Source organism: Molothrus ater, chromosome 9, assembly GCF_012460135.2.
Source record: "Molothrus ater isolate BHLD 08-10-18 breed brown headed cowbird chromosome 9, BPBGC_Mater_1.1, whole genome shotgun sequence".
Taxonomy (NCBI): Eukaryota; Metazoa; Chordata; class Aves; order Passeriformes; family Icteridae; genus Molothrus; species Molothrus ater.
In genome coordinates this window covers 352,032-412,979 of record NC_050486.2, presented here as the reverse complement: position 1 = coordinate 412,979, position 60,948 = coordinate 352,032, and the positions used below count along the sequence as shown (strand labels likewise).

Sequence of the window (60,948 nt, the reverse complement as noted above, 5' to 3'; positions counted from 1 at the left end):
CTCGGGCCAGGAACTCCTGTGGCATCTCCTCCAGCTGTGCCCAGCTGTGTTTCACCCAAGACAGAAGCAACCTGAGGACATTCTTCACCTTCTGGCAGGCCAAGGCTGAGCTTTCTTCTTCTAAAAGTTCCTCTTTCTTTCCCACCTCCCTGCTTCAGCACACAGCCTGTCTGGCTCGGCTGCTGCCAGTGATGCAGCAGACACACTCCTGGGTGATGATTTCTCCCTTGGGATCTTGGTTACCTTTCTGCTCAAAGGAGTTATTGTGTTCTCTATTTGGATTAGTGATTTATTATCTGCAGATAGGGCAGGCACTGGCACAACATGTTTTAAAGTCTTTTTTGTGCCTCAACCACCTTGCTTATGTAGAGCTACAAAGTACCCTGTCTGCACTGCCCCAGCTGTTGCAAACTGCTGGGCTCTGCCCAGTGCAGCATCCCTTGGTGTGTGACCCCAGGGACAGGGTAGCCCTGTCTGAGTCGCTGCCTCTGTGGCCATCCAGCGCTCCATGCACAGGGTGGGTGGCCCTTGCTGAAGCGGGCTCTTCCTAAGAGTCCTGACTTCTGGGGCAAGCCCCTGCAAGAAAGAAATAAAAGCTAAAACAATGAGGGGAGGGCTCTTCCTAGCTACTTGTTGTCACCTTTGAAATTAATTCTTACTCCTGTGACCTCTTGCAGCGCTGCTTTAAGAGCAGGATGGTCACAGACAACAATTTAACAGTGCTTCATCCATGGGCAGAGGGGTACAAGCTCCTTCACATCTAAGAAGCAAAAGCAAAACATCTTTTCTCCACTTTTCTGACAGGAAATGGCAAGGCAACATCGGCAGTGCTTTCCTAGCTTCTTTTTATTTTTATTTACCCTTAAGGAAAAGGACTATTTTGCAGAGAGGCATCTTGGGAGGACTCACTGGCCCGACAGGAGGTGAGGCAGGACATTCTACCCCCACCCACCACTGCTGCCCTGTGCGACTCAGGCGGCCCAGCCCCGTACCGGCACCGTACCTGGCTTCTCAGGGCAAGGCGCAGCTCCCCGGGCTGCCCGGCTCCGGCCGTAGCCGGCCCTCCTCTGCTGCCTCTGCGGCTGTCACACCATCGTCACACGAAGGCTTCCCGGTGCTCTGCAAGACCTAGAAACCCGCTTTTGCCCTCCAGGCCCGGCGGTCCTTGGGCAGAGGCGCGGGGCCGGGAGCAGTGTCCTCCCCGAGGGACAGCGGCGCGGGCAGCGTGCGGGGCTGTGCGGGCTGCGGCCTCGGTCCCGTCTGCCGCGGCGGTGCCGGGACCGTACCGTGGGGGTGCCGGGGGCCGCTGTGCCGTGTCCATTGGTCCGCGGGCCGTTGCTCTCCACGATGAGCCGGAGAAGGCCTGCGCCAGGGAAGTCCATGATGACCACCCCCCAGCGCACGGGCTGCCCACCCCGGCGCCGCAGGTGCTGGCAGCAGTGGGGATTCACAAAGCGAGCCACCTCCTCTGGGCAGGTGAAGAGCCCATTGCCGGAGCAGAAGGTGAGGTACATGGTGCTGGGGTCTCCGCCGGCCGCCTTCTCCAGGTGCCGCCGCACCCGGGCCCACTTGCGTTCCAGGGAGAGCACGTTCCAGGCGTCGCTGATGCTCAGCTGCTCGTAGGGGATGCCCAGCACCTCCCGCGCCAGCGCCTCCAGCACCACTATCTTCCCGCGCACCTGGCCCAGCGTTGGCACCTCCTCCCGGCACCACACGCAGCCCTGTCCCTCTTCCAGCAGGCAGCGGTGCAGCTGGGCAGCGAAGCCGGGCCGGGAGAAGATGGGCAGCTCCTCCTTGATGCGCATAAGCACGGCCTCGCCGGGGTGGGCGCGGAGGAAGCGCAGGGTGCGGCGCAGGACGCCGCGCAGGCTGGCCCGCTGGAAGGTGCAGAGGTGGTAGATGCGGAGCTCACCCCGCGACAGCTTGCAGCGCACATCCAGGAAGCGGATGCCGGCCGCCAGCTGGGCCTCCAGGCCCCAGCTCTGGCACCGCAGGCGCCGGCCACCGAACAGGCTGAGGGAGTCGTGGGTGCCAGGGATGGAGAGGTGGGAGAGGGGCAGGGCGTCGGGGAGCCCCGCCATCCAGTCAGGGCAGCAGTCTGCCGGCTGGGGCACACAGTCGAAGGCAGCGCTGTGCCGGGACCATGTCTCCATAACCGGGAGACCGGGCACCTCGGCACCTGGCTGGCCCCCCAGAGCCCTGCCGTGGAAGAGAAGCAGACCATGAGTGGTGGGAGCATGCATTCCGATCCCACCCTCCCCAGTGGCATCCTCACCGTACCATAAAACCCTAGAACACACCATACCCTATAACCACAAGTGCCCCATATACTTTGCTGCCTGTACTTCTGTCACACTGTACTGTTCTCCTGCCACTGTCAAGCACCCGTCCCAGTACCCCCGAGCCCTGGTACGCCCCAGCCTCCCCCTCATTCACGCACCTGGGTTTGCCTGTGGCTGTGGAGCAGAGCCCAATGAGCAGGGCACGGCCGTGGGTGCCGGCGGCACACTGGCAGGTGGAGCGGGATGCCAGCCATTTACCCGGTGACTGTCATGACGCGCGTCCTGCCTCGCAAATGGCACGTGCACCTGGGATTCATCCTCAGCCCTCGGCCAAGGAGCGCACTTGACAGACACACCAGGCTGGAAAACCACCTGGCTGATCCCGACAGCAGCCATTCAGGCCTCTGCACCTCCCTCCCCAGGAATCAGGACAAACGGGATCGTGGTGCCGCGGGGCCCCTTGATGCTGCCCACGGGACTGGCTGTGCAGAGCCGCGGGGTGCCTGCATGCCTGCTCCAGAGCTATGTCCCGGGGGGACCTGGACCGCCCCGGCGAGGATTGGCGTCGTCCCTATCAGAGAGAAAAGCACAGAAAGTGTCTGGAGCGGGGGTCTGCGCTTGCCAGCACATCCCAAGACCTGCTCAGCGAGAGTTCCTAAGGAAATGGGCTTCATCTCCTTGCTCTTCAGGCACCAGCGACTGCTTCACAGTGGAGTCACTGCAAGGCTGCCCGGCGGGGAGTGACCCACCTCCTGCCCAGGGGACAGAGCTGCCGAGCACCCCGGCCGGCAGCACGTGCTGAACCCAGCGGGGTTTGGAGAGGAGCCGCCGGACAAGTCACAGACCCCTCGAGCATCCCTCCAGCTCACATCCCCTCCGCCTAAGCGGGGCGAGCACAGGGATCCTCGGGGGGCGTTCTGTTCTGTCGCTGCAGGAACAGCCGGCGGGGACCGGCCAAGGGGCACCTTCCCTGCGCGCTGGGAGCAGCGCCCGGGCTGAGCGGGGGTCCCTGGGCCGCCCCCGCCCCGACAGCCCCGCCCTGGCCCCAGCAACGGCCCCGTGTGGCGTCCGCCCACTGCTCCCCGGGCACGGAGCGCCCGCCCGCGGAGCCGAAGCGCGGCCGCGCAGCCGCTCCCGCCCCGGCCCCGCCCGGCCCTGCCCGCTGCTCTCGGCATGGCGGCGGCGGGCGGCGGCAGGAGCTGCTTCGTGCTGGGCGCCTCCGGGGAGACGGGCCGGGTGCTGCTGCGGGAGCTGCTGGCCCGGCGGGCCTTCGCCCGGGTCACGCTGATCGGGCGGCGCCGGCTGAGCCTGGGCGAGGCGGAGGCGGCCGTGGTGCGCGGGCCCGGGGGACAGGGCTGGCCGTGGTGGCGGGGACCGGGCCGGCGGCGCTGACCCTCGGCCTTCCCGCAGGAGCAGGCGGTGGTGGACTTCGAGCGGCTGGGCGAGCACGCCGCCGCCTTCCAGGGACACGACGTGGGCTTCTGCTGCCTGGGCACTACCAGGGCCAAGGCTGGCGCAGTGAGTGGGGACCCCCTGACCCCCGGGCGAGCAGGGGTCCCGCTTGTCCCCTCCTCTGCCCCTCTCCCTGCCCCGCTGACCCTCCCCTCTCACTGCAGGATGGCTTTGTCCGTGTGGATCGGGACTACGTGGCGCAGGCAGCAGAGCTGGCACGGGCAGGGGGCTGCAAACACTTTATCCTGCAGTCCTCCCGGGGGGCAAACGCAAAGAGCCGCTTCCTCTACCTCCGCGTGAAGGTGAGGGGGCTGCTGGGGTGGGCTCCTGATGCTCGTGCAGGAATCACGGGATGCCAGGAGGCTCGGGAAGCAAGCAGGAGCTGAGGTTTAGAGATGCAAATGGCTCTGGGGATCCTCTTGCTGCTGCGGGACAAGGGAGGGGGCTGGCTGGACAGCTGTGCAACTGGCTTCTTATAAAGCAGCGCAACACCTGCAATGCAGCGTCTGCCTCCCTCCTCAAACTCCAGAAACATGTGCTGGGGTGTCCAGCCCAACAACAGTTCCCCAGCCTTCAGCTGGGATAGCTTCACAGCTATGTGGGGAAGCTCAGGGCTGTGGCCAGGTGAGACATGAACTATCTCCTGATGGAAGGCCTGCAGGCTCCCCAGGGAGGACCACACCCGTCGCAAAAGCTTTTTTGTCCATGTGTGGAGTGCTGCAGCTCCCAACACCTGCTGGACTCAGAGCTGCCTGCCAGCGCCTTGTGCTGCCTGGATCCATCCCCAGGCTGGATGCTGAGTCCAGATGCTCTCCAGAGCAGCCTGTTGCAGTTTAGCACAGTTTAGTGATGGTTGCAAGGGTGCACTGCTGACCCGTGGTCCTTGTCCACCACAGGCCCTCGCCCCGGCTGCCTGGCCCCGAGAGCTGATCCCTGCCTGGCCTGTTCCAGCCTCACGTTGGTTTTAGTGCCATCCTGCCCTTGGCTCAGCAGCCCTTTCCTGGCTGTTCATGGGGGTGGCAGGGATGGTGCTTGCACTCATCTTTGTCTCCTTTCATCCTGCCTGGCTGCTCTGACAGGGAGAAGTGGAAAACCTAGTCCAGGCTGTTGGTTTTGATGACTGTACCATCCTCCGGCCAGCGTGAGTAGTGTGGAGGAGGGGGGGCACAGGATGCGGGGTTGCCAGGGCAGCAGGGAAATGCTTCACTGGGAGAGGGAGGAAGAGAAAGGATACGTGAGGGCAGGGCTGGGGAGGGAAGTGGAGAATGCCAGCAGCTGCAAATGTAGCTCATGAATGAGCAGACTGCTTCCCAGTGCTGCAGGGAGCAATCTCTGCAGTTTCCTATGGCCCATCCCACAGCTAGTGCCATGTGCCATGCAAGGACAGGAGCCTTGGGCTGAAAGCCTAGGTTGAGGCACATAGGTCAGAGCTTAGCTCCAGATGGACCTTGACCTTATGCAGAGGGAACACTCCCCTGTGTCCTTTCAGGTGTACTGTGCTCTTGATACCTAGGAGAACTGGAATTCTGCTTTCATCAGCACAGTGGGGAAATGAGTTTAGTGTCCAAGGGCTCAACTCTGTCACATTCCATGACCCTGCCAAAGCCCCAAAGCCTGTGTCAGTTCAGGGAGCTTGTCCGGGCCCTGGCGCAGCTGGAGAACTCAGTCTCTAGCTTTCAGCCTGGATTGTTTCATGCTGACCCACCTCACCTTCTTGCTCTGCAGGGTGCTGCTGTGCAGGCGCCAGGAGTCCCGGCCCATGGAGTGGATAGCCCAGCAGTTCTTGGGCGCTGTGGCTTGGCTGTTCCCCACCGCTTACTCAGTGCCTGTGGAAATGGTGGCCAGGGCTATGGTGGCCTGTGCACTGCAACCAGGAGAGGGGAAGGTAAAGGTGCTGGAGAACAGGGCCATCCATGAGCTAGGAAAGGCAGTGCCACAGCAGGGCACATAGAGCAGCAGGGATGACACGCAGGAGTTTGGTTCACTCTTCAGATGCTCTCTGGGCTGAGGATGAATGCACACATGGGAGAGGTGTGGGGTGCTTGCATGGCTAGCATGGAGCCAGAGGTACATCCACTTCTTTGCACTTTGGCTGATTCTGTCAAGGGATCAAAAATGCAGGTGCTGGCTGCTGGGTGGGTATAAACAATGTGTTCTGCTGCCTGGATCTGTAATACGAATACGGGTAAAGATGATGTAATCCAGGCCTTGAATAAAACCCTGTGACTGATCTGGTTGTGCCGGCTTTGTGTTGAAATAATTTCTGTCACCCACATGCTAATAACCCAGCCTCAGCCTCATGTGCTCAGATCATGTCACTTCAGAGAATGCTCACAGGCAGGTGACAGGCACAGGAAGGCAGAGACAAGACACAGCTGCCTGTGTGGAGGCTGCACTTGACAGAGCACATGGTGGCACCAGTGCTGTTTGGATAGCAGAGCTCCTGGATGCTCAGCAGCAGCTGCTGAGGCGCCAGGAGTGGTGGCTCTGCCTGCAGCAGGTCTGTGCAGACACTCCTGGGCTCATCTGCTCAGAGCGCAGGGCTCTAGGGATGCTGCTACTCACACCTGGCCTGCCACTTGGTACCTGTAGTCACAAAAACACCATGCAAATACTTGCAAACGCCCGTCCCTCTGGGCTTTCCTTGCAGACACAAAAGAGCCTGAGTCCAGCCCCGTTTTCCCAGGAGTGCTCTGCATGTGCAAAAGTTGAGGTCAGCCCTGTGCACACCTTGTAGGGGGTCTGCTCCTGCCCAGGTGCCAGAAGGGGAGGAGGTTCCTTCTGTGGGTGTGGAGCAGGCACGAGGAGTAGGGCAGTGTCCCAGGCCCCGGCTGTCCTCAGGCCTCGTGCTTGGGGTCGAGGAACTCGGTGGCTCCCCACAGGGGATGCAGAACATACGTGACTCCCAAGTTCCCTGCTGGCCAGAGTCCCAGTGCTCCGGGTAACACTGCTTTCCAGGATTCTCTGACCTCACCCACGGCTCCTGTGTCAGTGACTTGGATGTGGCAAATGGAGGGAGCCTAGATCTCATCTCCTCCTTCTACACAAGCATTTCCATCGTTGGCTTGGGCCTCAGGAAGTTGGTGGAGGCAGTGAGATGGTGTAGGCCTGCACCTAGACAACTCAGCCATGTGAGGGGCTCAGTTCAAAGGGGCCACAGAGCCGCAGCTACTGAAAAAGGCTGTCCCAGTGAGAGCAAAACAACACCTTGAGAGTAGTATTTAATGCACAAAGGGAAATGAGGGGTAGGCTGGTCAGCATCACGCAAGTATGAGGAGCACAAAGGCTGGTCACCTGCAACACTGGGTTACACAGGCATGGTGCACTCAATGCTCAAAGATTTTTTTTAAAAGGGCACGTGCTTATACAAGGGAGTGGAAATGAACATCCAAAGTGACAAGACCTTAAAGAAGTGAAAATTGAGATGGGAGAGTAAAAAAAAAAGAATTCAAGCTCTGGAAAAAACAGGTGAAAAGCAAGCCACAGAAGATGTGAGAAAGCATCCTAAAGGCATAAACATGAATTATGACTATGTGAGAAGCAGAAAGTTCTCCAGGGAGGCTCAAGGACAGGATGTGATCAGGCTCTATAGGAAGGAATGAGCTATCACAGAAAGCCTCGCTGAGTTACTTGCATTGCCCTTTGCTGTTAGGGAGCTCACACTGCCATCATTCCTTAGGGGACACACATTTGCATGACTGTCCCAAAGCATGCAGGGGAAAAAAATATTTTTAACACCATTTTTAGAACACATGGTTAAAAGTCTGCCAAAAGGAACACTCAGATGAATGTCCAAATACTCTCCTGGATGACAATTGCAGTGATCCCTTTACCAAAAGGTCAATATTGTTAAATATGATGCTAGTTCTTAAAAAGTTCCAGTGGGAACCAGGAAACAGCAAAGCAGCTAGGCCGCCTTCTATAAAAGGCACGTTGCTAGAAAGGATAATAAAGTCTGGAAATAACAGGGCCAAGGATAAATTGGGTGTAATGGGAGATTCCACGTGGCTTTTGAGGGGTCAGTTGCAAGGCACAAGCCTGGATCCCTCTTGGAGGAAACCAGCCATTGTGTACACAAGACAATCTTCTCCTCAGAGTGCACTCAGATCTCCAAAAAGCTCTCCCAGAAGGGCTCTTAAAGAAATTAAGCTGTCGTGGGAAAATGAGGAAGGTCTGTGTAGTTTCTTATTGGAAATGTTTTCTTAGCACTCCAAAGCTTTGAAACACACAAAACAAATATTTCTTGCTGGACAAAACTCTGTGGAAAATGCAAGCCATTTCTGTGTAACCCTTGTTTCTGCTCAGTGGTAACGGTTTCTTTTTCAGTGTTTCAGATAAATCTGTGTTAAAATGCTCAGCTGCAATCCCAGCACACAGCATAGCTTCCTTATCACCCTCCCACATGGAGTTTCCTCACACACTTTGGACCTCAGTTGCCCAATTTGCTCTGTGCACTCCTTAAACCCCCACCCCAGAGCTTTGGAAGAGATTTTAGACCACTGGTCACTGAATTACGGCAGAGAGGATTTGCTCACCTAGGGCTGAAGGAGGTGAAGGAGACTAAAGTCTGCAGGGAAGAGACCCAGTCCTGCCAGGGGCTCTCACTGGGGAAAGCTCCAGGTTCTGTGAGCAGCAGGAGTCTGCAGAGATGGAGCCGAGTCCTTGGCACGCCTGGCGGGGCTCTCGGATTTCCAAGGGCGCGCAGCCCTGGCTGCAGCTGGCGGGAGAGCAGAGCAGGGAAGGGTGCTCAGAGGCCACTGGGCAGCAGTAACACAAACCACCTGGTCTGTAATCTGGTCCCACAGAGCCACGTTCTCCCAGGATTCCCATGCTGGCTTTATTACAGAAATTGGTGATGAAAGGATACTGCCTTGCCAAGGGTCAGCAGTGGGGGTTGTCCAGGAGGTGCCCCCTGGCCCTGCTGTCCCGCCCAGCCCTGAGCTGTGAGAGCCACTAGCCCCTCTTACCCAGCCCATGCTGCCGCTGCCTTCCCTCCGAGCTGGGGGCTGCCTGAGCAGCCGGCACAGCCTCCTGCAAACAGCACCACGCTGCAAAGGGGCTCTTCAAAACAGCCTCTGAGCTGGCACTCAGTGACATCCTGGTGACATCCCTGCTAGCAAATGCGTGACCCTGATGAACTCTCTGGCCCCAAGGGCACCGGCACAGCCCAGCAAAGGTGCAGTTTGCAAGGCTATGCTCCTCCAGAGAGCAGGGGCTGCACCCCAGCTGCTGGGAGATGGGGCCACTGAGCTACCCCTGATGGGGGTGAGGCACCTCCAAGCTCCTCCTGAGTCCTCTGAGAACAGGACAGAATGAGAACAGCCCGGAAGAGTAAAGGACCTCCATCCTTTGTGGGTGCTGCTCTTCCCTTCCCCACTCTGTGAGACACGAGGGAGGCTGGTGGGCACCTCCATGCCAGCAGAGGGAAGGGCAGCCCACCACACCCTGGCTCTGACCCCTTGCCTGAGTGCATCTTGGGGGCTGTAATCAGCCCAAGCCATTATTATCTGATCATTTCATCCTCTGAAATTGTTAGCTGTACTTTCTTTCATTCAGTTCCACTACAAACGAGTACAAAGCCAGGCCAAGCTCTCCAGGGAGGCACAGTTTCCAGCAGACTTCCAGTTTTCACTTACTGTACTCAGATGCCTGAACACAGGCAGTGTGTTGCTGCATAATCCCACAACAGCCTAAAATCCAGCCAGAAGCCAGAGCCAGGCAGGCACATCTCTGACACAGCACAAGTGAAAGGGGACCAAGAGCTGAGCTTAAATGTAACCCTGGGTTTCACCCAGGGAAATGGTGGTTGTTAGTGCCTCTGGGTGTGGACAGCCAGGTTGGGAGAAAAGTCCCTATTCCCAGCTCCCAGTGTTAAACAAAGCATAGAAAGGCACATTTTCATAGTCACCCAGGAGCCAAGGTCTGAAACTAAAGTCACTGATAGCCACCACCATTGTTGAAGCAGTGGATATTTTGACATTAGCCACTGCCTTGAAATTAATAGCAAGACTTCTCACAAGCATTTTTATTTTTCTGAAAGTTCCATTTTTCACTCAAAAAATCTCACTTGAATGAAGCATTTCTACCTGGCTCTTCTAAATACTGACATGGAGCCTGATGAATCATTAAAAGAAATACTGTGGGCTTCCTGAAGTCCCCTAAACCTCAGCTTGGCCCTTCCAATTCGATTACCTGATCTCACCCCAGCAAATCCACATTTTCCTTCCCCCTGTGTGAGCTTAGAGAGAAGAAAACAAAGCCCAGAAGCCGGCGGGGCTGGGGCCAGCTGCAGCAGGGCGGCCGGCATTGGACACGGGGCTGGCGGGGGTCCAGCTGCGGCGCTATATAGGAACGAGGGAGGCAGCCGGGCTGCAGACGGAGCCTCTGCTGCCCGCTTTGGCCATCACTCACACCCTTCTCGCGGTCGAGGGAACTACAGCCTGCCAAGATGTGCAAAGGATTAGCAGCGCTGCCCCACACGTGCCTGGAGAGGTGAGAGCGGCCGGGATGTGCGGGATGCCAGGGGCTGCCTCCCCGCGGGGCTCTGCCGGGGCGGCTGGAGGCACAGGGGCTCTTCCTGCAGCACATCCCGGGTGGGCATCTCTCATGGGGACTGGCAGGATCCAGATCTGAACGGGGAGGGAAGGGAAGCTGGCTGGGGGTGGCACAGTGGGTGCTGCAAGTGGCTGAGGTTCCTTGGAGGGATGAGTGATGATTTGCTCCTGAGCTCCCCACTCTGCCCTGGGAGTCATTCTGCTGGGTGAGTTTGGGCTGCTCACAACCCAGCCCTCCACCATTCTGGGCAGGAGCGCCTCATCCTCAGATCTTATCAATTTCCACAAAACACGGGGAGGAGAGGAGGAAAAAATCAGGACAGAGGTTTTGCCTTTCTGAGGTGGAAACAGCCCTGTCTCTCCAAAGTGCCTCACAATCCTCTTTTAATTGCCTGCGTGCCACTGACACATGGAATAGCCAGACCTGGCCCCTCTCACAAGGCTCAGCCCTCTACAGGGCACCAGCTCTGCCCCCCTTGTGGCACCCATCCTCATCTCCATCCCTGTTCACCCTGGTTCGCACCCTAAAACCTGCCCCTGATGGTGGCAAAGGCTCCTCACAACCCTGTGGGAGCTCAGGTGGGCTCCGGCCCCTGGCCATTTCCATGCTGATTGGAACCTGTCCTCTCCTCTGCTCCCATGGGCTTTGGAGGGGGTCCGGTGAGAAGCAGAGGTGCAAGCACCTGAGGTCTCACTGCAGCAGCAGGGCACTGAATGCTTCACCTAAGGGGGAAATTTAGGAATAGACTCAAGTGAATTCCTCAGTGAGGGTTCCCACACCTGCTAATGCCTTAGCACTGGTTTTTGGATGAGACTGACAGTGGGAAATTCACTGCCCTGAGGGGAGCTCTAGAGAAGTTCCAGCTGAAATTGTGCCACTGAGGGCTGATGCTGCTTGCCCAAAAGGCAAATTCTCACTACAGGCACAAACAGGAGCACAGGCCTGTGATGGTTTTGTTGTTGGAAACTTGTCTTTCTGTGATGCTCCTGAATGCATGCTGACCTTGCCTGCTTCCCTGCAGTCTCCTGTGCCATGGGCAGCCAAGAGCACTCTTCCAGTTTCATGTGGGTGATCCACATTTCTGCTCTTCTGCTCTGCAACCCTTGTTGCCACTCTTCTGACACTTTTTAACAGTAAATTTTCTTAATAAAGATTTTCTCCCACTCCTGCTATGCTGATGTTTTCATCTGCTATACCCTCAAATCCTCACTCTTGAAGGTTGCATTCACACTTTGACACACAGAGCAGGACTTCATTTGTCCCCTGTGCATCACGTTGTATTGCTCTACGAGGCTTTCCAGCTGCTTCACTGCTGTGTCACAGACCCTCCTGCAGCTACACCCAGCTCGTTCCCAAGCTCTGATATCTGCTGCTCGCCACTGACCCCTTCCCAGAGCCTGCTGAACGGCAGCTGCAAGCCCGCCTTCCCCCAGCACCATCCCCACAGGTGTGTGCTCCCTTCCCACACTGCCATCCACGGACTGACCTTCCCCTGCAGCTGCCCATCCAAGGTGCCCTGCCGACCCAAGGAGCTGCTCCCTCAGCTCCCCCCACAGCTGTTTTCTGTGTTTTCTGGCCTCTTCAGAGAGGGATGATAGGTTGAAAGGAATCTCTTTCTACGGCCAGAAGAGCCTTGACTCCTCTCCAATAGACCATATTTGTCCATGTGTCCACCATGGGTCTGACACAGCTGCCACTGACGTGCCCGTACAGCATCACTCTCGCAGCTCTATGACTCCTCAAATCCTCTCGGGAGGCTTTTGCAGGTGAAGGGGCATTTCCCCTGGCACCTCCCTGCCCTCAGGCACAGCATCATCTTTAGCTTTCAGCTATGGCTTTAAACTCCTTTGAGCTTCTATTTTTGTTTCACTTTTAAAGCTGGAGTCTCTCCTGGTCCTCCCCAGCAGCCCTTCTTGTCCTTGATATGTTTGACAGAGCCCATATTTTCTATTAATGCTTCTTGGAAGCTATTTCTCAGACTTTTTCTTGGCTTGCTCCCATATGTTCTCACAGTTGACCTTCCACCATTTACAGTCCTCTTGCTTTTTCTCACTTGGCCAGGGTTTTTTTCTTTAAAAGATGCCTTTTTTGTTTATAGCTGCCTTTTTCCCCCTGCTGTTTAGCCTTCCCTGAAGCCTTGCTTGATAGCTTGTAATCCATCTGCTGGAGGACGCCAGGATGGTGTCTTTAAATAGCCCTTCCCTCCCTCAGCCTCCAGGCTTTCAGCTCGCTCCTGTACTTCCTTGCTTCCTTTTAACAACGTTCCTTGTCTCTGCTGTCTCTACAGATGTCATGAAGGTCCCACTGCCAGGGAATTGCTCTGGCGCAGGGGGAAGGCTCCTGCTGCTGTCCCCACACCTGCAGGGCTCCAGCGGATTGGGCAGCTGCTGGGGGTCCCTTGGCAACACCATGGGATGGAGCAGGATGGGACTGCTGAGGGCCTCAGTGCCTCTTGAGCCTGGCACTCTTGGCCATGAGTCACTGTTAGGGGATGGGAATCAGAGAGCAAGGTTTTGAGCCAGGTCTGAGCACTTGTTGTGTGAAGTCACCATCAGCTGCATCCAGACCTTGTGTAGGTGTTGGCCTCATCTGCACCAGGGCATGGGGTCCCCAGGTGCTGCTCCCACAGCAGCAGAATCCTGCTTCTGTCTTCCCAGCTCCTTGGGTCATCATGGGCTAAGTTTGACTTTGGATGCCCCTACTCCCAGCACAGCTTGTGTTATCCCTCTGCCTGCTCAGGAACTCCTGGTATCCACTGTCCTTCCTTCCGAGGTGGGCAGCCCCTGGCCCCTTGCTCTTCCCCCCTGCTCCTGCCAGACGAACCACCCACGATGGGACACGTAGTCCAGCTGCTTGGAAGGGACTGTCCCTGCTGCACAGCACCTGGCACTGGCAGGGGCTTGGTCGTGGCAACATCCTGACTCATCCCTCTCGAGCACTGGGAGAGAGACAAGGTGGCACCCAGCATTTCTGTTCAGCCCCTCCTAAGAGATGCTCCCTGAGCCCATGTGTCCCCTTCCTGCAGGAACCTGTGGCCACAAGTGCAGATGCCTGGGAAAGGAGAGTCAAGGGAGAGGTCAAACTGTCCCCTCAGCTTTCCTGTGGCTCCCTCTGCACCCACCCACTGCTTTGGTGTTAAGGGGGCTGCCCACTTCACCTGCTCCCCATCCCTACAGCTGTGCCATCCCCATGGGTCAGGGCCATGCCAGGTGATCCCAGTATAGCAGCACTGGCCAGCAGGGTGCCAAGGGGCAGCTGAGGCTTGCTGGAGAGCTGGCCCCAGGACATCAAGAGCCAGATCTGGCACAGAGCACTTGTCTGCATTTTACTTATTTACTTACAGCAGGATGAAGGGCAGCATCCCAGACGCTCTGTGTGGGAGCATGGTGACCTTGTCACCCTTTTCCTGAGGTCTTGAGCTCTCCAAGGTTCAGGCTTTCTCAGAAGCACTGGCAATGGAAAGTGTCTCTGTAGCTGCTGCTGCTGTCCATGACAGCAGCTGTGTCTCTGGGTGTGTGCTGCCCTGTGCTGCACGCCCGCTGCAGGTGGCCCCTGCAGCCCCAGGCTGGGCTGCTCTCTCTGCCTGGTCCTGCTGCCCACCTCCAGCAAGGGTGGCTGCTCAGAGACAGGTTTCTGCAGCAGAAATGGGGGGCAGCTGGCAGGGAGCAGAGCAGAGCAGACACCCCTGTGCCAGGTGTCCAAATGTCACCTGTGGGGACTGGTGGGTGGAAACCAAAAACATAGAGAGAGAGAGGGTTTTACAAGGAGGGAAAAAACCAAAGGAATTGAAATGAAATAGCAGACATAGCAATGGAGCGATCATCCACAGAGGGCTTGTGAAAATAAACAACAGAGAGGAAAATTGCAGGCAGCCCTGCAGGGAGCTGCCATGAAGCTTTGCCAGCCATGCTGAAAGTTCAGCCCAGTCAGCCTGTGAGGAGCTGTCTGTCCCCTCTCCTTCACCTCCTGTGCCAGCAAGATAACCTGGAAGCCACCAAATGTTGCTGTGCCAGGAAAAAACCCTGCCCTGCAAAGATGGGGACTGGGGGTGGCGAGGGGTATCTGTTCTCACTCCTTTATTTCTTCAGCCTCACACAGCACACCTGAGTGTTCCCTGCAAAAACTCAGCCTGCTCTTGCTGCCACCCCTGAGCTGCAGTGGGGGAGGTGGGGGGGGGGGGGGAGCCTCCTTAGCAGTTTTAGATGCTCAGGACCTAATTACTACTTGTACTGCATGAAAGGGAACATTTTGGGAGACAGCTGGGCCTACTGCCAAGCCCCAGGACCCCCTGTTTTCTCTGCATCCTCCAAATGCAGGTCTAGAGCATGGCCTTGGTGCAATGGGAAGTGGCAGTCAGCCTTTGGCAGTCTTCAGCTCCTGAAACATTTTTTCCCTCTCTGCCCAGAGAAGGCAGCACCCAGGAGGTACCTGTTTACAGGACCCTTCCCATTGCAGATATAAGGCTTATGTATTACTGACAAACATGCTGTATATCTATATAAGGGCTCTGAGTGCTGTCAGCAGTGTGTGCTGGTGGCACAGCGTAGGGTGGCACCATGGGGCAGGTAGCCCCCAGCACGGCCTCTTCTCCAAAGGCAGCTCCTTCACCTCCTCACCAGCCCCTCTCCAAGCTCATCTCTATAGAGACTGAATGCTGCACACACACCCCTGATTCAGGCCCAGAGCAGCCTGACAGCCCTGCTGATACAATTATCCTGGCCACAGATGGGGACAGAGCAGGAGATCAAGATCAAGAGCTGCCGCTAATGCGCAGTGCCTGTTTAGAAATGCTGCAGACAGGCACAGCCTTTACAGCATTAAGGTCCATTTGTTCATCTGGAATTAATTACAGAGTGGGTGCAGGGTAGGGACTGTGAGTGTCCCACTGCCCTGTTCCTCTGCCTGACCTGTCTCTGCTCCTCCCCTGGCTGCAGGGCCAAGGAGATCAAGACGAAGCTGGGCACACTGCTCCAGAAGCCTGATTCAACCATTGACTTCATCATCCCCTACCCCGAGAAGCCAGAGAAGCCACCCAAGGCCCAGAAGTGAGTACTGCACTGGGCTGGGCTGCAGCAGTACGTGTGCCCAGCCATTGGGGTGGATACAAGCCCTTTTGGGATGCAGAGGAGCTGAGCCCTGCTGTGGGCTAGCACAGCAGCCTCTACATGGCAGGCAGCTTGTGGCATGCTCCTCGTGACCTGCCTGCTCGGTGCAGGCTCGGGAAGTTATGTCAGGGCAGCATGAGACATGTCAGGTAATACAGCTCTATGGAAACTAGATTTCCCATGGAAACTCAATTTACTTTTGGTGAGATTTCATGCTATTCGATAAAAGTTTTCCCAGAGGCATATGGCACTTGGACTTCTCTGAGTCACCTGCCTCAACCTAGAGGTGCCAGCCTTTGCAGCCATCTGGCTTTGGGGTGGCAGTGTGTCCCTGAGCTGGATGCCCAGCCTCATGGCATGGCTGGCTCGGGGCAGCTTCATGGTGATGGGACCTCCTCACCCTATGGCCTTTGGCTTGACCATTGCTCCCCAGCACCAAGCTAGTGTATAATACTGGCTTATCAACATTATTTAAAGCAAATGAAACATTAATTATTTTGCCTGCCAGTCCAGGGTGCAGCGGGTAACACACAGGGTGATGTTTGCCAGCATGGTGCCCGCCTGACACAGCGCTGCCTGGTGAGAGCTGCCTGTGCCAAGGAGTGCTGGCAGAGCCTGGTGGATTTTGTGGTTCTCACTCCATCACTGCCATGCCCCAGATGCCTCTGTGACAGAGACATGTCCATCTCCATTAGCCATCCCTGCAGAAAGCCAGAGAACATCTCCACTCCCCACTCCCTGCTCTCTGGAGGAGCTGTTTTCTCCTACACTGCATCACTATGCAGCCCTGGCATCACTCACCTGTCAGCATCTCATGCGCAGTTAATATCATCCCAGGGACATTCAGATAATGAGAAAGTGAATTTGGTGGTATCCAGGAAATCTGGGTTGTGTAGGTTGCTGCAGTGATTCTCCTCCTCACTGGGGTGAGAAGTCACCTGACAGGGACATGGGGGCAGGGATAGCTTTGATCCTTGGCAGAAGTGCAAACACAGTTCAAGGTCCAGAAAGTGAAGGATAAGAACCGCTGTCATGGTGCTTGCTGCTGATGGTTTGGTGACAAGTAAGGGCTGGTACCCACCCTGAGCAAGCCTGGCATTCCTGCCACTCTCCTCTCCCTGCTGGAGCCACATGGGCAGTGTGACATGGCTGGGCACCAGCACCTGTACTTCCCCCAGACCCATCAGTGAACCTCCTGGGCCCCCAGGACTAGGATAGGCTGTCCTGCCCACTCTCCCTCCCTGCTCCCAGGGATGCTCTGCTCAGCCAAGGGATTTCAACCCCCATGTGTGGCCCCTGCAGCAGCAAAACAAGAGAGTGCAGCACTGCCTTCAAGGAGTGGAGAAGGTCCTCAGCCAGCCCAGCACTCAGTGCCAAGAAGGGGGCCTTCCCTTGCCCTCCAGCCAATGCTGGCAGGGGTGCAGAGAAGGAACTGGGAGCCCAGGGCAGTTTGGTGAAACTCCTCGGGGCTTAAATAAAGCAACAAAAAGCCACAAACAACAACAACAACAACAACAAAAACAACAACAGCAACAACAACAACAACAAACCCAAACCAACAACAAAAACCCCACAAACCCGTTCAGTCTTACTGCAAACATCGCATTGAAAAGCATATTAAAGAAAAAAAAAGAGGAAAAACTGTGCAGATGGAAAGCACTGGAGGTTTCCAGTGGGAAGGGCGCCAATGACCTGGGGCCGCCGCAGGGCGTGGGAATGGGGCGGGCGGGCTGTGGGAGCCGAGGGCTCTGACCCCGGCCCCAGCAGCTCGAGGCCGCAGTGACCAGGCCCCTGTGGCCAGCGGGGAGCATCTTTCCCCACCCCAGCAGGAAAACACAGGGATGCTTCCCAGCCGCCCGCAGGGCCCCTGCACTGCCCTCCCGTGTGTGGGCGAGGAGGAGCCCTGTGGCTGCAGAAGGGACTCGCTCTGCAGCTCAGTCGCAGCTCTGCCCAAGCACGGGGGACCTCGCCTTCCCCACCCCATCCTCACCCTCCCTGCACTCGGCTATCACCCTCCCCTGGGCTGTGATGCAGCAGCAACCCCATTCCATCCCCAAACCACTGCCTCCACCTTGAAAGTCTCTGCAACGTGTTACTCCATTCCTCCCTGTTTTCAAAGGAATTACTAAAAACCCTGGAGCCCAGATGGGGCTGTGGGGTAACCATGGACCAGCTGGGCTTTCTTTACTCTTGTCAGGCCCTCTCCAGAGGAGGCTCTGCAGTGGCGTGATTCCTTGGAGAAGCTCCTGCAAAACCCCTGTAAGTTCACATCTCCCTGCGGTTGGTCACCTCCCCTCTTTCCACGTCCCCTGGGGTGCTCAGGGAGGGCTTTGCCCCCCTGGCACTGCCAGTGCTGAAGCAAGGGCTCACCTCCCCCTTGCCCCCAGATGGGTTTGCCAGCTTCTGCAGCTTCCTGCGCTCCGAGTTCAGCGAGGAGAATGCCGAGTTCTGGGTGGCCTGCGAGGACTACAAGAAAACCAAGTCCCCTGTGAAGATGGCAGAGAAGGCCAAAAAGATCTATGAGGAGTTCATCCAGACTGAGGCACCCAAAGAGGTCAGTGGCCATGGGACAGGAGATGGTACTGGGAGGGATGAGGCTGCAGCCCTGTCAGCCTCCATCCCAAAGAGCACCTTATGCTGTAGCTGAGAGGTCAGAAAGTTGTATCCTTGTCAAGGGGCAGCCTCATCCCCACGTGCTGCACTCCCATCCTTCACAACCCTGGAGCCCCTGTTTGCATGCTCAGCTTCTGCTGGGCTGTCTCCATCCATGGGCACCCCCAACACATGCCTGTCCCCACCCTCCCCATGGAGGTGTGACATCAGTCTTAAGGGATGACAATGTACAGTAATCTTCCTCCCCAAGTTAGCTTTGCAGCAGGACAGAGCTCATCCTGACAGCTTTGCCACCAATAATTCCACCAGAGAAATGAATCTGCTTCAGTCCCTCCCCTCACCCTTTGCGTGATTTTTGGTGGGCCAGAGTGGCAAGGGGAGACCATCACTCAGCCCTCCAAAGGCAGGCTCCCATCCCTCTGACACTCTCATGACAGGTGAACATCGACCACTTCACCAAGGCTGTGACCATGAAGAACCTGGTGGAGCCATCACCAACCAGCTTTGACATGGCCCAGAAGAGGATCTTTGCCCTGATGGAAAAAGACTCCCTGCCCAGATTTTTGCGGTCGGAGTTTTATCATGAATTAATCAAGTAGCAATGCAGCAGGGCTGTGCAAGGCATCCCTGCTGCTTCTGTCTAAACACCTGCCCCTTCTCCTGCAGCTGCTTTGCTTTCTCCATACCACCTAGAGCACTCAGAGGTGTTGCTAAGCTCCTCCCCCCATGCTTTGGACTGTCCGATGTCCTGGTGTTTCCTCTCTTACTATCTCTTTCTTCTCCCACAAAAGACCAATTTGCAGAAACTCCCTGGAGTTGGGACCCAGAAGGGTGAGGGAGCAGCCCCAGCTCTGCAGTGACCAGGAGCCATATGGCCAGTTGACACATCCCTGGTGCTGTGGAGCTTGGCATGAGCTGGAGGCTCTGAGGTGCTGATTTTGCATTCTTAGGGCTCCTTAGAATATGACAATTTTTCTCACAGTGTTGCCCATATTGCCGGTTTGGCCCAGGCTCGCTCCCTTCTCCCACCTTCCCCGGCTGCTGCTGAGACTCACAGGTACTCTGCAGGTGCTCCCCTCCCTGGCCAAGGTGACGTGAGACATATCCACTGCCCGATTTGCATCACCTTCCTTCCGAAAGCAGCCAATCAGCAGGCACAGTGACAGCCGGCCAGGGACGGGGGCACGGCAGGGACACCAGTGACACTGACACGTACAGCAAGGATGGCACTGTGACAAGGAGGGCAGGGACCGCTGTACGGCAGAAGCAGGTGCTGCAGGGTATGCCTGGCTGGCACCAGGGGTGAGCAGAGCGAGCTTGTGGCACCTCTTCCCCAGCAGCTCCACTCGGAGTCAGCCTGTTTGCTTCCCTCTAAATACAAAAACAAGAGGATAAAATGAGACCTGTTGGTCTAAAACACTAGGACTGCTTAGCAACCCAGAACTCCTGCTCACTCCAACCTTTGCACAGCGCCCTGAGCTGCCAGGGCACATCCTGTGCCACATCCCAGTGCACAGCCCTTGTGATGTGCTGGGATGCAGCTCTGGGGGCTGCCAGGGGGCTCTCTTGTTTCAGTTGCTTCTCTCTGTGGTAGGCACACCAAAGCAATGCTCCTGCACAAACCTAGCATCGCACAGGAGAAAGGGAAGACATGCTGGGGAAAAAGAAAGATGAAATTCCAGCTGTTCAGATCCAATTCGAAAAATCCAAACCAAACACAAACCCACCATTAGAAATGTGAAAAGTAACCCCCTGGCTTCTAGAACAGAGTGTAGACCCTGCTGAGTTTGTGTAACCTGCATCTCTCTCTGCTGTCTCCTCCTATCTACCCAGGCCATGTGTTTCCATGGGCTGTCTCTAAAAAGGACTAGTTGCTTTCTAATGATTCAAAGCCAGCCCTCTGCTAAAAGAATAAATCACACCTGAGGATGGGGCAAGGGCATACATGAAAAGCAGCCCACAAGGTCTCATTTCAGCTTTGAGGGAAATGTGACAAACCCCTGCTCCACAGGGCCCAGATGGTTCATCCCTGAGTTGGTTTCCTGGTGCATCATCCACAGGGTCATGGCTTGCAAAGAGCTGCTTCAGCCAGCAGCCTGACAGGTGCCAGCAAAACATCTGTGGCCCTGCTGCCCACGGGCATTCGGGGCTGCTCTGCCTCACTGCTAGTCATGGGACTCTATGCAAAATGCAGTAACATAAACAATGGATTTGCCAGCCTCTTCAAGACTTTCAAAATCTGATCACAACCCTGCCAGTCTCAAATATTTACACGTTGTCACTATGGCAATGAAGAAAAATACATCCCAAGCAGCAGGAAATGGGCTGTGTTTTCCAGGCAGGAGTGGGGAGGCAGGGGAAGGATGGAGGCAGTCACAAGTGTGACTCTTTTTTTAAGCTCTGGAGCAAAAGGCCTGGGAAAGTTGGTGCTGGAGCAGCAGGGTCGATGCTTACAGGCATTCCCCTGGGGTGAATGCAGAGGGTGGCTTGGGTGACCTAAAGAGCCCAAGGGAGCCCATGAGCAGTAGGAGGGTCCCATCAAAAGGGCACAGGACCCCCCAGCAGTGTCCATCATTCAGGTGGGCAACAAGGGGGAGGCAGAAGCAGGGCTAGCTGTGGGACGGGGCTTGGCCAGCCCCTCTGCTGCAGGGTGCTCTCCCCACCTCTGTCTGCACACGCTCCCTGCACCCTCCCAAAGTCTCCATGAACTGGTGTCAATTCAAGTGGGTTCAGCATGTTCAAGCTCCTCATTTACAGCATGACTCAGAAAAGCAAAATGGAACAGGTTTCCCTGCAGGAAGACCTGGATCTTTCATTTCTGCTTAATCCTTTGGCAGCTATTTCCAGGTTCCCTCACATGTTTCACAGTTAAATGCCACCACCACTACTGCCATAAAGTGGGGATGCTGCTGGAGGCTCTGGCTATGCACCATCAAATACTGGGACATCACTGCTGCAGCAACAACACATGGGGCAGGGAGAAGATGTCTGGGTATGTATGTACTGAAAAGAAAGGCACAGGCTGGATTCAGGAGAAATGCCACAGCTCTGTTGGCAACCCCTCCCTGGCTCAATTTCTGTTAAAATGTTGGAAGTCTACTCTGGGGGCTGCCCGTGATCTACTGGGTGGCCAGAAAATGTGGCCACTGAAGCATTTTGGAGCTCTAGGGAAGTTGTGTTTGTGTAGAAGGGCCATTTGGCTAATTACTCCAGCAGCCTTGCCCAGAAAGGTGACAACACCTGTACCAGCCCCACAGCCCAGCTTTCCATCAGCCCAGAGGTATTTGCTATTGGGCTGATGCCAACCATCATATTTCAGGTAGGAGATACTTCATGTATTTTATCACTCTAGCTCTTGTGAAATTTGGCATATACAGCAGTATATAGACACAACATGTACATCTGTATTCCTGTATTCATATATACACTTACACACACATATATACTTGTAACATGGGTATCTTGATGCCCTGAGAGTCAGAGAGCCAGAAAGCAGTTTCCACACCACAAAAATGTAGTGCTTGGGGTCCATCACAGAGAGGAGTGCGTGTGGGTTTTGCATTGTTCCAGACATTGGCCATCCAGCTGAGAGAACACAAAGGTGCATCCTTCAAGATAACCCTGTGCCCATGGCCTCTGTGTGCCATCCTGGCACCTGGGCTGGTGCAGGAGGCAGGTCTCGTGCCCCTTGAGGGACCCCTATCTCTGCTGTGGGGCAAGGCAGCCCCACACTGCAGCCAGGGGCATGGGGCACCAGGCACTGCCTCCACGCCACCCTGGCACCCACTCCCTGCCACAGGCACATGTGGAAAATGGCTCCCTACAGCTGCATAGCCCAGAGAGACACCAGAGGATGGTTCGATGTGTGTTTTACGGTGACCAGCAACCTAAAGCCTCACACATCAGTCACAGGGAGAACCACACAGCTCTTGCCCTGCGTCCTGAGGCTCGGCACCACCAGGGCTGTCCAGTCCCAGACTTGGGCACTGCCAAAGCCCAGTGGCTGAAAGTGTCCCAGAGCTCATCCAGGCTCCCCTCAGGCCTTGGTCACTCCCTGGAGGGTGCTGCATGCTGTGGCCAAGGGCTGGAGCAAAGGCAGGAGGGCACATCAGCTCCTCCCACCCATGAGCTGCAGGTTTTCAGTCTGGAGTTCTCCATGGGATAGTCATGTGGGGAAGATGTGAGGAGCTGGTGCGCACTGAGGAGTTGTGTTAACCCATATTCATGTACCACTCAGTAATCCACACATAAACATGTATTTCTGCTACTGTCTCAGTGGACTGTTCATTTTGTCTCTTTGTTCTGAAGGTGCAGCACTTTCTTTCCCACTACAGAGCACTCCGAAAACTTTAAAAAAACTCCCAAAAGCCCTGGCAAGACCAAAAGTCTCTGGGAGCTTCTTCTGCAATGATGCAGTGGTTTCTCAGTGAACTGGAAAGGGAATCACCCCAGAGAGCTGATCCAGAAGAAACACACCCATAGGCCCTGGTCCTATGCTGCCTCAGGCTTTGGCTCCCAGGGTCAGCTCAGGCTCCAGTAGCAGCAGCTGGAGCTGGGGCTGAGCAAGAGCCAGGCCTGCTCTCTGCACCCACAGGATATGGCCCAGGGACAGGCTCAGCTTTGGGATAAGATGTATTCTGTCCATTCAGGGTTGCAACACATCTGCATCAGAGAAGGCCTCCTTGATCTTCCCCACTCCAAAGCTGTCGGGGGGGAGGCTCACACTCACCCCAGAGCCTTGGTGAGGATGGCTAATCCCCATGCTGAGCTGATGGCCAGGCAAGGCATAGACCCATAAAAACCCCTTATCCCCAGGCTCATGGTGCTGAAGGTGTCTGAAGGATATAACTATTGTTGCTTCATCTGCTGTTTCATCTTTCTGTGACTTAAAACAATCTCTGAGTGAAGCCACTTGTAACAAAACTTTTAAGAGTGACCTTGTCCAATTAATTGGATCTCCATGCATTTTCTTTTGTTCACATAATAGCATTTTAGAAGGGACTAACACAAACATTTTATTTAGACTGCATTCATCATTATTTAAATATTGATACAGTTTTTGCAATAGTTACCAAGAGTTCCCAGTACCAGGGGGAAAAAAAAAACATAGCCACATGCTTGGCTATGTTCAGTGCTTTAGCAAGCCTCTCCATCTCTTAGCTGAGCATGCAGGGTGATAGGTGTTGGTACATTGAATAAACATAAAATAAAGCACGTGTTAAAAAAAGAAGTTTCTCTATGGGCCTGGAGAGCCACAACCTCCTCCTGCCATGCCAAAACCCCGGTGTGAGAGCTGCTGTCTGGACTGGATGCAGAGTGCAGGGTACACAGTGGCCAGAGCAGCAATACCTAATGAAGGAGAGACCAAGGCTGGGGGACAGTGAGACACCTGTGCTGCAGCTCACGGCAGCAATCCTGCAGCTGCCTCCTGTGCTTCCCACTGCAGGAGAGTGCCAAAGCCCACAGCAAAGGCCGTATCTCACCACAGCAACTAAAAAGTCAGCTGCCTTCTGGCAAAGCCCCGCAGCAGTAATGAGATAGACACATTCCTCCTACCATCTTCAGGAAAAGTGAGTCATGCTACTACTGAAATACATAAATAACACCTTAAAAAACTCCAACATTTTCAAGTACTCCCAAGCAGGGCCTTTCTTCCTCAGATATGGTGGTCCTATTCCCTCGCAAAATGCTTCTTACAAGCCAGGACAGGCAAACCTGAAATGGCACTCCCAGAGTCAGGAATATAAACCTGTCTGGGAGAGAATGAACATGTTTCTGTTCTGCTCTGCTGGACTATTTAACCTGGGAGCATGAAGGTTGCAATTAATAATATAGGAAATAATGAGCCTCCCCCAAAGTGACAGCTCTGCACAGCCCTAGGGAAGATCCTTGGCCAGCATAAAAAGGATGCTACAGAGGGAGCAGCAGCCAGAGGGAAGAGCTTCCCGTGATGGCCAAGGGAGGCTGAGCTTCCCTGCAACTGTGGCTGTGATGATTGAGGGAGGCTGTCCAAAAAGCTTTGGTCTCCCTTCAAGAAAGAGTAGGAGCTCTTCCTGTGCCTGATACTGCAATGCAGCACAGCCTGAGCTCTGAGCAAACACTCCTGACAGCCTGGACATTTGGGAGTTATGAACAGCTAAGAACCAGAGCCAGCCCTTTTCACCTAAACCTTTGCAGATTAGAAAGGGGAGATGACAGTCCCCAGCACTTCCTTCGGCTTCCCCTTTGCCCTGCACCTCGCTGTGTGTCACACGGTGACCTCGCCAGTCTGGTCCCTCCGTGGGCAGAGCCAGGGCTCACTGGGGCTCCCCAGCACCCTGCTGGGCTCACAGGGCTCAGCACACGCAGCGACTGCCCCAGCTCCTGCCAGACACAGACCCCAGCACTCCTACACCGACCCATCAGAGGAGGGTTTGCTACACACACTGAGCCTGGATTGGGTTACAAATGCTGGCTGCTGCATGACATGGGATACAACTGGAACATTAGACAGCTACTGGAGACAGCTCTGTTGCTTCATGCCAATGAGTGCTTTTGCTGCCACATATTCTGCAAGAGCCCAGCCCACCCCTGCCTTGCTGCAGGTTCAGGCGCACTGAGAGATGATGTTGGAGTTGCAGTCTAAGCTGTGAATGTGGTTTCTTTTGCAGTTTTCGGGCCCACAGCCAGCACCAGGTGGGCTGACCAAGTCCAGGTAGTAAGGGGACTTGAGGAAGCGACGGTAAGAATCCTTCTCCATGAGGGTGAATATTTTTCTCTGAGCCTCATCAAAGCAGGACAGTGTAGGCTCCAGCATGTTGTGGCTCGTCTTCTCCCGTGTGCATGAATCCAAGTTCACCTGTCAAAGGGCCAAAGGGACAGTGTAAGTAGAACCTGTCCCAGATGGGGCATAGGAAAGGGAAAATCCAAGTGTCTCTCTACCATGTGTGCTTGCTGAGCAGTTGTCTGAAATGGCTGTTTGACACCCTGTAGCCTCAGCAGAATCTGTGCAGCTGGATACCAATGCATCTCTGCTACCACAAGAGCTGTCAGGTGAGACTGACACATACATCCCTCTGGGATGCAGCTAGCCAGGAAACTCAAACTGCATGGGAGCAGCTGAAACATTGGGAATGATGGGCTTCTTGGGCTTCTCCCATTTCAGTGTGCACATGGAATGGCCATGTGGTTGTAACTAAACATGCTTTCTCTCTAGCCAAATTTAATATAAAAATCAGTAAAAGACCCACCATGTCCTTGCTAACTAGCAGAGAAGCAGAAGCCTTCATCTCTTGTAAAATTATTGACTTCTGCTTGGCTGTGCTGCTAGTTCAGAATTTAGGGTGGTGCCTCTGCCCAAGGAATGTTCAGTGCACGTACCTCTTTTGTGGCCTGCACTGAGATAAACTCGTCATAGATCTTCCTGGCCTTGGGGCTGAGCTTGGCTGGTGACTTGGTTTTCTTGTACTCCTCACAACTGACCCAGAACTCAATGTTTTCCTCGCTGTACTCAGATTTGAGAAAAGCACGGAAAGCAGCCAGTCCTCCTACGGATTGTTCAGAGGAAAACCAGGTCAGGCAAGAGTGTTGGTCCCTGAACATTTGCACCCCTGAATCCCAGCAAACAGTGATTGTGCATTCTCCTTCCCAGAGCTGAATGAGGAGCTGCCCTGGGGCTGGCAGTGGGGAGGCTGGAATGCAGACAGGTCCCATGGGGATGTCACACGTGGGGGCCCAGCTGCCTGTTCCCCCACTGTGACCTTCAGTGTCCCTGCCAGGGGAACACAAGCAACTTGTGTGATCCCAGGAGGCCTTGAGGAAACAGCCAGCATGCTCCACAGAGTCTCAGACCATGGGAACAATGTGAAGGAAACCTCAAGGACGTGAGTGTAGCCCACAGCTGATGGGAAGGCAAAGTCTCCCATGGGTTCAGCTGCAAATAATATCTCCACCTTTTGGTTCTTGTTTAACCCCCCACTAACTGTGTGTCCCAGTCTTGCCCTCCTCTTGCACAAGGGCTAAACCAGTTGCTTTCACAAAACAGACAGCTCAGCAGTAGGCCAAAACCACACTCATGGTGCATTGGGATTGACCCTTGCCTTGGATCTGGGCAAGAGACCCCTTCCCCACCCCTCCCAGAGGTCTCCGTGGCCAAAGGAGCTCCTGTGTGCCCCTAAGAGACAATCAGATAATGTCCTGTGTCCCCTCCCAGGACTGTTCAGAGCACACATGCTCTGCAGGCAGCATAAGAGCCCTCTTCACTTACTGTCATGATGGATCAAATTTTCCAAAGACTCTGCCCATTTTCTTACTTCCTCTTGGCTAAGCCTAAGAAGAGATAAAGGGAGAAACACAGAGCTGAGTTAAAGAGAGTACAGAAAGGACAAACTTGGTTTGTTTCTCAACACCACTAGAAAAATCTTTTTCCCTGATTGTTGTAAGAGCATACACTGGAGACTGAGAATGAAATATCAGCTTGTTTTACAGATACCCCCAGGGATCCCAGATCTAACCTACAGAAATTTTGGTTTGCAATCCTCATCACCAGCCATGGGGTAGAAATGAATTTTCCTGGAAAAAAATTGGTGTGGACTTCATATTTATTTTGTGCCTGGCTGCATCTCTTGCTGGAGCACAGGTCTGGAATCACTCTTAGAAGTCATATCAGTGAACTCCAAAGGACTGGTTCCTTTAACCTGTCAGGGGAACAGTTAGCTATGTGGAAAAGAGGAATGTGGGAACTGGAAACACACAGGAAACACATCCTACATTCATTCCCTCTATCATACTAGAACACCCTAGGGCTCATCAGTTCCAGTAGCAAACCTTGGCTTTTGGAGCCCTCTTTGGAGAGAACACTGTGTCCTTGCAGACTGGGGAGAGCAGTGACACCCTGACAGGCTGCTGGATGGATTGTGTACCTACACCTCTGTGCAGCTGTGTGGACCACTGCACAAATCCAGCCCAAAGAGGCATGGGATGCTGATTCTGCAATGTGTCCAGTTGCACTGGGTCTGGAATGGAGGCATTCCCCTGTGCAGGACACTGTACACACCCTCCCCTGTGCTCATTCATATTGAATCACGGAAGTGGTGCCAGAAGGGACCTCTAGTTCAGCATTCTTCATGGAAATTGAAGTCCTCAGGTGTTGATGGTCAGCTGACAGGACTATCAACACCTGAGGGCTATTGCTGCACTAGATCCAAGCACAGGTGTTCAGGAAGAACTGGGAAGCAGCACCAGAAGCACTAATGGAGTCCGGCTTGGTGAAGGAATAAACAACATGCTGCAGCCAGTCTGGGATTAACTAGGTGACAGCACCTGCTCTTACCTCTGGCTTGAAGATAACTTCTCCTTCTTGCCCTGGGAAGAGCTGTAGTCACAGGAATCTGACTTCTGCAGCAAGAAGCCCAGACGGTGCTTCATGTCTTTGGCACTGAAAGAAAAAAAATCGAGGAGGAGATGAAGACAATGCTTTGCACTCCCTCTGCAGCCTCCTCCAGCATTACTCAGTGACACAAATGCAGGTCACTGACAGGGACTCCAGTGCTGATTTTCCCCTCATTGCATAATGCACATTTTTCATTCCAGACAAACACAATGCCAAAGAAGTCATTTTTCATGTTCAACAGCATCTTGCTGAGAAGGTCATCAGACTCGAAGCAGGTGGCAAAGGGGGAGAAGCTGCTGTTTTCCTACTGTTTACAGTAAAAATATTGTGATAGAAAAGCATCACCATGCTGTGTGTGTCACCTCTCCTTGAGCTGATTTGCCCAGCTGCCAATGTGTGGTTCTTACACCCTTACTAATCCCTTCCTGCAGCCCCTGCCATTTCCCCACCTCATCAGCCGGCAGAGGAACAGCAGGGCCGTGCCAGACCACCCCACCAAGCTCATGACACAGAGGGAAGGGAGGAAATCAATGGCTTGGAGCCAGACTGTGGGGTGAAGTCAGGGGATGAGCCAAGAGCTCCACCACAACCAGCCCACAGTGGCTGCAAGCTGCTCCCTCGCTCCACAGTAAGCTCCTCTGAAGATTCATCCTTAATTCTGTTCCACCTTCCAGCTCAGGACAATCCTTTCTTCACAGCAGCTTCTAGGTATGCAGCTGATACTGGCCTTGGCACCTCTCTGGGTTTCCTTCCAGTTTAAGAATAGGGGGTGGGTAAACCATGCCTGCTTGCGCAGGGGCACAAGCCCTGGCCTGCCCCAAGGTGCAGCCATAGTGTAAAGCAGGAAATTCTTCTCCTTCTCCTTAGATGTGAGCCTGGAAAAGAGCAAGACTCTGTGCCACAGGGCTGAGCTCCAGTAGCTGCTCAGCCCCCCAGCACTGCTCTCTGCTCCAGTGCCCTGTCAGGGGTCCTGGCCATACCTGATCTCACTGCTTGTCTCAGAAATGCTCCCTTAACAGCTCCAGCACTCGGGGAGAGCAAAGGGAGCTCACAGCTGCTTTAGAGCAGGGTGCCTGTGGCCAACACCAACACCCAGGCTCTGCCCAGGCACCCATGGGGACTCTGGGCTGCCAGCCTTGGGCTGCCTAGTGCTGTCATACTCCTTGCCCAGGAGAAGGAGACTGCTCAGGTTTGCAGGAGGGTGGCAGCAGGAGGAAACAAGACACTGCTGCTTGCAGCCAGTCCCACAGGTTTCTGGAAGAGAGGGATTTTGCTGGGAATCCTAGACAGAGGTGTTTAAAAGATGTGAACTATTTCTCCTTGCATTTTTCAATATTTTTTTATCCTCATCAAATGTTCCTGCAAATTGGAAGTGTCAACAATTTTCCTCGCATTTTCAGCACCTGTTTTTAAATCCAACCATGAGCAGGAAGCTTTATCCTCAGATGATAGGATAAAGCTATCATCTTTAGCTCCCATCCCCATATGAGAGCCAGCTGAGTCTTTGCTTGCATTTTCCCAAGCCACTGCCCATCTGCTGGGAAGCAGCCTCAGGAGTGCTGCTGCAGGCACGGGTGGGCAGAAAGGCAGCACTGCACCAGCAGAGACCCGCGCGAGTTTGGATGGGCTGGATAAGAAGGGAGCATTGTGCCTCCCTCCTGGAGATCTCCAAGCTCCAGAGCACCTGAAAGGGAGTAACACTCCTCCAGGAGGGCTCATGCCAGCCTAGAGCCCCCTCGTGCTGGGCTATGGGGCAGGCCATGCTGCCGAGGGCACATTTGGGGCTGTGCAGGCTCTGCTCTGCTGATCCCACACACCGGGGTGCAGCCAGGTCCTGCAGGGCTACAGTTCAGCCCATCCTGACTGGCACCACACGGCAGGGGTGTGATGAGCCCCGCTCCAGCCCCACAGGGCTGTGCATTGGGGAACAGCCTAACCTGGCCCCTCACCATCGCCCAGGGAACTCAGGCTGATCCCACAGCAGATGGTGCCACATCCACATCCACCGTGCCCGCATCCCTGCCTGCTGGCACACGGGTCTCTGGTGCTGCCATGCTGCATATCTGCATTTGAAATGCATTTCAGGGGATAATCCTTAATTGTTATCCTGTCTGCCTTGCTTCCCCCTCAAAAGAATCAAGAAAATTTAGCAGAGAAGAGCCAAAGGAGAAAAGGGGTGCAAAGACTGCAGCAGAAGCAGCTGACAGGAATATCAAAATATCAGCAATGCTTAAAGCTGCTGTTTTTGATGACGGGGAAGATGGGAAGGAAGGCTTTAGAGTTCTCCCAGCTCCGTACAAAACCTTTCTGCAAATCTGCTTCTAGCTGAAAAAAACCACAAAAGCCTCTAAGCAGTCATTTGTATCTAATCTTGCAAAATAATCAGAGCCAAATCCGTCCTCCTGCCTCGGACACAAAGCGCAATGCATCAGCATGTCTCCGGGCTAACAAGACCATTACCAGATGCTCAGAAATAAACAGTACCTTTTTAAGCAAGTGGCTGGCAGTGCAGCGAGTCCCTTGCACATCTTGCTCCCGAGGTCGGATCAGTATTCCAGGAAAAACAACAAGGCAGGAGGCGGCAGAGGCTGCGCACGGTCCTGCGCCGACTGCGGGTTCAGTCCGGTGTGCGCGGCAGCTGCGCTGCCTTGGCTCAGTTTTATAGCCCAGCCCGACAGCCCAGCAGCGCTGGGTGACCCAGTCAGGAGTCAGCACAGCAGCAGCACCCGTCCCCTTTTTGCCCACCCAAGAGGAAGAGGGTGACGTATAAAACCCAGACAAAGGGGTGAGAGAGATTGAAAACCTTACCAGAAACGAAGCTCGATGTCTGGCTGCAGAGGTGGAATCTTTGAAAAGGGCTCAAAAAGCTTCGGGGGACTTCCTCTATTGCAGGAGGTTGGGATGGTGCAGATGAAAAGCAGATTTTCGTGGGGGGACACAAATATTAAAAAAGGTCAGAGAATCAATTCTGAGACATGAGATGAGCTTTGCTGGTTCCTCTGTTAATTTCCTTTCCTCTTCTATTTAAAGTAACCTGGATCAAGAAAGAGACAAGAATTTTAAACAGAAAAGGTTACCATAATCCAAATGAATGCAGAAAATAGAGCTCTTAAGGAAAGAAGAATGTAAATTCACCAGGGAACTACCCAGGCAGATGAGACTTTCCTGTTTTATTCCAGAGTCATGTGAATGTATATTTTTAGTGAGGCTGCAACAAAAGCCTGGGGGGGGGGGTGAAAGGCACTATTGGAATATAAAATGTGCATGTCTCAGCACACAAATTTGAGGACAGCTCACATACATGCGTGGAAAAAAAGAATTTAGGTTGGCAGCGCATCTGCCTTAGATATGGGTATCACTGCAGCACCTTCTCCATTTGCATTCGCAAAATCAAAAGTCAGACCCGGGGACTCTGGGACTCACCAAGGAAAGATGGTTAATTAAAATAAAAGGCTTAACTGTGGCTGCCCAGAAAGTCTTTGAAGAAGTTCTGAGGGTACTTCATGCTCAAGAATGAACCGATGAAACACCTGTGGGGTTGCCTGCACTGCCCTGGCTCTGCTGTAGTTCCAAGAACAGGGTGACTTCAGCTACTTGTCCTCAGCCCTTGGATGGTGCAGAAGGCATCTCTGTCCCTGCCCCTCTAGGGAGAGAGAGAATTGGCTGATATTTATCGAGTTGCAGCTCAGCACAGCCTGTACCATCCTTATCAAAGCAGGGAGGGCTTTGAGCAGAAGGACGTGCATATGGGCTGCTGCATTTTAAGTCCTGCTCCCACTGTGAAATAAAGGAGCTTCTGATTAGCAGCAGGCTGCCTGCCCACACTATCCACTGCTGCATCCCCTCTCCCAGAAACCTTTCAGTGCTTTGCTCACGATCTGCAGAAGTTGCAAGATGAGCCTTTCCCTTCTGTGTCTCTAGAGTCTACAGCCAGCAGCGTCGAGTCCAAATCCCCAAAGAGTTTACCTGCCTTCGCATACTGCATCCTCTCAGATCATTAATTGTTCTGAAAGGCAATGCTCTAATTAACTGTAAAATGCTTTTGTAGGAACAGGACTGTCCTGCTGCCAAACCTGAGGCAATGAGCCTGCGAGTCCTGCACTGTTTGGACTAAAAATCAGCTCCAGCTCAGGGCAGTGTAAAACTTTACCTGAGTGAATGCCCTCGTCCTTTTAGTGTTGGTGAGTTGACAGTCCTTGGGTGGACCTGTAGGAAGCAACTGAGCACTGGCAGAGTTGGCGCCTAAGCTCTGTGATGTCTTCTGTCTGGGGAGAAGTTGAAGGGCAGAATATCGCCAACAGAAAAATCTTAACTAATTATTTATAAATATATATTTAATTTAATTTGACTATCAAACTTGTGCAATGTTACTGACATTCAAACAATTCAAGAGCTCATCTGGCTGACACAATCAAGGTTTTTGCAAACTCTAACCTTGCCCCTCTCTCTGTTAGAGCTCTGGCTCAGGCAGGTCACAAAGGCCGCTTCCTAGGGAAAGGAACTTCTGTGCAGAACACAGAAATTCTGCACTTTGTCTGCAAAATGTTGTATAACAGATTTAGGAACGTCATACTTCTCTGTGGATTGCAAGCACTTTTGCTGCATGGCTCTAATGACACTCAGATGCTGGTGTTGTTGACATCAGGTCACCTTCTGCATTCCCCAACTTCTGTGTGAGCAGGCTGTAATCAGGAATTTCTGGCACTGCCATCACAACAGCCAGCCTAAATGGCTTTAAAATAAGGACCATTCTCCCTGGACTGGGCATGGAGACTCCTAGAAATGCTGCAATTGAAATTTCACTTTTTTCAGTTCATTAACACTGACTGGCTCAGCCTGGACCCTATGAGAGGAGTTTGGGCTTGTGCACTGTTTCTCCTCTAAGCTGTGTTTCCCAGTTTTTGCAGTTTAATATCCTCTCAGCTACCTCAGCTGGTCTCCAATCTAAAGTATCGCCTTCCATCTCCCACCATCACAGGCAGGCCTCTTCCTCCAGGGTACAGACTGTGCTGTGCTCAGCACCAAAGTCTTCCCCTCCTCCCTGCCAGCTCGTGAAGCAGCAACTCACACCATGTTTTATGCCTGGCATGTCATCCCTGGCTTGCCTCACCTGCTCATGGAGAGCTCAGCAGTGAGGATCAGCTTGGGTGCAGGGCTGGGGGTGGGCTGGGCCATCCCTAGGTTGTGCAGGGCTTTGGAGGCACCCAGGGGCTCTCAGGAGCTAGCACAATTGCAAACGTCTGTGGTACCCACTGTGGCATCCCTCGCCCCCGCCCCCTGCTTCATCCCTGCTGCATCTCGAGCAGCTGGAAATGAGGTTCTGAATGGAGCTTTCCCTCCCACTGCTGCCAGGGAAGAACGTCACACATGTGTGCTCACCCCGCACACGAGCGCGTGTGGGATGTGTCCCTCGGCTCCCACAGCCAGAGGCAGCCTGTGGGAGGAGGCAGGGAGCACGAAGAGCTGCTCCCGTGGTCATTGCCCACAGCTGAGCTGCCCCAGGCTGTTGCCCTCCTGCCCCAGTCCCATCCCTTCTCATCCTAGAGCAGCTGCTGTGGGATGGGAGGGCACCAGGAAGATGCTGCTGTTTTGTGTCACTGGGACCCGGGAGGGCGTGATGTGTGGCTGTGGGGATGGGCTGCTGGGCTGGGGCCTCTCCTGCCACAGCTGCCTTCCTTCACCAGCCTGCCTTGCAGGGCCTGTGAGCCACTCCTGCTCCTGTGCCATCGCTCACAGAGCCAGCCAGGCACCTTGGGAAGGGGCGAGCAAATGCCCAGGTGTGCACAGTGGACACTGGGCAAAGCACTTCAAATCTTTCCCATGGCCAACCATATCCAATACGTGTCTGGCAGACAGTATTGGTGAAGAACTGGAGCATCTCCTACACAGCTGAAAAGCATCAATGGAGTTTGCACTGGTCCCCAAGCCCCCAGGCTGCAGAAGCCCTCCACATGTAGCCACTCTGGTGACATTTCTGCCCAGGCAAGTGGCCACAGTGCTGAGCCCTGCTGTGGGGAGGGGACCTGTACACCTGTTAGCAGGTAAGATTTCCTTCCAGCACTGGAGAGCTGCATCTTACCCAGCAGGCATGTGGCTTGAGTGAATTACAGCTAATGAGCTGGGAGCAGAGAACCCTGGAAGGACCATTGGGGTCTGAGCTTGGATGGATGAACTCAGCCCGTGTCTGAGCCTGACACTGCATGCAGCCACATTTCCTGTCCCAGGGCACTGACTGTGGCCTGACCTCCCTAAGAGACACACAGAGAGGCCACACTCATCCCCCTAGGGTCCCCCAGCCAGTGCTGGGATTCCCAGAAATAGCATCCCACAGCAGAGTCTCAGGGAATTGTCCTTTCCCATGGCTCTGCAATGCACCGTATGACTCCACGCATGAGCATGGCCCTGGCTCTCGTGGCCAGCCCCTGGAGGCAGCCTGAGGAGTGGCCATCTCCCTCCAGCTCAGTCCTGGCAGGAGGCATGAGTCACCCTTCTGCAATATGGGTCATTTGCTGCTCACATGGAAAATTTCTTGAGTGCATGGATGTACCTCCAAGCTGACCCAGTCTCCTTTCTGCTTTGCATGCACGAGGCAAAAATGGAACTCTTCAAGGGAAAGAAGCTTTAGTTTGCTGTGGTTGTTTCTTGATGAGCCTGCTCTTCTCTGAAACAATGCTCTGTAGACATTAGCACATTGGTTTGTAGTCTCCCTTAGCTCCAGCTTTGCACAGTTCATACAACCAAATATGGAATCCAGACAATTTCCCCATGCTCTCAGTTGTTTCCTACTTATATGTGCACCTACAACAGCATCAGGGGCCTTTTGTCATTTCTAAGGGCTTGGAATTTCCTAATCATTCTGAGGGATTGGTGGGAGTCATATTTTTCTTCACTTCAACCCCAAGGTTTTGGGCTGCCTACTTGTCCTGTTAGTATCCAGAAAAAAATATTTCAACTTGTGTGAAAAGAAGAATTTTGTTCAGCCCAAATGGATGGTTTTTTTCCCTCTCCTGGATTGGATTTGCTAATGAAATAAGTGTTGGTTTTTTGTATGATGGTTTTTTGGTGGTTTTTTTGTTTTTTTTTTTTGGTTTGTTGTTGTTGTTGTTGTTGTTGTTGTTGTTGTTGTTGTTGTTGTTGTTGTTTTTGGTTGATTGGTTGGTTGGGGTTTTTTTTGGTTTGGTTTGGTTTTTTGGTGTGGCTATTGTTCTTTTTTTCATGGCCATCAGACCACAGGAAAATCTATTTGAGTAACTTGCCTTCCAATTTCCCGAATCTCTGTCTCCTTATCCATTTTAAACATTTCCTGCTAATCACTAAGACAATCACTGCACCACAAACCAGTCAACATATGGCTGTTCACTGATGCTTTCTCATACAAAAAACACTTTGAAATGTCTCATTTAGCCACTTGTAATGCATTTAGTATGGATTTTATGACACTTTAAGCCAAATATTGATAGCACGTCATATTCACTTATGAATCTATTTCACCACCATAACTTCCTCATGAAAACACTATTAAGCTCATTAGAAAAGGTCTATTTTTCCATTAGATCATGTCAGCTGATATCAATGACATCACTGCCTTTTCCAGTGTGTCCCCCATTGTCCATACTAATAGTGCTCCTGAACTCATCAACAGTTAAGAGCTATGTGACTGGACAGCTCACCCTTTCCTAGGGAACCACTTTAATTGTGAGGACTAATCGTGAAGAATCGTTAAGGTTGGAAAAGACCTCCAAGATCAGCAAGTCCAACCTTTCACCAAGCACCTCCATTCCAACTAAACCATAGCACTGAGTGCCACGTATGGTGATGGTGATTTCTCCACTTCCCCGGGCAAGTCGTTTTGATCCTTAACCACCCTTTCAGTGAAGAAATTCTCCCTGATGTCCAGACTGAACCTCACCTGGTGGAGCTTGAGGCCACTTCCTCTCATCCTGTCACTAGCTGCCTGGGAGAAGAGTGCAAACCCCACCTGGCTCCAATCTCCTTTCAGGCAGTTGTAGCAAGTGATAAGGTCACCCCTGAGCCTCCTCTTCTCCAGGCTAAACACCCACAGATCCCTCAGCTTCTCCTCACAGGACTTGTGCTCACCAGAGCCTTCAGCACCTTCACTGTCCTTCTCGGGACCTACTCTAGCACCTCAGTGTCTTTCTTGTAGTGAAGGGCCCAGAACTGGAAACAGTACTTGAGGTGTGGCCTCACCAGTGCCCAGTACAGGGGGAACAATCCCTTTGCTGGTCCTGCTGCCACACTATTCTTGATCCGGGCCGCATGCCCTTGGCCTTCTTGCCCACCTGGGCACAGCCGGCTCACGTTCACCCACTCTTGACCAGCACCTCTTTTTCTGCTCGGCAGCTTCTCAGACATTCTGCCCCAGCCTGAAGCATTTCATGGGATTGCTGTGACCCAAAGGCAGGACCCAGCATCTTGAGGCCTTCTTGAGCCTCATACAGCTGGCCTTGGCTCATGGATCCAGCCTGTCCAGATCCCTCTGCAGACACTTCCTGCCCTCCAGCAGAGCAACACTGCCACTCAACTTGGTGTCTGTGAACTTGCTAAGGGTGCACTCTATCACCTCTTCCACATCACGGATAAAGATATTAAACAGGACTGGGCCCCATAGTGAGCCCTGGGGAACTGCACTGCTGACTGACCACCAGCTGGATGTAACTCCAGTCCACCACTACTCTTTGGGCCTGGCCATCCAGTCCTTAACCCAGTGAAAAGTGCACCAGTCCAAGCCCCAGGCTTCCAGCTTCTCCAGGAAAATGCTGTGGAGAAATCAGAAAGCATGGCTTTCCAATTCCAGTATTGTTTTATTTTTAAATGAATGGAAAAGAACCAGTCTTTGTCCAGAGCTCTTTGGTGTATTCCCCCAAGAATCCTAGTGCAAGCCAGTTGCACTTAGCTGATGTGAGACTGTGTGGATCATTCCCAGGGCTGTGTAGCCCCAGGCGGGGAGACACTTGCTGTCTTTACAATGGACAGTGAGCTGCTGTTTATTTAAATACACAGTTCTGTGTTCCTTCCTGCTCTTCATGAGCTTTTTGCACTACTTGAGGCTTACTGGGAAATCCCCTTGTGAGAAACAACTGTTCACTTTGAAAATTTAAAAAGGTTTATTAAACAACCTTGACAAAAATATAACAAAAGTACTATATAAGGAAAAAATTCACAGCGCTGGGAACTGCCTGTATGCACACCACATGGCTGGTTAATCTTCAAGATGGATGCTCAGTCTTTTATACCCCTGGGGGTTGCATCAGCCAGCCCTAGCCCTTCCCAAAGTCTGTCAGTCAGTTCTTTGCCATTTATCAGTGGAGACTGCTTTCTTGTAACTGGATTGGAGCTCAGGTGTTGCCATGCCTCACCCCCTGAGCACCCCCAAGCTTTTCCATTCCCAGCTGCCCCATGCAAGGGGCACATGTGCAACCTTCTTTGTACCTGTCTGAGACAGCCCAGGCTGGCTGATGGCAGCAATACAGGGGGGAAAGGGAACTATGGGGAGAACAGAGGACATCTAAACTACAATAGCATAACTATACCTCACTAAAGCTTTTCTTAATATTTGTGACTGTGGTCACAAGGGTTTTCAGGATGAAGAAGAGACGAGAATGTTGACTCCATGATCAGAAGGCTTGATTTATTATTTTATGATATATGTTACATTAAGACTATACTAAAAAGCAATAGAAAGGAAAAGTTTCTTCAGCAGCTAGCTAAGCTAAGAATAGAAAAGAATGAATAACAAAGATCTGTGTCTCAGACAGAGCAAGAGCCAGCTCTGCCATGAGTGGTCAAGAAATCCAAACACCCACAGGAGACCAATCACCTGTTGCATTCCACAGCAGCAGATAACCATTGTTTACTTTGGTTGCTGAACTGCAGCTTGTCACAAGGAAAAATCCTAAGAAAGGATTTTTCATGAAAGATATCTGCGACAAATATTCACACAATAGTTATCCTTTAATTGCAAGAACCAATCATCTCATTATCCATCTATAACACCCTTGAGCCAGAAGCTGTGATGAGTGGTGTTGGGACTCCTCAGAGTGACCCTGTGGGGTCCATCAATCACTGTTTGCTCACAGTCAGTGGTTGGCACACACCTCTCACTTGTGGGCTGATTGCTTCACCCTAAGGTATAGAGTAGGAGGAGGCATTAAGGGAGGCAGGAAGAGAGTTGATGCATCAGAAATTAAGATGTCTTTATGTACAGTGTGCAACAAAACCACTTCTTGATCCTTCTGCACCCTAGCAACCCAGCTGTGCAGCAGCTCCTGTTCTCCAGCTTTAGAAAGCCCAACCCTTCAATGTGAGTGAACTATGTTCTGCCTAGACAAGCACTGCAGGATAAGAAGTTACAAGCTACAAAACAAAATCTTTCATCACTGCAGATGTAGCAGGATCTACTGTCTTAACCTCAAATGGACCTTTCTTGCTCCCTTCCCTCTTACATTTGCAGTGGCAGCTCAGCAAGATTAGAGGTGCCATACTACAAGGCCCATGCCAGAGAACAAAACCTAGAGCTTTATTGGCTTGTGAAAAGTCCAGGGGACGTTTTGTCAGTGAGGTCATGGCCCTGTGTCACAAGCACATTGCTTGCTGCTCCGATCACAGTTTAGTTGCTGCATTCTTTAAGGCAGCTCACAAAAGGTAGCTTGGAAGCAGCAAGCATCTATCAGTGCCTGTCTCAAGGTTATGCCTGTTATTTAAAAGGTGACTTCTTACAAGCCTGTGAATGGGGTGGCAAGAATCATGATTTCAGGCTAAAGAAACACAAAAGCAAGGACAAGCAGCTGCAGCAGAGAGACAGCACCTTTTCAGAGGCACTGCGTGATGCCAGCGTGCTACATACAATGACTTGAGAAGAAATAAAAGATCTTCATGCCCCAGCCTGGGGGACAATTCTAAAAGGTGCCAGGTATCCAATGGATCAGTCAGGCCTGATGTGCAACTGGTTTAAACCTCACAAACAGGGAGAAGAGGAAACGCTGACAGCAGTTGATTCTTGCCTGAAGTTTCTTGACCTCTGTCTTGGAGGTGACTCGGACAAATTAAATTGCAAGTGGCAAACATCCAGTGTAGCAAAAATGTGGAATACTACAGCGGGCTGTGAATTGCTGCAGAGAGTGGTTGCACAGGACTACATACCCTCTATAACAGACACACAGAGGCTGCTTGCTGAGCCCTGTTTTGTCAGGACATCTTGCTATTTAAAATTTATGTTGCATGAGTACTGAAAATCTGGGCAGATCTGAGTTTCACTGTGCCACAGAGAAAGATTTAAAAACAAGATAGAGAAAGAGCTGTGAGCAAAATCTATGGCACATGGCTGTGCCCAGCAGCTGAAGCTCAGAGGGACCACGCTCGATGCTTTATCACTCAGAAATTTCTGCTTTTTCAAAAAAAAGAGGAAATCACTGTTTCATTTTGTTACATTTTATCTTTCTGAACTTCTCAGCAGGATGCAAGTGCCGGAGATTTTAGTGTCTCTTCTGAAACCAGTCGTTCTGGTATTCCAGGTGCAGGCTGGATGCTAAAGACTGCAATTACTGGCTCAGCAGATGAGCCACCAGTAAGCTGCTATCCCAAGGCAAATTCATGCTTTGTTTGTGTTTCAGCTAGAAATAAGTTTTGAGGAAAAATATTGGCTTCTACACATGTTTTGAATCAAGCCTCCAGTGTATCCATAACTGGCTCATCTAACACAGGATCACTTGGATCACCCAGGAATCTGACCAATACTTACTGCAGCAATCCTAAATGGTCATCCACAGGGGACTTGTGGTTCTAAGGACATAATGCAAAAAAATCAAAGGAGATACTCTGTTGGGTAACCTTATAAATGGAGCCACAAAGGTACATTACGGACCTGGACTTCCTCAGATCAAGTATGTTCAGCTCCAGGACACTCTCTGATCACTGGAATGACAAGTCAGCTCTAAAGACGTGCATCACACTGAAAGGAGCAGCAGTGCTCATTATTATCATGATATAAATCATGCACAAAGAGTTTTATAGTCCATAAGTACAGAGTGTTTATCTTATTTGTTCATCATAAGAAACTGCAGTTTGTGGCAAATTGCGTTTCCCCATTTTGTGAAATTATGCTGCAGTCCCAGTCAGTCCAGCTAAACCTCACCCACCGAAATCTAACATGAGATTGCCACTCAGTTTAACTTCCCGAATGGACTTGTCCCACCTGGAAAGGATTGCCAGACACAGACCTTGGGTTGTTACACAGAGCACTAGATGACCATCAAAACATGCCCAACACCCCATCAGCCAGGAAATCCTGCCTGTTGGACAGGACATTGCTTGTCCTCTGCCCGTATCACTGGGACAGCTGCACACCACTGCCATGCTGCCCTGCGCATTCACCTCTGCTCCATGGGCCGTGTCCTGCCCTTGTGCTGCCACCAGACACCAGCTGTATTTATCCCTGTCCCATGAGCACCAGCATCTTGTGGTGCCTGTGAAGGGAAGGCCAGGCTGAGAAATGGAATGGAGACACTCTGCCTGGGAATGGGAAAGGCTGGGGTCATGAGAGCTGGAAAGGGAAAGAATACCCAGTGATGTACAGAAGGAGCAGGAAGCTCTGTGAGGAGAGGCCCTGAGATGAGCCATGGGAAGGAGGAGAACACATGCCACATGCATCTGGACAAAACAATCCTTAGGAACACTGTCCAGCAGCCAAGGATCTCCAGGGACATTCATCTGTCCCTGGAGGGAGCATCTGCATGTGCGGAGTGGCCTTGCTGACCTGGAAGAGAGGTCACAGTGAGCTGAAAGCAGCACCCCAGTACTTTAGAACCGTGTAGTAGGATCTTTAAGAGAACTGTACCACATATGGGCTCCAGAATGATTCTTCAGCTCAGCAACACCCAACCATCCTTACTGTCATCTTGTGCTTGAGATGCATCATGGAGAATCACTTCTATTTGGAGTGGGAGCAGCTAAAAATAGTGCTAATATAACAAGGATGAGAGATGAATTTCAAAATGGAGCAAGAAAATCCAGAATCCCCTCACGGTCATTACATATTCCCACAGCTTTCAGACATGCTTTGAACAGCAAATGCTGTTGCTGTTTGTTAGACAAAGAGGCAAATTGCTTGTGACAGTGGCAGATGCCTGGAAGGCTTCATATTGGAGTGATTTCTTTTTGCCCCCTCTTCCTTCAACATACCTTGTTGCTCTCCATCTTTTAACCCTGTTCCCTGTTTCCTTCAACCAAAATATATGGGGCTGAGCTGCCAGCAGGCGTGCAGAGTATCTGGTAAGCCATCACATCAAACCTTTCACTGGCACAGATCAGAATGGCATCTGCAATTTTCTACGTCAGCATCAACAAGGCAACTCTCCCTGTCTTTTGTCACGCTCACCCTCCGCGTGGTGCAGTTTCTGCCACGTGCAGGGGGTCTGTCCCTTCTGATGTGGGCTTGTGCATCTGCAGCACAATCTCTGAATAAGCACTGCAGATCTGTGAAATCTTTAGAACTTGTTGATGAGAGACAAGCAGAAGGCTCAAGAGTGGAAACAACCAAGAGCTCAGGCTGCCATGATACCCCAATCCCTGGTGCTCACACTCCTTCAGGTGGTGCAAAAGGTATTCCTGACTGAAGGAGGACAAATACACAGAAAAAAATCTACTTGCACCTCACTGGATTAGCTGCCTAGAGACCTCTCAAAAGCTGCAGAATCCCTGAGTTTAAGCCTTATCTTAAGAAAAAAGGTCATTCCTCTCCTTTCGTAGGAGCCTTTGAATACGGTGACCCCTGTCCTGGTGCTGTCCCTCACCTGTCTTACACACATGCTGGCTCTCCCCACACTCTGCAAGCCCTGCACTGCCCCTGAGCAATCCCTGCCCAGCTGCGAGTATAATGCAGAGGAAGTGGCTCATCTAAACTCTCTGAATCGCTCCGGGGGCTTTAGAGGGTGTTTACCCCTCCTGTTCTAGTAGACAAGGGCTCCAGGAAAGCTACCTTGAAATCCGAGCAGTATTTAGAGTGACAGGCAGCTGATGCACAACAGGCTCAAAAGGCAGTTTGGAAAAGATAAATTGGGTAGAGAGAGGCCTGGCTCATCCCTCCCACAGCCACAATAAAGTGCTTGATGTGTCCCTTCTCTGCACTTGATCACGTTCCTGCTGCCTGTGTTTCATATTATGCAACTGATTGACTTCACAAGATGTGAGAACAGAGCGTCTCCTTGCCCTGCTCCCTGATGTGTACTAAGTGTGTTAGACAGAAGAATGGAGGAGAAATCAAAACAAGCCCAGAAGCTGCCTGGTTTCCCTGCTAACCGCTTGTGCTCAGATCCTTGTGCTACAGTAGTCTGAAGGCACTACCCTGAGCATGTTTCAATGGTCTGCAGAGTTGTTCTGCTGCAGCTTCCCAGTGAGCACTGGGATACTTTCTGTACCGAGCAAAAACTGTGCTCAAACAGGACTTTTCTCTTTGAGGGTTAACGAGCACCTCTCAAAGCAGACTCTGCTCCATGAGATGTGCAGGAAGGCAGCAGGAGGCACAGAGGCCAACTGTCTTGCCAGCTGCATCCCCACCACACAACGTTAAAGTCACAGGGCTGTGGCCAAGGGGACAACCTGCTCAAGAAATGCCCTAACCCCTGAGAGCTCAAGGCATTTCTCATGGAGGCTCCCATTCAAGAATCCACTGCCCTGGAGCCAGCATATCCCACTGTAGCATCTTCAGCCTGGTGCCACCTCCCCAGGGATAGTCCTCAAAAAGCACGTCCCACCATGATGCTCATACTAGGAGGGAACAGGATGTCTCAACAGAGGGCACCCATGTTGTGTACTGTCATGTCCAAGGTGCATCACTGTGATCTTCTGAGCTTCTTCTGAGCTTCTCAGAATTACTGTGCTCCATGAAATCTAGTGCTGACAAGAGTGGGTTTGCTGCTTTATTTTTCCATTTTCCAGTCATCCAGCTGTGGATTGCCTTTACTTATAGCTCATGGATAATAGAGGCTGAACCCCACTGTGCTTTTAAAATTCTCCAGTATATGCATACTTGGTCCAAACCCCACCAGGGCAGTACAGAAGGCAGGCTGGACTGTGTTAGCAGCAGAGACCCAAGTAGGCTCAAATTTTGAAGAAATTATCTCTAAAATCCTGCTTGTCTTTGTTCTGTCTGAGTCACACAAGGTAATATACAGTACATACGGGAAGGGGAATGGGGACAGCTCTAAAAGCAGGATTTTTCTTCCCCCACTGCAATTTCCCTCTCATATTGCCTAGAGTTGTTCATAAGTGGGCAGGATATTCTGCCCTCAGCCCTTGACCAACAATCTTGTGGTATATAATTCAGTCAAATGTCTGCTTAGTATTGTTAATAAAAAAGAGGACTGCAATATGATATTGGCTTTCACATTTATAGATATTATTTTTTGCATTGATCATAAGTATTCAGATATAATATCATGTACACCTTTATTTAGCTATTTGTTAGTATAACAAAATCTATAAGTTTAAGTATGTCCTGAATAGTTTACAGAAATAGTAGTAGGGTGAATATACCATATTATAGGCCTTAGCTGAACACTAGGTGTTAAAATACCTCTATGTAACCAAACAAATGGTGTAAAATGTTGTTCCCCTTTCCATTGACTGAATCCTTCAAGTAATAAGATAACTGTGACACAAACCAGAGCACCAGAGGACAATTAAAGAATACCATGTTAAATTTAAGGAGGACATACAAAAATCTTATCAGAGGATGTGAAACAGCAGGATGGAGACACAAGAAGAAATAAAATATATTGACCTGACACACAGGATGTTATGCAGATAAGCTGGAGTGTGAAGAACCCAAACGAAGTTCCCAAAACATCAGAAAGTTTACAAGAATGTTTGAATAATGTATGAAACACATGAATATGCATGTACCTCAGGATGTAATCATGTAATGGATGTGACCATATAAAGATAACACTGTCAGGACAGAGCATGTTCTTTGGCTGCTCGCCAGGAGCACCCCAGCACTGGACTTTTGTCTCTTATTTTATCTCTTAATAAACTTTACAAAAATTCTTTATCTTGAACTCTGTTTTTCACAGTATCACAACAAAACAGTAACAGACCTGGAACACAAAATCAGGTATTATTATATAAGGACAGGAAAATTATTCCAAGCCAAAACTCCATCAGATTTTTATCCAGCTATTCTGTGTTCTGCTAATGCTTTTTCAGTTAACCTGTTTCAGTACTGGTGTAGAAACATGACTATCTCAACCAGCCTCCACTCATGAACTAACGGGCCTAACTATCCAGGGTTTGCAATTCAGTGAAGCAAATACTTTGTTTATCAGCAAGTACATCTGACCATCCAGGGCTTGTCTGGAGACACTCTCCCCTTTCCAATCCGTCCAGAATCCCCAAATATGCAGCCATGGAAGAGCAGTGGTGAACCTAGCATGTACAGAGCTTAGCAGCAGTTTAACTACAGACTGGAAATGAGGAAAAGCATGGAGATTTAGAACATGAGTAATCCTGCACAGGGAACAAGGGGAGGGAGAGCAGAGTGTGCCATGCACACAGACAGGCTGCTGGAGGTCAGTGCAGGATGAATGGATGAGACAGAAACGTTCAATCAACTACACAGCTAAGCAGACAAATTTTTTCCCAGGAGGTAAAAGGCTACCAGGCTGGGACCACACTGCCAAGAGCACAGGACAGTGTGCAGAAATGGAGCCTTAAACTGTACACACTGCCCTTCCTGCCACCAACAGCACAGGCTAAACTCTTCAGATTTGAGACTTATCTGCTTCTCCTAGTCTGGACATGTTTGCTTTCCTGGTGGCCCATCAGGAAAGGCAGTGGTGTGTGAATTGCCATTCTCTTGGTAGGACGTGGGGTCTTGTGATGCCTTCCTTGTCTGTGCCGTGATCTGACCAGACTGCAAGGTCTTTTGGTCATGACATAAACACATTCTTCAGTATTACAACCAGGAATGGCATCCTAGAAACCCAGTTCTGGGAGCAGTGCTCTACCTTATCAGTACAGGTCATTCTTTTAATCCTCACCCTCTTGTTTTTCTCTCATTCTTTACACACACTACAATTCAGGCTTCACTTCAACCTTAGTATTTCTGTTACAAACCTCTTACACACCTACATGTGGAATAATCACAGGGCTCTGCCTCCTTCAGACATTCAGTAAGAGGCTGGAAGATGGATATTGCTCTTCAAGAAGGCTGCAGACTGACTGGAAAGAGTCCAGAGTGCAGACCTAAAAGGTAAGATGGAAGAATGAGAGTTTGTTCAATCTAGAAGTAGGCAGACCAAAGGGACACAGGGTAATGATACATGAAGTACCTAAACATCACAGCCATAAAAGGCTGCAGTTATGGAGAGGAAGATGATAAACTGTTAGTGTGTCCATGCTGGGTAAGGACAAGAAATGTTTGCCCTCAATTACACCAAATAAGGATTAGATTAGGCAGCAGACAAGATTTTTCCAGCCGTAAGGTCATGAAGTACTAGACTGGATCATCTGGAGAAGGGCTTTTAACACCACATCGAAGAACTCCCACTAAAAATATAATTTATCTGCCTCTGCCTTGGAGCTTGGTGAAGCTCTAGAGGGCCCTTCTGCATTCTTTCAGAGAGGGTTTATGGGGAGATGGTAAAACAGGAGTTTAAAGTTCAGCTTTGGTCTCCATGTTGGTGGAGATTTGTGGCTGAATGTTGGGGACATGGCATGTCCTGATCCTAATGATCCCACCTGGCTGCCTCAGGGACAAACGTCCAGCTCTTGCTGAACAGCAGGGACCCACTGGGTCTGTACAATCCTGACCTTCCCATTCTTCCCACTGCCATAAACCAAGCTAAGCTGCATCATCAAAATGGTTCTTTTTTTTTTTTAAAGCTAAATGGATTTCCACCTACTCTGCAACCCTGGGGGAAAAGGAAGTTGAATTTCTGGCTAGAAACAGCAGTTCACAGTGACCAGTCACAAGGGAAAAGATGATATCAATGTTTCTGAGTTTCCAGTTAATTGTGTTTACTGAAGAATGCATAGCATTACAGTGCCTTGAGCTTTGGCCAAGTCTGTAGAAGTAAATAAAGACAATTCCAGCCTAATGTTAGAAAACTGACCCTTGGATTATTTCTGAGCTCACTTCTTCCAAGAGCCAGAATAAACCCTGATGTGTATATGATATGTGAAATAGGGAGCACTGGACTTATACCTTATTATTTCAGCAAAGAAATGTGTTTGCTGTAGGGAGAAGGCACCTCTCCTCCAGGTGACAGGCCAAAGACATAGCAGTCCTTTCCTCCCAGGGCTTGTCTGGTGACTCTTGTGCAGCTCAGCAGACTTCCAGTGACCTTCTTAGGAGGATGTGCTGCAAATGTGCTCTGTAAGGAGGCAGCAGCAGGGGAGATGCTGCCCAAAGGGAGACCAGGCAGGAGCTGAGGGTGACCCCAGCATTGGCTGTGTCCTCACTGAGGGCACCATCCTACAGCACCTGAGCAAAGCAGGTTACACAGGAACAGGAAGCCACCAGTGTCCATCCACAGCCCTGGGATGGATCAGAGTAGGGGCCATTTAGAGAGGTCTAGCAGGAGATAGGGCTGGAGACAGACCAGCCTACAGCAGAGCTTAAGACCTGAGTTTAAACGGAGCTCCTGGTCCATGAGCATAGGGTGTGGCTGGGGCTGGTCGGGGCAGCTAAGGCCTCTCAGTGCCCTTAGGGGTTGATACACTGCCCTGCACCCTGAGCCTGTTCCCAGAAGGGCACAGCCATCTCTGCCTTCCCATGAGGAGCTGTGCTCTGCCCAGAGGCCATGGCAAGCATCAGGTGCTGGCCAGTCCCTTTCTGATCCTTTCCAGCCCCTCTTCCCCCTGGCACGCCGTGCCAGCCAGGGTCCTGCGGACTCCTCCAATGCTTTATGAGCACACCTTGCAGATTGCTCACAGCAACCCCAGCACAGCCATTTCTGCCCAGTACAGCCCCATTAGCCAGCAGCTCTCTCCTCAGTCTTTAATGATTCAAACCACAAAGCCATTTGTCATGCTACATCTTCTTTCCAGTGAGTAAAAGTCAATTAGTGTTTTCAACTTTGCTCTGAAACAGCCTGGTTCCCTCCTGCTTCTTTATGCTACCAGGAAACCATCTACAATAATGACTTCCTTGGATGTCTAGTGCTGTGTTGCTGTGAATTACAAGCTCTCTAAATTTCCCTCCCTGTGTACCAAACACCTTACACAGAAGCCATGTTTTGCTGCCAGAAATTCCATGTTGAATTGGGTTTTGAACCTGTCATATGGCTGCTTTTTAAATTTTAATTTTTATGGCCAAGAAAAGAAATACAATTTTGGCTTCCAGAATCTTATTTCCTAATTCAAACATGTAGTTCTTAATCCTGCCTTAGTAGAGGAATAAACTCTTGAAAAACAAATGCTCCAGAAGATCTGCAGAGTCAAAGCACGTGGGAGTGCTGTGGCTGTCAGTGAACTCTGGTGGCCTGCTGTCACCCCAGGGCCCTTGCCAGCACCAGGTCACACAGCCCAGGCTCCCTGTGAGTGGCTGGCTGCAGCCCACAGGAGCTTCAAACAAGGGGCTTTGCAGAAACAAATCAGCTCCAAACACAAGCTCAGAGTCTCTTGCATTTGTCAGTGTTAGGATGTAATAAGGCATTAAAACTTGACTGGCACATGATAATTGTATTAGAGCTGCGGGGGTTTTAAAGTTAAGAGACAGTAATGTTCCTGAAATGAAAAATTCAAAACTAGTGTTTTCTATCATATTGATATTTTTATTTGAAGGAATAGCCATTAATCAGAGCTAATTGAAATTAAATGAGATTTAAAAAATTAAATTATTTAATTGCCTTGCCATTTTTAATTAAAGAAAGCAATTCAATTATTAAATAAAATCAGATGTTTTTAGGTTCATTGCTGGTCAGCAATGAGTTTATACATCTGCCTGAATTTCACAGAATCAAGCAATGGTTTGGGTTGGAAGGTTTGTCATACCACCTCCTCGTGAGCAGCAGATTCACAGCAGGTGAGTGGCACCCTGAGCTCCTTGACTGAAGTCTCCTACCCCACCAACATGCCAGCATCCTCCCTTCCACATTGTGGAAGAGCTGTGAATGTCCTTCTATTTGCAAATACCCCTTCTTGGGCAGGTTGTAGTGTATCACCTGCCTCAGAAAGCCCACACACTAATTCCTGCTCTATGGCTAATCGACAGGCAGGGGCTGGTCTTTGAGTCCATGGCATCCCTTCTGGCACCTCCTGGGGCAAGTTCCATGCAGTGCCAGGCTCCTGGTGCTCTGCTGAGTGTGCTTCCTGGCATCCATGTCTCTCGTGGCTGGATGGGGCTTGCCCTGGGCAACAGCACCTGAGGCACAAAGCCGAGCCTGAGTCACTTTTGGGGAGAGCAGCTGCTGTTCAGATGGGGCCGAGCACGTGTGCAGGGAGTGTTTGGGAGGGTTCTGCTCATCTCTGATTCAGCCTTGAAAGCAGCTGGCAAAAGTCACTGGGCCTGGCTTCAGGTCCAGCTCACACAATTAGAAAAGTATTAGCTGAACTTAATAGGAAAATCAACATTAAGCAGATCGGAGCTGGTACAGTTGTTAAAGACTATGTACTGTTTTTCCCTGGCAGAAGCCCAGCCTAATGGAGGGCTTCCAGCACCCAGAGCAGCCTCCAAATGAAGGCTTAATTGGCCTCTGAAGCCACTCATATAATTACAAACACTTTTAATGAAGTATGAAAAATACAAGAGCCTGGACTGGGACATGGAGGGGAAAAATCACTCATTTCAGAAAACAAAGCAAAGCTGCTTTACCTTCCTCTTACATTGAAATCTTCCCAGCTCCTGCCTGGCCAGCAGACTCCTGTCAGATGCTAATTTCCAGGGCAGTGCTAAGACCGAGGGGAAATCTAACACAAGACAAAACTTCTGCTTTCTCCTGGCTGTGGGGGACACCCCTCCAGGCCCCCCACCCCCGGGAGTGGGGTGAGTACTGGGTAGACACTGGGATGGACTTTGACTGCCCACTGCTGGTGTGCACAGCACAGCCCTGTCTGCAGCAACACAGCTGATCTGGCGAGGATTTATTGTTTGATTCTGCCATAACTTCAGCTAAATGGCCTCCCTGATTTCTCTTCAACAGCTGCTCCCTGGAACACAAGCCTCTGCCCATTACTCAGGCACAGCAGCAGCATCTGTAGCACCTGGCTCAGCCAGAGCCATGCATGTTCCATGCCAAACCATGGAGCTGCATCCCCTGGAACATGTGTCCCAGAGCAAACTGATGGAGAGCCCAAGGTACAGCTCCTCAGCTGGGCTGAGACAAAGATCAAGGGGGTTTGGGTTGGTCTACAATTTTCTGGTTTGCTGGGGCAATTTGTTGGCTTGTTTGTTTTCAGGAAGACTCTCAAGTCTTATTGACAGAGTAACTGAGGTCTGGAAGGGAGTCAGAACCCATCTGGTCCAACACTCACAAAGAGCAAGGGGAGATAGGACATCCTATATCCTTTCTATAGATCAGGTGGCACCTGGTCCCACCAAAAGGAAACTTCAATCAGGAATGTTAGGAAGGATCCACAGGCAGATCAAGTTCAATCAAGAAGGCTTCCTCCCTGTATATATGAGCAAAACAGATATACCAGCACCACACCCAGCCTTGCCCAATTAGCCATGCCATCATCCTGGCTAATTAGCCTACTCAGAGCTTTGCAGGGACGAAGGAACATTGTTTTTTCTTTCAGTATCAGTTCAGATCACACTGCAGACTTCACCTTATATTTTGTCCTAGTGTTTATGACTAAGGCCAGGGTCAGAGCTGTGTGTGTCCATCACCCACATCTCTGTTGCCAAAGCTCACAGCTGGTAATGCAGGGAGAGGAAAAATTCAGGAGAAAAATTCCAATAGTGTCGTATGGAAGGCGAAGGGATGGCACAGGTACTACCAAGGCTGCCAGAAGGGCAGCAAGGAGGCAGCAGTCAGCTGTGCCTGCTGTAGGGTAGATGAACACCACTGAGCATCACTTTGGTGCAGGCTGGTTTTCACCACATACCTTGTGGGATTTGAAGGCTCATGGCCCTACACACACCTTGGCTTTCCCTCTTGGACCCTGCATCCCTCTCTTTGGAGAGCTCCAGTGCTCATTTCTCATGTGCCAACACACACCCTACACAGTGTCCATAAAAAGCCACTGAGTCACTCAGACCAGGAATGAGAGATAGGAAATTTACCATGCTCTCTAAGAAACTGATTTTAGCTGGACTTACTCAGTCTCCTGTCACTGCTGTGGCATTCATGTGTAGCTACACACTGAGAGATGGACACTGGTCACTGGACCACAATTTTTTTCATATGACTAACATGGTTTGCTAGCAAATTCTGCCCAAGAATTCTAGCCCTACACAGGTCAGACTGTGTCAAGAAATGCTGCAGGATAATCTCACACGTAGCATTTTTTATCTTAGGGGCCACCAGGCAATCTACTGAAGCAGGCTGTATTCAAGCAAAGGGAGAGCATCCTCTCCCACCCAGGAAGATGGTGATTAACAGCTACAGTTTGCCTGGCACAACCTGGACACAGTCAGACCCAAAGCAATGACTTTTTCCTTGGCTTTGCTGGGTTTTACTATAACAGCTAAAATGCTAACATTTGATCAAATCACACTTGGCTAGAGCAAGACCTGTCATGAGCTTAACTGCCCTTAAGTGATAAGCAGAAAGTGGAGATAAATAAGGCACCTGAAGAGGAGCAAGTTTTGCAGCAGCCAGAGACTTCAGAGAGGCTCACTTGTGCAAGGAGGCTTTCCCTCACATGTCCTAGGCACAAGCCTGGGATTTTGCTTTGAAGTATCTGCTCTGACTCTGCCCCTAGGGCTTGCTGGGGTTCCCTGTTTTCAGCTCTGCTCAGATAACCATCACACCAGTTAAATGAGTACAGCATGGCAAGCACTGGGGCAAAGCAGTGCCAAATGATCCTTCAGAAGCCAGACAAGGACCCCAGGTCTCAGCCCACCTGGTTTTTTACAGCTGAGATGACGCGGGTTCCCACATGCACTCAGCTGCCAGAAAATGACTACAGATGCAAACATCAAGAGAACAGTTGTGTCTCTGGCCACGTCTGCACAGCCCTGCCACAAAAGTAACAGAAACAGAAAGAAACAGGGCCTGTGCCATCAACACAAATGGAGATTTGTCATTGATGGGTCTGTCATTGGAAGAGGGTGACCAGGACAGCAGTGCATGATCACTCAGCTCTGGATACTGGAGATCCCCATCAGAAGTGAGCAGGTGGTAAGAGCATCCACAGGTCCTTCTCAGCAGGAACAGAAGGGTTGTCTGTACAGATGATCTTTAAACTGAGAGTTGATGGTCTGAACTTGCACAGTCACGAAGGCCAACTCTTTTGCTCCCGAGGCAGCCGACAAGGATCTTCACATCATGGCACATGTCTGGGATGAGTTGGTGTGAACTAGGCAGCAAAACTGCAAGTACAAGGGAAGTCTGAAAGGAGGTTGGAGCCAGGTGGGGTCCAGCCTCTCCTCCCAGGATACTTGTGATATGACCAATGTTTTAAGCTGTGCCAGGGGAGGTTTAGGTTGTATATTAGGAAGAAGTTTTTTCACAGGAAAGATGATTAGACACTGGAATGGGCTGTCCTGGGAGGTGGTGGAGTCACCACCCCTGGAGGTGTTTAAGGACTGGACATGGCCCTCAGTGCCCATGGTCTGGGTGACGATGTGTGGTTGGGTCAGAGCTTGGACTCGCTGATCTCAGAGGTCTTTTCCAACCAAACTGATTCTGTGATTCTGTGTGACTCAGCAGGGATCTGCTGGAGGTGTGGGATGGACACATGGGGGTACCAAAGCTGCTCCTTCTGCTGGCTGCAGGTCTGATCCTCTCACAGAGAGCTCTGAACCTTGGGGGAAACCCGAGGCAAGCTGCAGCTAAACTACCTCTAGAGAAGAAATAGAGCATGCTAACGAAAGGGAGAAGGGTAGGAAGGTAGGAGGGCTGGGAGGAGCTGTGCCCAGGGCGACTGTAGGAGCTGTAGTCCCACACCCTCCATGGCTGCGCCTTAGCCGGTGCCCTGTTCTGGAAATCAGGCTCTGTGTTTCCTGGAAAAACCCAAACAACTGACTCCTTTCACCAGGGAAGCACCTGGGAAGAAAACTTCCAAAAGATCAGACTATTGCACTGATTATTTCTTAGCTCTTAAGAAAGGCTGCTCTGTTCATTGCTGCGGAACCAAGCCCCCTCAGCAGCATGAGCTGGGGAGGATGGAAGGTACCAGCAGCAGAGGGACACAGCACACAGCTCTTTTGGGTTTGACTGGAGAACGTGTGGGATGTTGATTCCTAGGCAGAGGTGTTCATGTCCCCTTTTTGCGAGAGAGAAAAGACATGTCAGAACTTTTCCAACAGAGGGAGCAACGGGACAGCCGTGGCTACTGTCACCCACCAGCCGAGGTGCCTTATTTTGGTGCTGGAAGGGCTTGGTGCCCATATATCCATCCTCTGGGCAACATGTGTCCATACTACAACCTGTAACATCGGTCAGGATGAGACTGGAATTTGATAATCAGAAAGCAAACACATTAAACTTGGAGATCATTCTGGGTGGAAAAACAAATAAATACTTAGCCTCAGTGAAGATCTCTAAATTAGGATTTGAAAGGTGCATGTGGATCAAGTAAAGCAAAAGGTCTTCTGATCTGCAGACCTTCCCTAGGAATTGCAAAAAATGGCTTATGGTCACTGCAAACTGGAATGGAAATTGTTTCATACATGCCACAAGGACACATTTCAGATCAATGGTCTGTCCTCAGGCAATCTAGGCTGATCAGCAACAGATGAAGTGCAACATTTGTATTAGATTTGGTGAACACAGCAATATCAAACTTATTAAAGATTCATGTTTATCAAGTTGACAGCAGAAGCTGATAAATGATCACCTGTTTTCACTCAACAGAGAGACTAGAATACCTCCCTTTCTGGTGTGCATGCTGAAACTGCAAATATCATGCTTCCTCTGTTTTGAGGAAGCACTTTTGGCAAGCTTTGCAAAACTTATTTTTGTGATTCCAATTATTCTAGCTGTGGCAGAAAAACACAGAGGAGAAAGACAGGAGCAGCAGATTGGGCCTGATGAGAATCTGGTGTGAAAACCAGAGGTCACCAAGGACAACTCGTGCAAAAGCTAAGAAGTGTATCATCAAACCTACAATAATCATGAAGCATGCCATGACTCAGGCTAAAAGCCTGAAAAATTCGAGGAATGGATAGTGCCCAAATGGCAAGATCTTTTGTCATGGTAATAACAGCACAGGGTGACAGTGAGGAATTCATAAAATCCATCCTGCTGCCTAGCAGAATGAAGAATGGGTTCAATTGTTTCTGCTGTTGCTGCTCACATCTGCTGGGTCCCAAATGTCTCAGATCTTTGCCAGATCACACAACCTCCGACACAACACTGCAAATGAATCAGATAAGATTTCTTGCATGACTGGAATTAAACAGTCATACAAGGACTTTACTAGAGCAAAGCCTTGTCTCTGCTATGCCTGAAGTTTCCCTGAAGGCTCTGTAGGGTTCACAGCCCTCACCCTCTCACTGTGTTAGGTAACCAGTAAGTTTTCTTGAGAGTTCCTGCAAATCTGAAAAAAACTGGATAGCAGTTTTGGGAAAGCTGGTACCCTGATGCCTGGTGACAGAAGGCTTTTGTTGGAAATTCTGGTATTAGCAAAGAAGAAGAGAGACTATGACTGACTGGTAAAGGCTGACAAGGAATGTCCCTGCCACGAAGCCAAACTCCTCATTAGATTTCTAAGTTTAGGAGGAGGAAAAGAAAACTACAACTGCAAAACTTCCATAATCTAGGAAATAAAACTATTCCAGCTTCCATTTTAGAATACAACTTTGTTCAATCCTCAAAAATCAGTTGAACCTTCCTGGAAAATTTCTCAGGCATTCTGAAGATTGCACTGAAATGTGATGTAACATTATTATTTTTACCTAATTTTCATGATGAACGTCTTTGGGTAATTACTGAAGAGAAAGATCAGACTGACATGTAGCTTTTATATCTTCAGATGCTTTTGAAAGACTTTGAAGATAATATATTTACATATTCATATGGAAATTTAGCTATATATTTTCAAGTTTTTTGGGTACCAATTTTTTTTACTGCTCAGATAGGAAATCCACCATACCACTTTGTAAGCCCTTGGACTATTCACCTCAGCTAAATTCAGGATGCAAGAACAAAGTGTTATCAGGAAGAAGTAACAATAAAATATAATAACATATAAGCTGAAAAAAAAAATTGCAGAATCACTGTGGAGGTTTGACAATGCCTGCCCTTGTAGCTCAGCCTGGGCTGCAGCATCCTGAGATGTTCCTGATAGTCTGACTGGAAGAGCAGAGATGCCTGGCATTAAGCATGTTGGCTCTGCTCAAACCACCCAGTGGTTCAGCGATAGTGGACTTGGTCCTGATGCAACACAGATTTTATTCCCTTGTGCTCTGTAGGGAGTTTGATATTATGGTTATTATGGTTAATAGTCAGTGGATTAGGAGTCACAGCCCTCTTGTGCATGACCAACCAACAGTCCCACATCTTTCCCAGAAGGACGAGAAAACTCTCAGCCCAAAACTTGCCACTGTTTACTCCAATGCCATGGGTTGATAAAATCTGTTAAAAAAAAAAAAAAAACCTAAAAAAACCCTCAAGATCAAGTTGTCATGTGAGGAGTCATTCTGGGTTTCTGTAAGACAGAAGTAAATCCAGTAGTGCAGAACTCCAGTAGGAAGGATATTTTGGGCAGGATTTAGAGCACATTCCCGCCTTCAGCATTTCCGGTGAACAGCACAATGAAAAAACCACATTTTAAAAGAGGCCTGTGAGTGTGGAAGGTGAGCCTTTCCGGAAGCTGGTCATTAACACGCCATTGTCTAATGAGCACTGATGTCAGAGCTGGCTGCAAACACCGCAGGGCTCAGCCGAGGAAACGACTGCCTGAAGATTAATGGTGACAGTGATGTATGTCACTTGTAAACAGCACTAATCAGAGATGCCGGCCGGGAACCGCGGGCCAGGCAGGAAATGAATACAGCTGTCAACTTTGCAGACTCACTTTCTTATTCTGACCTTTCAAAAGACCAAATAAATTAATTCAGTTTAGCATGGATGTAAACACTTTCCCCGGCAGAAGTTCTGATGAAGCTACAAAGACTCCCAAGCCTGTGCCACTCTTGAGTTTTCATCACGGATGGCTTAAAAAAGTCCTTCAGCAATGCCTGGCTAGTAGACCCCAAAAGCAGTGTTATGTTCCTGTTGTCAGTGCTTCATATCTGAAACAACGCAATTTTGTTTCCTTCCTTTTAAACAGCAGCAACAAAGGAGAAAAACACATTTTTCAACGTGAGCTGCACGCAGGCGTCACAATGATTCTCATCTAACTGAAGAACCCCACACAACAACCCCACCCCTGGGACGCATCTTTTAAGGGCACCACTAAACAAATTCCCTGAATTAGCAGACAGCAAGATCCTCTAGTCGACATTTCCAATAGAACTCCTTTCCTTCTGGATTTGCTTCATGGGGAAGAGATAAAAAAAACAACCATTGGTTGGATCATATTATTATTAAATTTTACGTCCAATTATTGTTTCCAAAAAGGAATAAACAACATAAATATTGAGGAGTGATAAATTGGTCAGAAGTGACTGAAGAGCAGAATTATTAATTAAAACCAAATTAGTTCAAAACACATAATTTTTGTTTTCAAGTCCTCAAATGTCTTTACATGAAAACGAAATATGGAAATTCATGTTTTCAGCCCATGCTCTTCAGTGAAGTTTCTTTCCATGCTTATTTCTTCCTGTAAGAAAAAGCAGTAAAAACACTATTGGTTTGGGTATTTTGTTTTTCTTCTCACAAATAAAATACTGCTTCCCTTCAGCAGAAACCTAACCCAAGAAAAGCCATACTGGTAAGATTAGATTTGAATAAGAACAGTGCTGGAGCTTGGCTGTGGAGGAGCCTGTGCAGTGCCAGAACATGAGAATGGAAATGGAGGAGGCAAAGTTTGCATTTACCTGGGAAGTAAGGAAAACAGCTTTGGAGAGAGATGCTCTGGGACTACGGACAAAGGAGGATTTCCCATTGTGCTCCAGCTCTTTGTGCTGTGCTGAGCTGAACTGCTCAGTTGGGGCTGCACTTCTATTCAGCTGGACTGAAAGCCTGAATCTCTCAGAGACTCCCTGTAAAAAGGAAACATTACATTCTCAGTGTACAATACAATGGCCTTGTTGTTAACACTGTCAGTCAATATTTCTTTCACAGAGGGCAGCTACTGTGTCTATACAAATCAAGCATGATCTGATCATCAGCTGTGACAGGACCTTATCAAACACCAACAGAAGCCAGCACAGACACTTTTCAGCCAAAGGACAGGAAGGCCCAAAGGATCAGGACATGACCTCATCATCCTGCACTTTATGCACTATTCAATTTTACTTTTGTGTCACATGAAGATTGCTATGAAAATACATTTAGTATTCATCCAACCATTGAAAAATGTATTTCTGCAAGTAACAGAACATTAACTCAATATTGTTCTCATATTTCAGAATCTTGATTTGAGGGCTTAAAAATCAGTAGCCTCCTTCCCAATAGATTTGTGAATATATTTCAGTGGTTAGAGAAACAGTTGGTAAACAGGACATTTAGTTCTCATCACAAATTTTTTTAGAGCTTTCTAGATCTCTAGTCATGTCATCAACATAATATTGTAGGTGTGCTTTATCTGGTTTTAAAATAACTTATTCGTTTTCCTGTATCATCATCCTGCAGCACCCAAAATGGCCCAGAAGCATTTACAGGGTCATTAATACTGTTACTATAACTACTGTAGCTTACAATTCAAAACAGGGATGCTCATTAGCACCAACAGCAGTGCTGACAAAACACAGACTGACTTGGATGTAATTTGGCTACTTCATGGCCTAGATTTAGTATAAGCTTTCTATTAATGGGGCGGGGGGGAAGTGTGGGTGAGTGGGGGAAAATTGTTTGTGATTATTTCCCCCCTCTCCACACTCCAGATTTCTAAGTGAATTCTCAGGAGGTGCAGAGCACTCTACTGCAGTCAGGACTGACACAATTGCTTGCACTGTAGTACAGGAATAATTCAATCATCTAAGGCATAAAACCCATGTAGGGTCATTGAAGAGTGAGTTGGACAGGCCCTTCAGACCATGGCTGGTGGGTGCTGAAAGAGGGGACACAGCTGCTCATCCCCATCTAGAAGCTGCCTGGCACAGTGGCCCCTCATAATTCACTTCTGAATTATATTCCATCTCCAAATCTTCCTTAAATCAGCTTAGATAGGATGTGGAGGCTACAATTACAAATATTTTCCAGGAGCTGAAATCAGCAGATAACAAAATTATGTCAGATAGGCACGGACAATATTTTATACATGTAACAGGTAAAAAAGCTCATGTGACCACCACTATTGCAGAAAAGTGAAATAAAATCATGCAGTCTATCTTTATTTACTTATCTGTTAAAGGCAGAATAAATTATTAAACACAGCTGCGGTTAAAGCCATATTTAAAATATGCATGATATAAACCTTCTCTGAAATTGAAAATTAGGTTTAAACTGTAACTCTGCTTCCTAAAGTCCCTTGGGTTACAAAAGGCAGTTGTACACTGTTCCCCATTCAGTCTGATTTTAAAAATTGTATCACACATGTGGCACATGAGAGTTTTTCAGTTAACTCTAAAAAAAAAATCACGATAGGTTACATCTTATTCTTCTTTTAATGGTTCACAAATTTTGATTCCTAGCAGAGTTGGGATTTTTTTCATTTCTTTTGAATATTCCATTCAAAGAATCTCCCATTCCCATTCTCCTTAGCTCCACACGAAAAAGGCCACAGTGGGACTCTCACCAGAAGTACCCATGGAAGTAAAACACAACAAAATTATGGGAGGTAATGACGGCATGTCTTCTCCTCGAAGCTCTGTGTCCTACCTGAGAAATCAAAATGAGACACTGCCATTAAAAATATGAGAACTATTAAATTCTTAATCAATTAATGGCAGTAATTTTAACCCTTTCCAGTGCCTCATTCAGCTAACACTGAAGATGTTTCTTTATTGGATGTATTATTCTTATGACACCTCCAACAGAAACTGAATTTAAACCCAAGAAACTTACTGACATCGGACTTGTATGTGAAGAGATAACTTGTGCTGATGAACCTCAAAAATTAATATATTTTTACCTTATGTAAACTGAAATGAGAAGTTTTGGGTTATTTAGTAACAAAATAAGATTTAAAAAAACACTGATTCTTTTTTTTCTGAACTAAAGACTTTCTATCCTGGGTGGGAGATTGCAAGTAAACACGAATCCACAGACAGAGAAGTGAAAGAGGGAGCATTTAGTGGATGAACTGGAAATTAGAAGTGGGTGGTTGTCATTTCTGAAGAATGGTGCAAAAATTAAAGTATCTGTTTGCAAAATGATTGATCAGCCAAAGCTTGGAGGAGACACTGAGAAACTCTGAGTTTGAAGTCAGGGCGCTGTGGATGGAGCTGTGTGCAGCACATGGCACTGATGCTGCAGAGGGCAGTTTAAGGGCAGATGGGTGCTTCTGAGGGCTGAAGAGAAGGCTGGATGTTATTTCATGCAACACTACTGTCATTAAGGTTAATTTTAGGAGCCTAGGGCATGTACAGGTGTTTGGGGGCATGGGCTGGCGTCACCCTACCCCGAGCAGGAGCTGAGCTGCGCGGAGCAGCTGCTGCTCTGGGCTGCGGTTTGTAGCGTGAGCCCTGCAGAGCTGCAGTGTCATTTCCCCAAGGGACGAGGGCACAACCAGAGCTGCCCTTAGAGCCCGGCGTGGGCACAGCTGCAGTGGCCAGTACAGAGCCACCTCCTGCACCACCTCCTCTGGACACAGGGCTGGGGCTGGCCAGGGCAGTCCAGGCTGCTGCAGCATGTGAGAGCCAGAGCCAGCACACACCAGGGACGAGAGAGCAAAGGGAACCTTGCTGGAAGCTTCTCTAGAGGAAGATGGAGAACCCACTTCTTTTATTCCCCCAACTCAACATTTCTGCTTCAAAGGATAAACCCTATTACAAAGTCATGAAACCAGCGATTAAGGAAGAGCCAAACAAGGCAAGCAAGCCTGGGTAAGTGTTCAGGTCATGCCAACCTTCTGCATGTTCTATTTACATGGAGGATTCTTCTAGCATAGTTTGTGGGGGTGAATTTAGGGCACAGCTAATTTCATTTTTGACATATATGTGAGAACTCATGAACTGCAATCCTAGAAATTGTATGTGTAAAATATTAACTCTTTAAGAAGAGAGTTATCTCAAAGAACTCTCGTTTTTTTGAGGACAAGAAACATACCAAATTAATGATCTAAAAATACTAAGAAAAGAGGTTGCAAGAAGTTCTGAGAAATGCTTCTCTAAAGCCTGAATATGATCCGGGAAAGCTTTTTTTCAAAAATTTCAAATGACAGGAAACAATACTTCCTTTTTTCTTTGTGAAACATTAAAAGTAGAAGACGCTGAGCCAACTGTTTACATTGTCTAATGGGAAGTTTGGCCCCTCATCTTTAAAATAAATTAAAAGGATGCTGAAAATTAAAGGATTTCCATTTTTGTTTGCCAGTGCAAAATATGTGCTAAGCTATGAAGAAAAAAACATTAATGCGAATAATATATGTAGGAGAAGTAACACCAACATTACTGTAAGTGAAAATAGGGAGCTCTATAATGCAGAAGGAGAGAATGCTTGAGAGGGAAAAACCAAATTCTACAATGTTTCTTGAAAAGCTACTCCAATTCTGTCGTAGAGCTAAGCAGAAGAGAAATAGGCTGAGCCTGCTCCTGCAGAAACCTGAATTCCATGAAAGTGATCACCTCGGCAAACCTGGAAACTTGACGAAAGCAGCAAGGTAAACATTGTAAAAGACTGGGTTGGCTGGGGATTGCCTCCAAGAAGCACCTGTGTGACTTGGGATGTTTCCTGTACCCATGCGTGTGCATTCAGACTGGGCAGAGTAACACTTTGAAAATTTCTCAGTGTAACCCAAGCATGCAAACACTACAGAATTACCTGGTATGCATTGAGGTAATCAACAGTGTTTTCACACCACTTGGTCCCCATACATTTGCAGAGAGGTCTAAACCTTGCGCCAGCAGCCTTGGTGTGAGTCCACTGACTGTACAGAGCAATAATCCACTCAGAAATGCAGCTGGCAGGAAAATCATACAGCAAAGCAGGTTTTCCAAATGCTTCTGTGATGCACAAATGCCATAGCTGTGTTGAATAGTGAATGCAGAGTTCCTCAGTAACTGCAGTAATTGGTTGAACACTCTTGTCTCCAAAATTCATACACTTTGGTAGTATTGTCCCTAGTATTTACCATAAAGATGCAGGGTACAATCTTGGGTTTACTGACTTCCATAAGAGTTTAATTCCTCACTTCAATGGAGTACCAAGACATCACCGCTATATTAAGAATTGCATTTGTAGGTCCTGACTGAGAAGAAGAAATAAGTAGAATGCTACAACACTGTGGCCAAAAGAATGTATCAGTCCTTTTTTTCCACCACAAATCATTCAAGAACACTTCAGTGCTTACCACAGCCTTTTCTCTTATTCCAGTACTTCCCACTTTCTGGACCAAGCTGCCTGCTTTCACCAGAGCTGCTTCTACAAGCCACTAATGTGCTAATTAATAAGCACGTGGTAGAGGTCACCTAAGGGCCCAAACTCTGCTTCCAGAACCCGTGGAAAAGTGGCTGGGGAGGGGGTATTTAAACAATCCCACCGGTGCATCTGAGTCACCAGGCCGTGTTTATTGCTCACGTTTGCAGATGTCCTGGTTGCAGACATGTCAAACCATTCTAAGATTGCATCTGTAAAGAGAAAGTAGAGGCAGAGAGTGCTGTGTGGCTCACATACCCCAGGTATTTAATGCAACGTAGAGCCATTCACTGCATTCTTACAATCTGCCAGATGGCACTTTCAGAGCAGTAACAATTCTCTGAAGAATTTCCTCCTTTTAACATCATTTCCTCATTCAGCCAGCTGTCTTTTACCATGTTACTCTCAGCTGGTGCCTGACTAACAGAGATTTGACTGTTCTTGTATGAAAGAGAAACTTGTAGATTTTTGCTGGTCTTATATTTGGATTGAAGTGACAATTATATTTGTCAAAAATGGAAAAAAACCAACCTTATAAATTTACTCTTTTTCAAATAATAAAGTGAGATAATAGTTTGAAATTTATTAAGTGATTTACTTAGCTTTTATAATTTCCATTTTTCACACAGACTTACTAAAATACGTAGAAAGAGATTTTAATAAAACACTGCAGATGGAAATTGAGGTGATAGTAGAAAAGTTAATGAATCTGTTCATTTAAAAGTTTGTTTTTAGTTTAAATGTCTATCCATTAGTTTAAATTAGTTTCTTCTCATATTTAGAAAGCGGCAAAGTTGAACAAATCTTGGTTTCTCTCTATT

General features: G+C 50.0%; 5 protein-coding genes across 9 annotated transcripts in view; 3 read left to right on the top strand and 2 right to left on the bottom strand.

Annotated features, from left to right (window-relative positions):
- Nucleotides 1–815: 815 nt before the first annotated feature.
- Nucleotides 816–3,286, bottom strand: LOC118689713 (1-phosphatidylinositol phosphodiesterase-like). The gene is given in 2 exon segments (XM_036388137.2): nt 816–1,250; nt 1,253–3,286. Coding segments are annotated over 2 exon segments (1,173 nt in total). The 5' UTR covers nt 2,304–3,286; the 3' UTR covers nt 816–1,128.
- A 154-nt stretch (nt 3,287–3,440) lies between these two features.
- Nucleotides 3,441–5,964, top strand: HTATIP2 (HIV-1 Tat interactive protein 2). The gene is made up of 5 exons (XM_036388139.2): nt 3,441–3,614; nt 3,693–3,800; nt 3,899–4,036; nt 4,814–4,875; nt 5,460–5,964. The coding sequence occupies exons 1-5, from the start codon at nt 3,456–3,458 to the stop codon at nt 5,683–5,685; spliced, it is 693 nt and encodes a 230-aa protein (XP_036244032.1). The 5' UTR covers nt 3,441–3,455; the 3' UTR covers nt 5,686–5,964.
- A 4,156-nt stretch (nt 5,965–10,120) lies between these two features.
- Nucleotides 10,121–22,279, top strand: LOC118689807 (regulator of G-protein signaling 5). Its single transcript, XM_036388281.2, has 5 exons — nt 10,121–10,226; nt 15,224–15,334; nt 17,592–17,653; nt 17,782–17,948; nt 18,445–22,279. Exons 1-5 carry the CDS (start codon nt 10,183–10,185, stop codon nt 18,604–18,606), a joined length of 546 nt encoding a protein of 181 aa, XP_036244174.1. The 5' UTR covers nt 10,121–10,182; the 3' UTR covers nt 18,607–22,279.
- A 717-nt stretch (nt 22,280–22,996) lies between these two features.
- On the bottom strand, nt 22,997–31,030 carry RGS4 (regulator of G protein signaling 4). Of its 4 annotated transcripts, none has more exons than XM_036388277.2 (6): nt 30,908–31,030; nt 30,186–30,411; nt 27,318–27,422; nt 26,253–26,314; nt 25,367–25,533; nt 22,997–24,845 (listed from the first exon to the last, which is right to left on the bottom strand). In XM_036388277.2, exons 3-6 carry the CDS (start codon nt 27,410–27,412, stop codon nt 24,594–24,596), a joined length of 576 nt encoding a protein of 191 aa, XP_036244170.1. In that variant the 5' UTR covers nt 27,413–27,422; nt 30,186–30,411; nt 30,908–31,030; the 3' UTR covers nt 22,997–24,593. The 4 variants fall into 4 exon arrangements, with proteins under 4 accessions (XP_036244170.1, XP_036244168.1, XP_036244167.1 ...); XM_036388275.2 differs by lacking the exon at nt 30,908–31,030 and adding an exon at nt 30,801–30,898; XM_036388274.2 differs by lacking the exons at nt 30,186–30,411; nt 30,908–31,030 and adding an exon at nt 29,862–30,038.
- A 27,300-nt stretch (nt 31,031–58,330) lies between these two features.
- RGS18 (regulator of G protein signaling 18) overlaps nt 58,331–60,948 on the top strand; it is a 9,316-nt gene continuing 6,698 nt past the window's right edge. For both annotated transcript variants that reach the window (XM_036387348.1, XM_036387347.1), the window contains exons 1-2: nt 58,331–58,596; nt 59,271–59,372. In XM_036387348.1, the coding sequence (XP_036243241.1) occupies nt 58,478–58,596; nt 59,271–59,372 (221 nt within the window). In that variant the 5' untranslated portion in view covers nt 58,331–58,477. The remainder of the gene's footprint in view (nt 58,597–59,270; nt 59,373–60,948) is intronic.

What these genes read in the sequence shown, in the direction of transcription:
- HTATIP2 (XM_036388139.2), top strand. Translation starts at nt 3,456, where the DNA reads ATGGCGGCGGCGGGCGGCGGCAGGAGCTGCTTCGTGCTGGGCGCCTCC. An exon ending in CCAGGGCCAAGGCTGGCGCA is followed by an intron (nt 3,801 to 3,898) that starts GTGAGTGGGGAC and finishes CTCTCACTGCAG; the next exon opens with GATGGCTTTGTCCGTGTGGA. An exon ending in TCCTCTACCTCCGCGTGAAG is followed by an intron (nt 4,037 to 4,813) that starts GTGAGGGGGCTG and finishes CTGCTCTGACAG; the next exon opens with GGAGAAGTGGAAAACCTAGT.
- LOC118689807 (XM_036388281.2), top strand. Translation starts at nt 10,183, where the DNA reads ATGTGCAAAGGATTAGCAGCGCTGCCCCACACGTGCCTGGAGAG. An exon ending in AAGCCACCCAAGGCCCAGAA is followed by an intron (nt 15,335 to 17,591) that starts GTGAGTACTGCA and finishes TACTCTTGTCAG; the next exon opens with GCCCTCTCCAGAGGAGGCTC. An exon ending in AGACTGAGGCACCCAAAGAG is followed by an intron (nt 17,949 to 18,444) that starts GTCAGTGGCCAT and finishes CTCTCATGACAG; the next exon opens with GTGAACATCGACCACTTCAC.
- RGS4 (XM_036388274.2), bottom strand. Translation starts at nt 29,905, where the DNA reads ATGTGCAAGGGACTCGCTGCACTGCCAGCCACTTGCTTAAAAAG. An exon ending in AAGTTATCTTCAAGCCAGAG is followed by an intron (nt 26,315 to 27,317) that starts GTAAGAGCAGGT and finishes ATCTCTTCTTAG; the next exon opens with GCTTAGCCAAGAGGAAGTAA. An exon ending in CAGTGCAGGCCACAAAAGAG is followed by an intron (nt 24,846 to 25,366) that starts GTACGTGCACTG and finishes GCCCTTTGACAG; the next exon opens with GTGAACTTGGATTCATGCAC.